At 42.5% G+C, this 69,827-nt stretch overlaps 7 protein-coding genes across 11 annotated transcripts in view; 4 read left to right on the top strand and 3 right to left on the bottom strand.

Annotated features, from left to right (window-relative positions):
• cfap54 (cilia and flagella associated 54) overlaps positions 1-10,793 on the bottom strand; it is a gene marked incomplete at its 5' end in the record, with an annotated part of 67,688 nt that extends 56,895 nt beyond the window's left edge. Inside the window, 15 exons of the mRNA XM_079507383.1 lie at positions 1,490-1,637; positions 1,865-1,969; positions 2,523-2,608; positions 3,286-3,400; positions 3,666-3,778; positions 4,638-4,739; positions 5,785-5,980; positions 6,251-6,352; positions 7,386-7,499; positions 7,713-7,856; positions 8,379-8,437; positions 9,136-9,301; positions 9,658-9,804; positions 9,918-10,023; positions 10,648-10,793. Of these exons, the coding sequence (XP_079363509.1) occupies positions 1,490-1,637; positions 1,865-1,969; positions 2,523-2,608; positions 3,286-3,400; positions 3,666-3,778; positions 4,638-4,739; positions 5,785-5,980; positions 6,251-6,352; positions 7,386-7,499; positions 7,713-7,856; positions 8,379-8,437; positions 9,136-9,301; positions 9,658-9,804; positions 9,918-10,023; positions 10,648-10,793 (1,849 nt within the window). The remainder of the gene's footprint in view (positions 1-1,489; positions 1,638-1,864; positions 1,970-2,522; positions 2,609-3,285; positions 3,401-3,665; positions 3,779-4,637; positions 4,740-5,784; positions 5,981-6,250; positions 6,353-7,385; positions 7,500-7,712; positions 7,857-8,378; positions 8,438-9,135; positions 9,302-9,657; positions 9,805-9,917; positions 10,024-10,647) is intronic.
• A 1,835-nt stretch (positions 10,794-12,628) lies between these two features.
• Positions 12,629-15,441, top strand: LOC306927680 (alpha-crystallin B chain-like). The gene is made up of 3 exons (XM_079507497.1): positions 12,629-12,917; positions 13,561-13,683; positions 13,920-15,441. The coding sequence occupies exons 1-3, from the start codon at positions 12,735-12,737 to the stop codon at positions 14,106-14,108; spliced, it is 495 nt and encodes a 164-aa protein (XP_079363623.1). The 5' UTR covers positions 12,629-12,734; the 3' UTR covers positions 14,109-15,441.
• Positions 15,442-15,747: 306 nt separating this feature from the next.
• On the bottom strand, positions 15,748-18,530 carry mia (MIA SH3 domain containing). Its single transcript, XM_079507495.1, has 4 exons — positions 18,350-18,530; positions 16,876-17,009; positions 16,671-16,781; positions 15,748-16,245 (listed from the first exon to the last, which is right to left on the bottom strand). Exons 1-4 carry the CDS (start codon positions 18,465-18,467, stop codon positions 16,222-16,224), a joined length of 387 nt encoding a protein of 128 aa, XP_079363621.1. The 5' UTR covers positions 18,468-18,530; the 3' UTR covers positions 15,748-16,221.
• Positions 18,531-20,590: 2,060 nt separating this feature from the next.
• On the top strand, positions 20,591-30,118 carry bicdl2 (BICD family like cargo adaptor 2). 2 transcript variants are annotated; one of them, XM_079507490.1, is made up of 10 exons: positions 20,591-20,679; positions 21,918-22,460; positions 23,495-23,710; positions 24,848-24,964; positions 25,618-25,764; positions 26,106-26,252; positions 27,211-27,285; positions 27,459-27,538; positions 28,052-28,166; positions 29,854-30,118. In XM_079507490.1, the coding sequence occupies exons 2-10, from the start codon at positions 22,236-22,238 to the stop codon at positions 30,031-30,033; spliced, it is 1,302 nt and encodes a 433-aa protein (XP_079363616.1). In that variant the 5' UTR covers positions 20,591-20,679; positions 21,918-22,235; the 3' UTR covers positions 30,034-30,118. The 2 variants fall into 2 exon arrangements, with proteins under 2 accessions (XP_079363616.1, XP_079363617.1); XM_079507491.1 differs by lacking the exon at positions 26,106-26,252.
• A 1,224-nt stretch (positions 30,119-31,342) lies between these two features.
• LOC306927676 (mitochondrial import receptor subunit TOM40B) lies at positions 31,343-39,835 on the bottom strand. Of its 2 annotated transcripts, XM_079507492.1 has the most exons (10): positions 39,528-39,831; positions 38,357-38,556; positions 36,605-36,672; positions 36,359-36,451; positions 35,960-36,061; positions 35,373-35,478; positions 34,117-34,239; positions 33,743-33,819; positions 33,542-33,644; positions 31,343-33,278 (listed from the first exon to the last, which is right to left on the bottom strand). In XM_079507492.1, exons 2-10 carry the CDS (start codon positions 38,538-38,540, stop codon positions 33,139-33,141), a joined length of 996 nt encoding a protein of 331 aa, XP_079363618.1. In that variant the 5' UTR covers positions 38,541-38,556; positions 39,528-39,831; the 3' UTR covers positions 31,343-33,138. The 2 variants fall into 2 exon arrangements, with proteins under 2 accessions (XP_079363618.1, XP_079363619.1); XM_079507493.1 differs by lacking the exon at positions 34,117-34,239 and having other exon boundaries at positions 39,528-39,835.
• Positions 39,836-53,419: 13,584 nt separating this feature from the next.
• fdxacb1 (ferredoxin-fold anticodon binding domain containing 1) lies at positions 53,420-60,593 on the top strand. 2 transcript variants are annotated; one of them, XM_079507478.1, is made up of 5 exons: positions 53,420-54,021; positions 56,166-56,322; positions 56,475-56,678; positions 58,410-58,568; positions 58,924-60,591. In XM_079507478.1, the coding sequence occupies exons 1-5, from the start codon at positions 53,832-53,834 to the stop codon at positions 60,209-60,211; spliced, it is 1,998 nt and encodes a 665-aa protein (XP_079363604.1). In that variant the 5' UTR covers positions 53,420-53,831; the 3' UTR covers positions 60,212-60,591. The 2 variants fall into 2 exon arrangements, with proteins under 2 accessions (XP_079363604.1, XP_079363603.1); XM_079507477.1 differs by having other exon boundaries at positions 53,762-54,021; positions 56,421-56,678; positions 58,924-60,593.
• Positions 60,594-61,608: 1,015 nt separating this feature from the next.
• alg9 (ALG9 alpha-1,2-mannosyltransferase) overlaps positions 61,609-69,827 on the top strand; it is a 15,160-nt gene continuing 6,941 nt past the window's right edge. For both annotated transcript variants that reach the window (XM_079507485.1, XM_079507484.1), the window contains exons 1-9: positions 61,609-61,804; positions 62,872-63,007; positions 64,201-64,335; positions 64,516-64,586; positions 65,708-65,796; positions 66,299-66,434; positions 66,952-67,039; positions 67,137-67,242; positions 68,876-68,998. In XM_079507485.1, coding sequence (XP_079363611.1) covers positions 61,662-61,804; positions 62,872-63,007; positions 64,201-64,335; positions 64,516-64,586; positions 65,708-65,796; positions 66,299-66,434; positions 66,952-67,039; positions 67,137-67,242; positions 68,876-68,998 — 1,027 coding nt within the window. In that variant the 5' untranslated portion in view covers positions 61,609-61,661. The remainder of the gene's footprint in view (positions 61,805-62,871; positions 63,008-64,200; positions 64,336-64,515; positions 64,587-65,707; positions 65,797-66,298; positions 66,435-66,951; positions 67,040-67,136; positions 67,243-68,875; positions 68,999-69,827) is intronic.

The raw sequence follows: 69,827 nt of genomic DNA, 5'->3' as shown, positions 1-69,827 counted from the left end.
TGAGCTTGTAGATTGGCTATTATCAAAGTATAAAATGGGATTAAAGTGGTAAAATGTTCCATATTTTGCCGTGGACTGCCTGGAACTTCCTCAAGGACCCTTTGAGGTCCTCAGACCAAACTTTGAGCATCATGCAGAGGGCGCTGTTTTTCCTTTGTTTTCAGATTGCACTTAAGAACAAAAAAGGCACCCTAAGAGTGCTCCACAGTGTGCGTAGATTCTGTTCTTACCTACGAACAAATTACAGCTAAGAAAACATTGAGGGATCCCAAAACCTTCTTAAAAACTTCCTAAGTGGGTCTAAGAACAAATTTCCTCTTAAGAACTTCTTAAGAACGGTTGGCGCATGAGGCCCAATTGTCGGTATCAGCCAGGGTGCAGGAGTCTATCCCTGTTTCAATGCGCTAGACCTCTGGGAGATGGAATGTTGAGGTGGAGCGCAAATCTGTAAACAAATCTCTATAGTCCGATTTTTCCTGTTCCATCCTGATTGCCAAATCCCGAACATTGCTCTGCCACAATAACCTACCTGACCTGACAGAGACCATGGATCCATGGCAGACTGTGTCACTGCTACATTACAAATATTTAACATTTGAGTACATACAGATGGAATATGAAATGCAGATAATGGTATGTGCTCAAATGGTACATACATATTAATAACTAATAATTAATAAGTCTAAATTAGGACTCCTTTTAAGAAAAGGAGTTGAAAAATTGCTGCCTTTTAAGATGTAGATTTCTTTAAGGACTTTGAGGGCCGGATTGAGAGTGGCGTGCAGTTTAGAGGGGCTGGTGCTAACGTGAAAAAAGGGCACCTTGTGCAGCGCGTGGAACCGGCCGGTTGCCTTAATAGTTTGAGATTTATAGATTTTGGGGCATAAATAATATATTAGAAGCTTATTTTTTTTTGTTGTAATGTTTTTTTTCCAGCTTCCGCCTTTATTTTATATTTTTTATAGAGGGACAGACAGTAGGCTGACAGGAAATGGGGAGAGAGATGGGGGAGTGACATGCAGTAAAGGCCGTCAGGATCGGGAGTCGAACCTGCGGCACACTGCCAGACTGGATTACCAGCCAAGGTGCCTGGACCGCTGAGCCACGGCCCAGGCCTAGAAGCTTTTTTTAATCATGAATTGATCAATGTCACCATGGTCCACATACTGTACACTGTACAAAAAAAGGGCACATGCTGTCCAGAGGGCAAGGGCAGGTGGTGCTCTAGCACCCTAGTGTCTATCTGTGCACGCCACTGGAGATGGTTAAGTACTGGGTCCGACGAACCTTGGGCCGTATGTTGCCGTGTGTGTAGGGCAATGGTTAGTCAACAAGATACAACAATATACTGTGTGTGTGTGTGTGTGTGTGTGTGTGTGTGTGTGTGTGTGTGTGTGTGTGTGTGTGTGTGTGTGTGTGTGTGTGTGTGTGTGTGTGTGTGTGTGTGTGTGTGTGTGTGTGTGTGTGTGTGTGTGTGTGTATTTCTTACCTGTGCTGGGTGTATGAGTGTTGCAATCAGCAGCACTCTCTAACAGCATGGCAAGTCTGAGCGTCATCTCCGCCATCGCCATGTGGTCAACGGTTGCCAGGTTGCATGTGAAGGACACCTCGCACAATGTAGACAGGCACCATATCCACTGAAAATACACACATAAATACATTGATAAATAGTTTTATAGTGTGGTATGCTATATGTATTGCTGGAAAAGTCAGACAAATATTCTTCTGGCTGCTTTAAATAAATATAATAAATCAACTCCGAATATATAATATTGTGAAGATTACAGGTCCAGTTTACTTAGTCTATAGGGTGTAATTGGTTAAAGACAACATAAGATTTGGCAACTTCTCCCAGCAGCCGTACCTCGTGACAAACCTCCTGCTTGCCTGGGTGTTGAAACACTCCCTTCATCTTGGACCACAGGAACAACACCAGGTCCACTACAAGGTTTGAGTCTGGCTGCACCCCCTGGACACGGATACACACCACAAGAAGGCATAGATGTGGACTTGTACTCTACAGACACACTTGCACACAAAAGCTATTTAGCTTTTCTTCCTGTAGGGATGAAAATATCTATATTACATCATACCAAAAATGCATAAATTGTTGTACCCAAAGGTGCTGTGTCATTAGTCCGACAGCTCATTGTTCCGACGGTGTGTTGGTCCGACTCGTGCATTACTAACCCTAACGGACTAACGGGATGTCGGCGGAGTTATGGGTATCCCTGTACCCAATTGTAATACTCTAAAGTGGAACATACTGTCATCCTGGTGCTAAGCAGCAAGAATAACGTATCCCATCGTTCATGGACCTTCCTTTTTCTTATTTTCATTTCTTTGAGGGAATTTAGAAGGTCCTTACGTGCACATGCATGAATGCATGAATGCATACACGCACGCACACGCACACGCACACACACACACACACACACACACACACACACACACACACACACACACACACACACACACACATACACACACACACACACACACAGAGACAGAGACAGGCTGACCTTAGCAGTGCTACAGACAGACTTGTGAAGGGTGTCAACCACACAAATGAACTCATCGCTTACGGGGGTCTGCGTCTTGTCTTTATCTGTTGAAAACAACCACAGTACAATATTGACCATTAATACCATTATTTACTCAGACTGGCTCTTTTGCTCCAACGTCATGGGTGAGGGACACACCCAGTACAGTATGACATTAGAGGCACCTCACCTTGTAGACATACAGTACAGTAACAGTATAATGACAGTGACACAGTTGGCAGAGGGTTCACTAACACAGCGGCTTCCAAGGGGTACCCAGCAAAATTTGATTAATATAGCATCACAATCATTTTAACCACTTTATCCATATTTTTGTTTCAGGTTGGCTATTCAAAAATAGCAGATCTATAACCTCACAGCGCGTCACGAATGTCGCGATGTGAGCTTTTTACAATTTCTTTTTAAAAATAGCATTCTTTTTACACAAATATTCTCTTCTGGGGGTCCCTGGCAAGATGGGGGTCTGCGGCCAAATGCATATTATTTTGGGGGTGATTGACATGAAAAGGTTTGAGAACAGCTACCCTGCAGATAATACAAGATGCACATTATGCCATCTCTGTGCCCTCAGGCTCCTACCTCTACTGTCCTGGTTAGATTCATAGGAAATCTACCTAAACATCTTTGGGTCTAAGACATGTCTTAACTACAGAAATATGAGCCTGAAAGACATAATAAATACCTGTAGCTGGTTTCACAGTATGTACTGTATGAGCTTTACCAATGGTCATGGTGTCCTCTCTAAGGCGAGTCCTCTGTGAGGCCTGGAGACTTTCAAACGCGTCGAGCAAAGTAAGCTCCTGCTCTGCCTTCTTAAAGAATGGACCCTCTGCACTCTGACACGCACGAACACACGCGAGCATGCACAAACACAAACACACACGCACACGCACAACGCACACACGCACACGCACACGCACACACACACACACACACACACACACACACACACACACACACACACACACACACACAGACACACAGATTTAAATGTGTGTGTGAGTGTGTGCGTGCGTGCGTGCGTGCGTGCGTGCGTGCGTGCGTGCGTGCGTGTGTGCGTGCGTGCGTGCGTGCGTGCGTGCGTGCGTGCGTGGTACTCACAGCCAACACCTGCAGCAGTTGCCTGGCCAGTGCAGTAAAGCTCTCCCACTGCTCATAGTGAAAGAGCAGCTTAATGAACCTCACTGCAGACAAGTATGGCACCCTGTTCCCTCCTGGAAACACAGCAACAAATACACGTACAGGAAACAACATGTGGGTGTGTCCTAGTGTTCATTCCAACTGATCCAAAATGCCGCAGCTCGCTTGGTCTTCAACCAGCCAAAATTCTCACTTGTTTCCCCCCTGCTCCGCTCCCTGCACTGGCTCCCGGTCGCTGCCCGCACAGAATACAAAACTCTGATGCTGGCATTTAAAGCAACCAAAGGTATGGCTCCCCCATATCTTGCAAGCATGATTGAACCCTACAAACCCTCCCGAGCACTCAGATCAGCCAACGCAGGGAAGCTGGAAGTACCCTCACTAAAAACGCCGGGACAACGCTCCACACGTCCCAAACTCTTCTCCCTTCTGGCCCCAAAACTGTGGAATGCACTTCCCGTTGCAATCAGAACTGCAGCATCACTCCCGATCTTCCGCCGTAGTTTGAAAACCCACCTTTTCAGACTCCACCATGGCCCATAGCACTTACCCTACCCCCTTAGACAGCACTTTTTTAGACTTAGATAGCATTTGAAACAGACTTATAGCATGTCATGTAGACAGCACAATAACAGTACAGCATAGTATAATATATATGTATAGCTTATATGTATAGTGTCATTATATATAGATATGTTCTAGTTACGTTCTTAGCTTACGCATGTTTCTTGATAAATGCTGTTTATATATGTGATGTATTCCCATGCTTTTTGTTCTTGCTTAATGTAAGTCGCTCTGGATTAAGAGCGTCTGCTAAATGCCTAAATTGTAATTGTAATTGTAAATTCTAAAGACACTTTTAAGACACATCATGGACCCGATATTTGGGCATGTCTGACCCAGAATTTGGGCGTGGCATAAATTGTGACTAACCTGAGACAGCTAACTCCATTAGAGTGCCTGTTGGTGTCAGTGCTCTGAGACATGTGGGCAGGCTGTCATCATCACTCCCTCGCTCCATACCACTTCCTGATCCTGAGCACAACGTGCATTTGTAAAAACAAAGAAAAAGAGGGAGGACCAATTATTTCATGAAGTCGTGTGAATCACAGATTAATTTGTGTCTTGCAAATCACATGTACATCACATGCAATAAAAAGAGGACATTTTGGAGTAGCTATTTAGACTCCATGATCACACAACTCTTGCCGAAAAGGATAGATCTTGAAGCTTATAACTTAGCTTGAACATCGGTTTTTGTCAGCAATAAAGTGACACCGTTGTGTGACATAGTATTATATTTGGCATTAAAACAGACAGAGCAAGTGTATGAATTGTGAGTGTGATATAATACTTCATCAGTTAATCTTTGGCATACTCAGGCTTGGCTGTCCATTCCTCACATTGATAAGCATTGTTTCACTAGCCTGGCTAATAAACCAGACTAATATCACACAACACTGTCGCGGTATATTAGTCTGGGCTGGCTCCACTTGGATTTCATTTCCCGGGGGGCGGGTTCAAACATTTTCTCTTTGACGCAATTGGTCAGAGCTACTGTCAGTCAAAAGTCTCAAGCATTGAACGTCACTGTACCAAAGCCCGCCCATATTGCATACCGTGTCCCGATTGGTCCAACCTGTTCTCGGTTGTAGGAAAGAGGCGTGCTACTGAGCCTCGCCAGACCGTAATCCGCTGGTAGGCAATTTTGTTTTGCCAACGGCTGATTCGGTCTGGTTTATTAACCAGGCTATTGTTTCACAGCAGTGTTTCCCCTACATTCAGTAGTATGTCATTATAAGTCCCTATAGAGCCTTACACCACACGCCTTACACCACCACACTTACAAACCAAAAAAATGGCCGCCGGTTCCTGGAAAGGTTCCAAGAATCTAGAACGGAACCAGTTCTAGAACCAAAGTTTATTTTGATGGAAAAGGGCCAGGGTGCCAGAGTAAGGGGACTGGGGGTGTGGTGATTGGTGAACCGGTTTCAAACCTGACAACTGACATTATACACAGTATAGGTTGTGTATGTGTTTTTATACTGTACGTATGTAGAGTAGGTGAAATTCCACCAACCACCAGACAGTATGCTGATGCCAGATGCCAGGATCTCTAGGACCACTTCATGCAGATCTGCCTCCTCTGGGACCCCAGTCTGCAGTGGACGCCTGCCGCTATCCCACAAAGTCTCCAGGACGGCCAGGAACTGTGCAGCGCTGCAGTCAAACATCTCCGTCAACATGTGCTGTGTGGCGGTACGAGGCCAAGGCACCTACACACACAAGGCAAGGGGAAAGGTGACATGAGAGTACACATATGTAGCCTGGTAAACCGTCTCGGTCGTGTGAATTCACATCGTGTCTTCTGCAGACCGGTCTGGCCCCAAGCACTGGGTGGGCGTTTTGCAGAAACCAAATAGTGGAAGAGCCAATCAGCGTCTTTCAATTACAGGGCCCTGAGCGCAGATGCTGATTGGCTCATGCACACATCATTCAAAACGTCAAAATATGAAATATACTATGATAAATATAATCATTCGTACACATGTTATGTCCTTCAGGTTGGTCTTTTGTCTGCCTTTGAAGAGGCTTTTGGGTCTCCTCCTGGCTTCGAACACCGCCCACTTGAACACCATGGTAGCCAGCTAAAAAAACACCAAGCATATTACCTATCAGTTCATGCTTCATGTTGCATACTGTCAGCTTTGCATATTGTCATATTGTCAGTTGTCAGCGTTAACAACGCTGAGGAAGGCCCACCTGGCCGAAACGTGTCCGTTGTCTCGTCAGAGGTAATAAAACAGGTGAAGTGCACATTTATTGTGTGCTGGCACTTCCTTCTTTCAATTTCGTATTTTTGAGCCTTGCACCTACAAGAATATATTCTTCTTTTTCTCTAATATTTTTTATCCCACGATTTTGTAACCCATTTTTCACCCCTGTGTCAATTATCTGATGTGATCCTGGGCTCTACACACCCTCCGCCAACCTAGTCCCCATATATGGGGGACATGGGGAGAGCAACGGACTTTAACTCATGCTTCCTTCATGCCTGAGTGTCCAAGTTGCTCCTTTACACCTGACAGGGGGGAGTTTCCCTGGTTGGACGTAGCACGTGGAAGGAACACGTTATTCCAACCAGTTCCTTTCCCCTCCATCAGGCACCCCGGCTGGCCAGGGGGAGGCAGTTTAGAGTCCAGGATTACTGCATGTTTTTTGTGAGGGTACCTACCCTAGGGGACACAGGGAGAACATGCAAACTCCACACAGAAAGGCCCTTTCGCCAACCCCACCTCGGGTATGGGGTTTGACCTTCTAGCTGTGAGGCGACAGCACTACCAACTGTGCCACCGTGCCCAAGAATATACTCTTTGTTCCTTTCAGCATATAGGTACCTTTCCATTAGAGTTCTGTACAGCAGAACAAAACAGCAGCACCACTGTTGACAGAACAGCAACATTTTCCTGTCCCAATATTAAATTTAACCATGCACCTAAACCCTACAGTATATATACTTCATTGGCCTGGGTCTCCCAGGGTTCTGTATACTTGGCTGTCTTTTTTCCTTCTATACAAAATGTCTTCACAAAATATATAGCCGATCTACAAACTCACAATGCATGTTTGCCTACTATGACATGCCCAGAACAGGGACTGCAATTAGGGTTCATTACTTACTTTGATAGTAGCTTCTTTGTAAGCTCTCTTAGTCTCACTGGTCAGCAGAGTTCCAGTCTGTTCCTCCAACCCAGCCAGGTCACTAATTTTCCCCAGTGCTCGCTTGGCAAACACCTAACACAGTGTAGGACATGTGATATTTTACATGGGAAAAAATAACTGTAATAATGTCAAGATTGTTTGTTAACACTTTCTTATTAGGTGAAACACAAATCAGTTGGGCTGGCTGGCTGGCTGGCTGTGTATGTGTGTGTGTGTGTGTGTGTGTGTGCGTGCGTGCGTGCGTGCGTGCGTGCGTGCGTGGGTGGGTGCGTGCGTGCGTGTCACCTGTGCCTGAGCTGCAGCCTGGTTGTTGTAATAACACCGGCAGACAGCAGAATAGAGGGTGGCCCTCCACGGCACATAGCGGGCTGTCATCAGAGGGACGGACATTTCTAAACTGCAACTGGCCCAAAGCAGGTACTCCAATGCCTGGAGGGGAACATATAGACAGACAGAATGACTATACCCTAACTATGTTTTCATGGTTTCAAGTATGTTAAGGAAATTATACATTTCAATACATTTATCAGCACTGGAAAAACGTTCTTTAATGTGTGATAACTGGTTTCAAAAGGATTTTATTATTATAGCATATCCGGGTCCTTTCGAATGCTTTATCAAACCATTTGGGTAAATGGTTAGTGAACACTGACTGAGGAAAACTATTTCTCCTTACAAAATGATTTACAGCTTTCAGTGTACTTAGTGACAATACTTTTTCAGTGTCTTAGAACAACAGACAATAATTAAAAATGTAACAAAGGTTTTCTTTTGTTCCCCCAACCTGGGCCCTATAATAGCTACTTATTTCTGCCATTGCCAATCAGTTATATGTCACTGGCTTCAATGTAGAGTTTCACTGTGTGGTGTTATTTTTCCAATCTGGTTATTGTAGCAATGTATTGCTTTTTAAAGCTGGACATTGAAGTGTTATTGTAGTCGAGACAGAACCTGTGCACTGCAACTCATGGTCATCAGGTAGCGGCAGATGTTGTAGATGTTTAATGAGCCTGGAAAGTGAAAACATATGACAGAGAGGGACAGGTAAAACCCTCTCAGGTAAAACACAATAAAGTTAAATTGCCCATTTGTTGCACTACATATTTTGATGTAGTAGTGATGATGAAGAACAAACAATGTATTAATAACTCTGGTCTTTGATGAAATATAACCACTTAAGGATTAACTTCACAGATATAAAGTAAACAGTATTGATCCTGGGGGATAATCCTGGTAAAATATGGATGTCCTGCACTGAAAGAAGGGTTCAAACCACAATTTACAACCATTTAATACTCAACACCACAGTGTGGATTATGCAGCATTATGTTCAAAACTATGCAAAGCAAATCAGTACCAACTTACAAACCCCATGCTGAGTGAGATGTACTGTATAGCAGTGGTTCTCAACCTGTGGGTCGGGACCCCCAGGGGGAGGCACAAATAACTGATCTACAAGCTCACAACGCCTCGCAACGCTTATAGATCGGCTATTTTCACAATTTCTATCTGTGGAACCGAGTCAAACCAAATGTAATGCCTTACGGTACTCCTTGACTCCTACAATTCCAAGTGTTTGTAGGGTGGGGGGTCCCCAGTTCGTAGGGTTCAGGGTCCCCACCCTACCCTTCCCAGGGTCCCCAGTTCAAATATGATTATTTTGGGGGGTCGTGGCCTGAAAAGGTTGAGAACCACTGATGTATTGTACCATTATATAGTTGCCAGCAGAGATGCTCGTGTGGCTGAAAGGCCTGCATTGTGATCCGGATTAAGTCCAGAACACGGAGCAGTCTGCTGAGGCCCTCCTGGTTCAGGACACCAGACCGCTTCTCCAGCTCAAACATACACAGGAAGTAGCCCTGCAGTGCACGGAACTACACACACACACGCACGCACGCACGCACGCACGCACGCACGCACGCACGCACACACACACACACACACACACACACACACACACACACACACACACACACACACACACACACAATGTAACCTAGTTAGGAAAGGTGGATATGGCTTGTCTGAATACTCTATACTTGTGTATGCATTGCTTAGTGCATTTGTTTGTGAATATTTGTCTGTGTAGGCCACGAACACAGCTGAACTTGGCCGAAATTATCATCGTGTCAAATGTGTTGTGGGTTGTGGCCCCTGGGGCTCTTTTCTTTTTAACCCCAAAGGAAGAACCAATATATCAGTATACAGAGAGAGAGGGGGGGGGCTGTACCTTCATGCTCATATCTTGGTGTGTGTCAAACCCTTCTGGGAAGAAGCAGTCCATGAACTGTTGCACATCTGTGATGTCAGCTACATTCACTGGGCTGTAGCACTTCAGGTGGAGGCTGTAGCCCTGCCACAAAGCTAGCTGGTAACACTAGGGGGCGGTGAAACAAATACGGTACAATTGGTCAAATCCCTGAGTCGGTTAATTTAATTCTGAGTTTAAAAATGCATCCGTACAATTTCGTGTAGCTGCTATCTGGTTACCTTTATACCAAAGAGATAATCAGCGATTCTTAGTATGTTCTCCTCAAACACCTTGGGAGGAAGTCGATGTCTATACTTGCTCTGTACCTCTGATAGGATTTTAATCCTTTGAATTAGCAAAAAAAGACAGTTTATGACAATTCACATTCATGCAGTTTTGTGCAGTGTTTAAAAATGCTCTCAGAGCATCAGAAGTGCAAGGCCTTGTTTATTTCTGCACAACAGAAATTAGGTTACACACAATAGTCACACTTGATATTACATGGTTGAGAAACACGTCCCCCACAATTAATGCTATTATTACATTTAGCTGTGTTTTTAATACAAATAAAAATGTTTGCTGTGAAAAGGGTCCATAGCAAACAGTGACAACAATCAGGAGTCAGGACAGGTGAACATGGTCAGACCATAGAGCTATAAAGGAGGGGGTCAGACTCAAACTAATAATAACAACAAGAAACATGTAGGTCTATTGAAGACCATTTTGAAGGGAGTGAGGCCAATTCAATCCCACAGCGCCCTCTGAGGGCAAACAGTAGAATCACTATACTTTCAACTTTCTACAGGTTACTCTAGTAAAGCTCAATTTCAAACCAGTTTATCTAGCTGTTATCACTTGTATCGTTTACAATATACAAGTATGTCTTTAGTTAGGCTATTTCCTTACGGTTCTCGGACAATAAATTGTGTTGCTTAATATTAAATGAAGTAACGCTAATTGAAAACATACCCCTTCACATAGCAGCTGTTATCCCGAGTGGGCGCCGAGGTAACCCTTTTCATAAGTATGAAGAACACATTAATCTCCTTTTTGAACGCTAAAATAACTGGGTTCCTTTCATCAAGTTCGCCGTAATACGAAGCAGGAAGGTTCATTTCTGTCCCCATTTTTGTTCGTTTTTGTTCTAACCAGCGAGTAGCAAAACTACACCATGGCGACTGGCGAGGGAAGGCGGGTTGGCATGGTAACAAGTTACAACGCTACTGCTACTGTGGGAGTGGCTATCACATGCACGAACGCGCACATGGTCAAATTCCATCCCGAAATGATCCGATGGTAATTTCTTAGCCTAGAGACTCTCGTTGACATTTTCAATCTACGAGTCGAGAGTCTACTCTAAATCCTCTTCTGTTGCTGCTAGCTGATATGTTGCTGCAACACCGAACATATAGGCCTACCGACGCTACCGTACAAAAACAAAATATAAAGGTGCTGTACCTGATGCGTGATTCCCCAAAAGAATGTTAGAGAGGCTGCCGGAGTTCTTGTGCAATGTACACCACAGGGGGATGGACTTGGATTGAAAATGTCAAAATCGAGAGTCTAAATCAAGCTAGTAACCATCACATAAGACCAGTAGACCACACACACGCACATTCAAGGCATGGGTGGGGACACTACAGGTGGGACTGCTGCCTGGTACACTATATAGGCCTACTAATACTATACTATATAAAAGTATTTTTTTGATGGAGGATGGAGGTTTTCACAGTGGTATTCAAGGTTTTTGATGAATTGAACAAGGTGGACCCTCTTGTAAACAAGTGTAATGCTTTATTGGGTCGTCCACTCACAGTTAACAGTCTTTGTATTGAGTTGTGCTTGAAATGTACTGTAATTCTGCAAACTGTTAATAAATATTTCAATCAATCAATCAAAAGTCCCCCAGGAGTCCTTCTTATACATTTACCTTAAACCACTCATATTTCTGAGTGTATATAAGACCCAAACCGCACCCATGATTCGCCATGCAACTCCTTGCAACCAAAAGGTTGAGAGCATGAAACCATTAATCCCAATGTCAGTTGCAAGGAGTTGCATTGGTTCTTGTTTGCATGGGCCGCCCTATGGTGTAGCCATATTAAAGTGTAGACATTTAGACAACAATAAAAACATAACTTAAGGTCACACGGTCAAAATCATATTCAACGCCCTTGACCAAATGCATGCATGGCCATGCATGTCTGTTGAACAAGTTTGAAAACAGCCTGTCATAGTTATCAACTGAGCTCATAGAGAAAAGATAATACTGCACCATACAAACTCATCAGTTCCCATTCTACCGGACATCCACCACACACAAATCCAAAGCTTCTGGCCTAGACGGCTAATGCTTTGGCAACCATAACCATGCTTCAAACACGCGCGCGCATGCATGCATGCATGCAACCATTCGTACACACAGGCAGAGTCCCAGACGGGAGTATTTCCTGGGAGGTGATCCGAGGGGCATCAGCATTATCCCTGGCCAATGTAAACTCATATCACTGAGAGAGACAGCTAGACAGACAAACAGACAGATAGATAGAGAGAGAGAGAGAGAGAGAGAGAGAGAGAGAGAGAGAGAGAGAGATGGAGGGATAAACAGTTGACATCATCGTTCTAGAAGGATCAGTGTGTTGGCAGGATCTGTTTGCGTGTGTGTGTGTGTGTGTGTGTGTGTGTGTGTGTGTGTGTGTGTGTGTGTGTGTGTGCGTGCATGCGTGCGTGCGTGCGTGCGTGCGTGGGTGCGTGCGTGCGTGCGCGCGCACGCATGCGTGTGGACGTGCGTGCGTGTGTGTTCATGTTTTTGTGTGTGTACATGGGTGCACAAACAGTGAACCAAAACCGAGGCCAGAAGGGAGGGGTCAGTCAAGGCCTATAAATGGCCCTGCAGTGGCGAGAGAAGAGCAGCATGCAGCAGCTCCACGGCCTGGACGGAGCTCACTAGAGAAGAGACAGAGCCAGACCAACAGCCATCAGACATCCCCCAACTCACCAGAGCCAGGACCCAACGGCCTGTGTCGTATCTCTCCACCCCTGCTGGGCCTTTCACCATGGACATCCCCATCCAGTACCCCTGGTACCGGCGGATTTCCACCCCTCGGCTGACAGACCTGCCAGTGGTGGCAGATGCGCTCTCTGATTGGCCACTCCTCTGGCCATTTTCTTGGGCCCTCCCTTGGGTACGCCCCTCCTACCTGCGCTGGTTCAATTGGCCTGACCACGGGCATGCTGAGGTAAAAAAAAACCTGTTCCCTTTTACGTACTGTCTGTAACCCTCCATCGACTGCTTGTCTGTCTGCCATGTTTTGAACGGACAAAAAAACCTTTTCCCTTTTACATACTGTAACCCTCCATCGACTGCTTGTCTGTCTGCTATGGTTTGACCGGACAATATGACGGAATCACAAATCCAACAGGAAGCCATGAGAACAAAGGTCCATGTTTCTTCGACTGAAATGTGGGTTTCTTATGTGGGGACAATAACAATAAGCTATTGTGTGTTATTGTGGTGTCTGGCAGAGTGCTCGTCAAAGCCCTGCAATCCGCAGCCTTCATTCTCAGAATCATTCATAAAACTCACATACAACAGAGTGCATTTATTAGAATTTACTGTGGTCCTGAGTCCTATGGTCTAATCCAGTGGTGGTTCTCAAACATTTTCATGACAGGGACCCCCAAAATGATATGTATTTGGCCACGGACCCCCATAAGAAAAGAGAAATCAAATTTTGTTTCAAGATGTTTCAAAATAGATCCACACAACGTGTTGTTGCGAGGTTGTGAATACCTGAAGTATCAGTTAATGTGATAGACTGATAGTGATGCTATATTAACTAACTTAACTAACCACTGGTCTAATCCATGTGTTGTCTGCAGATGCGCGTGGAAAAGGATAGATACATAATTTATCTGGACGTGAAGCACTTCTCCCCTGAAGAGCTGTCTGTCAACGTGAGCGAGGAGTTCATTACAATACATGCCAAGCATGAGGACAGACAGGTCAGTGGGGAAGTAAACCAATGTCTCTTTAATCTGATGATGGCGACCTAGACTACTGCAGCGGTTGTGATTATTCTGATTAGTATGTGTATTCAGAATGTATTCTATTGACTGTAGCCTGTATAATATCTCAAATCATCTCACTTCACCTTAAATCATCTCACTTCACCTCCTTATTTAATTGCAACTAATCTCATCTCATGTTTGTTTGTGTCCATGAATGCATGTGCTAGCAGGATGAGCACGGCATTGTATCGAGGGAGTTTCTGAGAAAGTACAAGCTTCCTGGGGGCGTGTTGGCCTCTGAGGTCACTTCCAGCGTGTCATGTGATGGCGTGCTGACAATCACCGCCCCCCGCTCCCCCACCTGTCCGGAGCGCTCGATTCCCATCACCTGCGAAGACGGTGCAACAAGACAGAAGTAGAACAAAGCCTGACCCTTGACCTCTGACCCTTATCCAACCACTAACCCAACTGTCCCTGTATCTCTGTACTCGGTACGTCCCGTCTGTCCCATGCTTGTTGACAGCAGTGTAGATGTGTCTGCTTACTGTACATGTTGATATACTGTAGCACAGAGTGCTTCGTTGTGATTAGTCAATATCTGACCCTACAGCCGGATTTACACTTCACCACTCGGCGGTGCCACTCATCGAAAATGAGTGAAGAACATATGGACGATGTTGGGTTTTTCCACTGCGAGCGGCAAGTGACACCTGCAAGTGATACCTTGTGTAATGAAGTGTAAATTAGGCGTTAATCTATAGTTTCCTCTGTAAGCGGATGGTGCTTTCAAGCCAATGTCTAATTTACTGAATGCCTGAGGGGGCGCTGGAAGGCATTTTAAGACATAATGGTGTGAGGAGCAGGCTTGGGTGATTAACACTCTACCCCATCTCATATCTCAAAGCAAATTTATTTTTAATATACCTTTGTGCCTTATAATATATGCCACTGTGCATGTGAATGTCATGTTCAAAACTGTACCAATGGGCAATGGCATTTAGAATTTAAATATGTACAAGTCGGCTTATCGACAACTTTTCTGGCATTAAAGTTACTAGAAAGTGACAGCATGTTGACAACATTGTCAGCATTCGTCGGTGGACACTGTTAATTCCAAACTAACAACAACTGAATTAAACATCAGTTTAAATTGGCAGTTCTGGTCCAGTGAGGCTTATTCACTAATATATGCCTGGTAAAGAGTAGGCTACTAACAGACATAAATTCAAAATGTCATGATGTGCCGAAGATAATGTCTGAGAAAGTTGGTTTGGTGTTGGTTTTGATTGTTTGTTTCTCTGTGTGAAGGAAAATAAGGCTTTCTGGAAGCATATAAGTGTTAAGCCTGATTTGGTGTATAAATCGGGCTTCATATGTTGTTGTTTAAAAACAGACTAGGGACCAGGTGTAAAGTCTGTCTTTGGAAGGACTGGGGGCAAAGACGAGGGAGGGTGGATCAACAGGAGGACAGATGAGGATGGGGGGAGGCAAGATCTGTATTTAGAGAAGGGGAAGCTGGGCTCCTTGCTACCGAGGAACATGAGCTCAGAGCTGCTAAGATCATCAGTGTGTGTGTGTGTGTGTGTGTGTGTGTGTGTGTGTGTGTGTGTGTGTGTAAAGGTGAGTGTGAAGTCTGTGTTTGATATGAGCATGAGCCTTCATATTTATAACTGCATTCATGTTTGCTGAGATATAGCCTATGGCTCCATCATACTCTGTAATGATAACACCCCTCCGCCAGAAGCATTTAACAAACAAACCTGTTTCGCATAACAATCATTAGAATAAAACTTGAGACATTAATGTATCTTTGTCTTCTCTTGTTTACATTACAGCAATGTTGAACTTTGGTAGAACCTTGGGTTGTATTGCTACCACCATATTTATCTGTTGCTTCTAAAGCAGTGATTCTCAAACAGGGTGGAAATGTTGTGACAATCACACAGCACATTATTGATGTACATGTATTGAACTATACAAAAAGTCATGAATTTTCTATTCTATTTTTTTTATTGAATAATCCACCCACTGTTCTAAAGTAGCAATTCTATACACTCATTGTATAGTGAGAAACAGTTTTCAAACTCACAATTTTAGCACATAGACAAGCGTAAACAAAGTGGATTCTGTCATAAAACAAGGGATAATCACACCAGGTACATCACAATTATGACATTTTACACTTTGAAAGTCAAATTGATGGACACATAAACACCTGCACACACGTGACGTGCATACACATTGCCAGAACATTACGAGGTTAGATGGGGTGACAAAAAATAAAACACAATGAGCATTGCACATTTTTAAGCAGCATCGTTGCTTTGTTCAGCCTTGTTAAATACCAGTTACATTAATGAAAGCTGACGCAGTACAAAAGGTGGATAGGAGTAGTAGCTGTGGGGCTTACTGCATAACAGCTGTAAGGGTTTGGTCATCAGCACTGCACATGAATAGCCAGTTCTATACTTAATTTGTTTATGCTGCAAGAAGGTTGTGTTCTTCACTGGGGATGAAGGTCAGCTGTGCACCTCAGTAACAGTAGAAGTCCCATTTCTGCAATTGAGAGGAGAAATACAGTAAGGGGACATAAAGACCACACATAACTCACAATCCACTGTAAGTGTGTGTGTGTGTGCATGCGTGTGAGTAGGGCTGTCACGATTATGACATTTTACTTTACGATTAACAATTTAATTGCGTTTCTATCGGCGAACATTGGACCAGAACAAAATTACACTTCTGTTTGGTTTCCTAAAAAAAGGTGCACAGGGCAGATTTAATAACTTTATAAATTAAAAAAAACATGAATAGCGGAAATAGCCAATCTACAAGCTCGAGCTTGTAGATCTGCTATTTCCACTACTTTTGTGTCATGTGTGCGTGCGTGCGTGCGTGCGTGCGTGCGTTCGTGCGTGCGTGCGTGCGTGCGTGCGTGCGTGCGTGCGTGCGGATGTGTGTGTGTGTGTGTGTCCACCTACAGTAGTCTTGACCTCAGTGGTTGCTGGTGTGATTGCATGTGTCTCCTCCACCACACTGCTAGGAAAGTGACCAACCCTAGCCTCCTGCTGCCCATAGTAGGAGTCCTGAACCTGTTACATTAACAACAAGGATAGAATTGTAAATAAAATAAAAAAGTACAAAAATGTGATGTAAAGTTCTGAAACTATAGCATTCCTCACTCACACTGCCAGCCCAGAAAAGGTTTCCTCTGTCCTTCAGCATGGCATAGACATAGACCAGTTGGCCCTGTCTGATCGGGATGAAGCGGCAGTCACCAGGAATATAGTCCTGCAAGGCACGTGCTATCAATATGGTGTCTAGATCAGAGGGAAAAGAGAAGCCACAGAAAATGGTGAACTAGACATTCTCACTCCCAGTTATACTGACAAGCTGGGCAACAAAGCATCATCTGACTAAGCGTCACATGATTTGGTGTCTTGTTCACCTCGACACATAGACTTTACTTAGAAAATAACACAACAGCAACAAATAACAACAACTTAATTTACAATAGACATACAGTACAGTGTTGTGGGGGTTTGGAGGACACATCACTAAGCATTGTGAAGCAATAATAAGCAATAATAATACCATAACAATACCATAACAATACCATAACAATGGTATAACAATACAATTTTGGCGCTCCAGAAACTGCTAAATCTGCTCAGTTGTGACTGCCGCAAGTCATGCAATGCTCCAAACTGTGCTTGCCAGGGCCAAATTAGCCAATGGGCCAGTGGGGCCATGGCCCCTTCTGGGAAATTAGATCGCATGGTACTCGGTACTCCTGCATTGGCCGTTGATGTTGTTAAATTTAGGTTAAAAAGATGATAAAAACACGAAAATGTTTCAGGGAGATAGACCCTTGGAGGGGGAAAAAAAGTTAATGTGAATACTCCTGTGGTTGTGCTTGGGGATCAGGTCGTTTGAACTATGGTGACATGTGCCTCAGGCCTATATGACTGGACATTGTGTTGTTTTTTTTTATTTCGATGTCATAATTATATAAGCTCTGTTTAATAGTTGTTATTCACAACATCATCGAGTCTTATGTGCACATTTTAATGCCAATAGCAAGTATCTATGTTTAATATGTTTTTGAAAATATAGCACATTTTGTGACCTTAAAAAAACGAAAATCACTAAAATGTGGCCTATTCTCTGAATGCCAACTTAATATTCTTCTGTATTAGGCTACAATGTTTTATAAGTCAGTACCAATCAATTCCAGGCATGATTTGACATATTCAATTGTATTAAGGATATAATGTGAAAATGAATCAAAAATGAGAATTTCGGTTCTCATATAAAAGTGGTGGTAACAGGTAGAAAGCTACCACGTTGGTAGTGCTACCAGGGCTTAAATAATACCATGGGCATGTGGGAACATAAAAATCATCATTAGAATTTGCCACCAGAAATGCTGTGCCCATGGCCTATGTATGCCGAATTGAAGTGGACTCGGCCCCAGACCTTTTTTTTCTCCCTGGAAATAAAACGTCTGGGTTTCCGAGACTACTTTGGGACAAATAGCAGCATTCTTTCTCAAGCCTATTTAAATAGTATACAAAAGAAAACTCAGATTTAAGATGTGTTTAAAGGTAGCAGCTCTGTTTACATGCGCAGTAGGTCTAGCAGTCTACTTGGTACTCACTGCTACACTCGGCATCGGCACAGAGTTTCTTGTTGGAGAGTTTGGGCATCTCTCTTCCAGCCTCAGAGAGAGGCAGCACAATGCACAGCAACAGGAAGCAACAAAGACTGCCAGACATTTCTGTATCTGTGCGTATCCGCTTAGCTTTGAGTTGTATTGTGGAGTTGTTTGATATTATCCAGTGTCTGTCTGCTACTCTGCTTTCTCTGAGAAGGGATTCCAATAATGCCAAACCCTTTTTCTCTAGCCCCACCACACTTAAACACACACACACACACACACACACACACACACACACACACACACACACACACACACACACACACACACACACACACACACACACACACACACACACACACACACACACACACACACACACACACACAGAGCTCCATTCAGCCCTTCTAGCAGGTACACAGGATGAACGGTATTACGAGGAGGAGGAGGTGCCAGAATAGACAGACCCCCAGTTGTGTACTGACCTCCTTCTATCTTCCTCTCTCACCCTGCATTACCTCTAGTTGTGAAATGACTGGCTGCATTCTCACAGGGCACTTGTCACTTTTTGCACTTCCAGAGTAGGCCTAAAACATATCATTTAGGTTTGGTAGCAGTTTAGTTTCTGCCTGGCTGATTTGTGTATTTACTGTTTTCTTATACAGTAAATACTGCATTTGCAGAGATTGAGTATATGTATTACGTGTAGGGCAGGCTACATACAGTAATGCCTTGATATATGTTCCTATATTCATAGCAACATTGCTTGCATTCTAAAAGCATGGTGTGTGGTTCTCAAAGTGGGATCCAGGGACCCTCAGGGTTCCTTAGGGGTTCCAAATTGACCCTTACAGGTCTGTAAGTCTGCAAGTGTGTAAAATCTGTAAATGGAACCAAATGGACCCTTACAGGTCCATTTGGTTCCATTTGCACACTGGTACAAAGAGTTATGAGGTCCTTGAAATAAAAAGGTTTGAGAACCTGTCTGATTTGCACCTGGCATTAGAGAATCACATCGGAGTTAGCTGGCAACTAACAGCAGGTAAGGACAACTTTTGTTCATTCAGTTCTATGTCATTAAAGAGAGGTTAGCATTTGTTCCTATGAAGTTTTGTTTTATTTTTATTTTAAATGGTGGTGATTTTCATTTTACATGATTATATAATATTGAGGGAGTCGGGACATGGAAGAAGTTCTTTACAGGTGAGGTGGCTGATGCTGACGCACGGGGACTGATTTTTTTTGTTTTTTGTTTGAGGGTTTCTGGGCCTACTTAGCAGTAGTAGTAATACTAGTACTACTACTACTACTACTACTACTACTACTACTATACTACTACTACTACTACTACTACTACTACTACTACTACTACTACTACTACTACTACTACTACTACAATAATAATAATAGCATCAAACTGTGTTATAGCACTTTTAAAAACATCATTCATTACTAAATGTAAAAATAAAAGTAGCATATATGCCACAGAGAATAATAAAGTAGCTAAAGGTAGAATGTTATGTAAATGATTATTATCTCACAGAATATTAAGATATATATAGCTAAGCAGCTGCATGCATGCTGGACAGTGATGTCTGATAAATCAAGCCCAGTTTTGTTCCAGACATAGGCCTACCTGTATTTTATTTTAGAAGCTTCAAGCTATATCAGTCGTGAGTAAAATAACAAGTTCAATGGTAAGTGAGAACATACTTTAAATCTCAAGAACCATCAGTAGAACTGAACATTGAACCTATAGCTATACTGAGATATAAATCATGGTTGATATTTATAGTAGCTGGTATGACCGAACAAGTACATACAAATAGTGCATTTTGTGTTTTTTTTATCAGTAGGCTACAGTAGGCTAGGTGTTGGCTGAGAATAATACCATTGTAATTTGGAAGGGGTGGAAAAAAGATAATAGTAAAACTGTTATTTCGGTCAGAGCCAGGTCCATTTGGTTCCATTTGCACACTGGTACAAAGAGTTATGAGGTCCTTGAAATAAAAAGGTTTGAGAACCTGTCTGATTTGCACCTGGCATTACTTGGTTCTGCCAGTAGATGGCAGGGGAGTGGCTTATAGACAAAGGCTTCACTGATTCCACCTCTCATGTTGTGACTCTCTCCCAAGGGGTGGAGTCTCCTATGTTTCCACTGCTCCAACTCCAAGGAAACCAGCCAAACGCACGCACACACACACGCACGCACGCGCGCGCACACACACGCGCGCGCGCACACACACACACACACACACACACACACACACACACAAACAACTCACTAGACAGGAAGAATCACATCGGAGTTAGCTGGCAACTAACAGCAGGTAAGGACAACTTTTGTTCATTCAGTTCTATGTCATTAAAGAGATGGGTTAGCATTTGCTCCTATGAAGTTTTGTTTTATTTTATTTTAAATGGTGGTGATTTTCATTTTACATGATTATATAATATTGAGGGAGTCGGGACATGGAAGAAGTTCTTTACAGGTGAGGTGGCTGATGCTGACGCACGGGGACTGATTTTTTTTGTTTTTTGTTTGAGGGTTTCTGGGCCTACTTAGCAGTAGTAGTAATACTAGTACTACTACTACTACTACTACTACTACTACTAATAATAATAATAATAATAATAATAATAATAATAATAATAATAATAATAATAATAGCATCAAACTGTTTTATATCACTTTTAAAAACATCATTCATTACTAAATGTAAAAATAAAAGTAGCATATATGCCACAGAGAATAATAAAGTAGCTAAATGTAGAATGTTATGTAAAGGATTATTATCTCACAGAATATTAAGATATATATAGCTAAGCAGCTGCATGCATGCTGGACAGTGATATCTGATAAATCAAGCCCAGTTTTGTTCCAGACATAGGCCTACCTGTATTTTATTTTAGAAGCTTCAAGCTATATCAGTCGTGAGTAAAATAACAAGTTCAATGGTAAGTGAGAACATACTTTAAATCTCAAGAACCATCAGTAGAACTGAACATTGAACCTATAGCTATACTGAGATATAAATCATGGTTGATATTTATAGTAGCTGGTATGACCGAACAAGTACATACAAATAGTGTATTTTGTGTTTGTGGTTTTTTTTTTTATCAGTAGGCTACAGTAGGCTAGGTGTTGGCTGAGAATAATACCATTGGAATTTGGAAGGGGTGGAAAAAAGATAATAGTAAAACTGGTATTTCGGTCAGAGCAACAAAAGAAGCTTTGACACAAGGCGACTGCTTAAAGGCTATGCTAGATTACATTACCAGACCAGACACCAATACCAGACAATACATCTTTCGAGGTTAGAAACATCACACAGAACAAGACAATTTTGAGCTCCATAGTTAGATTTACATTTTGAGAGATTTACTGACTGACATATCTTATCTAGGGGGACTGGGGCCTGATTTAGAAGGATTTGTTTTTGCTCCATGGGAAACATGGCTGTTGATGAGGAGTATGCTTCCTACTGCCTTGCTAATACTAGATGTACTTGTTGTATTGTTTTGCATTATTATTAAATGTTTTTTTTTTCATGTTCTTTTTTTACAGGATAACTTTAAAGGGACTAAAGATAAGAACATCAACATCGCCTCACTCTGTAGCAGGTGAAAGAGACTGCGTTCCAACAGGACAGACCAAATCATCCCCACACAAAACCCTCTGAGGTCAGAGAAGAGAAAGAAACACATCCAATTCACTTCAATCTTCTCCTTTGACACAAACTATTTAAACAGCACAACAAGGCTGCATTCCTTTCCTCATCCTCCTGTGGGCCTGTGACAGCGTGTCTGTGGATCATTAACCATGTTCTCTAAGCACTGACCTCCCCTGTCTGTGCTACGCCTTCTTCAACCTCCCCTTGGAAAGATGTTCAGAAAAAGCAGCCTTCCGTCTCCCAGCCTGGAGGACTCCTTCTTCCCTTTCGCTCTCACTCTCCCGACATCCACGTCCTCTTCCATCTCTGGCGGGGTCGATGGAGGAGGAGGAGGACTGGAGACGGACCTCATCCTGGCGGCGGAGCTGGGACAGGCCCTGCTCGAGAAGAATGAGGAGCTGGCAGCCACTCTGGAGGAAAGAGAGAGACAGGTGGAGGTATGTCAGAGACATTGGTGGAAGAATACTGAGATGTTTAACTTATAAGTAAAAGTATCAATTGCACAACAGACATTTACTCGAGTAAAAGAACAAAAGCATTGGCATCAAAGTGTACTTAAAGTAAAAGTACTCATTATGCAGAATGTCCCGTTTCACAAGTTATCGTATGTCTAAAATGTATTAAAACAATCTTTTGAAAATATCAGATCTACAAGCTCACAATGCATTGTTTAATGCAAGTTTAAATAGGGCTTAAGTAGTTAATGTATGTTTTCTAATAATAATCAAAATCTACAAAAACATTATTGAAAATAGGAAATCCAGTAAAGTAAAAGAATACCTCACAATTGTTCTCAAGTACAGTACTACTACTTGAGTAAAAGTACTTAGTTACTTTACACCACTGGATCCATAGTATGTATGGCCATTGGCCACAGAATAAAAAATAAAAAGAAGATATTTCTGCTTCAAGGCAAGGGACAGTGCAGTGGAATGATATTGTACTTTATATCGAAGGGGATGGAGATGGAATGTTACACATGCCTGGAGAGGATTTATGTAGGTTATCGAGCCACACTATATATTATAGTACTGTCCCTGAATGTTGCCAAACGTTTAAGATAAGAACAGGTGAGATCAGATGAGTTGAAATGATATGAGATGAGTTGAGAGGAGAAGATATGAGCTGATGAGACAAGGTAAGCTGAGTTACCATAACTCCAAACTTACATTACTGTATGTTGTCTTAAGGCCTGTGTGTACAACATTATTAGTGTGGTTGCCCTAACAGGGCAAACACACAGGGCAACCACACAGGGCAACCAGACTATAGTAATTGTCACACTTTATTTCTTTTTACTTACTTTTTTCTTTCTAGTTATTAATGTGTGAAGCAAGGACGCCCGCACGACTCCAATCTGTTTTAGTTTCTCTGAACATTCTTCCCGGGTGCGCGTCGAGGAAAGTTAACTTTACAAGAAATTCTCTATGGAGAGAATAATATAGTTATTAATGTGTGTCTACTGTCTCAGGCTCTACAGCAGGAAAACCATGTCCTTCAAAGGCGGCTGGAGATGAGTGAGCTGGTGTCTGGGCAAAGGGAATCAGAGTTGACCACTGACCTGGCCGCCTTACGGGCCGAAGTGGAGCGAAATCACAGCCGAGGACGGGACCGAAAGAAGGACGAGAGCGACCAGCTGACCCAGTTAGCCAATCACAATCAGCGCTTGGTGGAGCAGCTAGCAGAGGTGATGAGCACATCAAAGAGTTGTGTGTGTGTGTGTGTGTGTGTGTGTGTGTGTGTGTCACAGTGTCAGGGTGAGAGAGCGGTGTTTTGAAATGTAATTGTCATGTAACTATCATTGTCCTATGCTACGGTATGGCTTGTAAATTGTCAAACATGTTTCACAACAAGTGTACGGAATATATGCCTGATGATGTGTAGAGGCTGAAAATCTGCACAGTTTTTCTTTAAAAGGAGCGCTTCACCACATTTTAACCTTACTTACTTTATGTTAAGATCATATAATTGGTCCTCACTAATGCTCATTATAAGATGGCACCAATTATAATGTGTACCCACTAACCCACTCTGCATCTCAGAAGTAGGCGGATTCCACGCTAATAGAAACTACAGTCTCTCTCTACCTGGAAAATTAGCATACTGACATAGAAGCCATTGTTCTTGCATAAAAACCTGTCCTCAGCCCACCTCTGAGACACAGAGCGAGTAGACCAGACAGTGGCCCTGTGGTTAGAGTGTCCGCCCTGAAACTGGGAGGTTGGGGTTTGATCCCCGGCCGGGTCATACCAAAGACTGTAAAAATGGGACCCAATGCCTCCCTGCTTGGCACTCAGCATCAATGGGTTGGATTGGGGGTCAAATCAACTAATGATTCCCGAGCGCGGCGCACGCTGCGGCTCACCGTTCCAAGAGATGGGTCAAATGCGGAGAACAAATTTCACTGCGGTAACGTCTGTGACTAATCGTACGACTTTGACTTTGACTTTGACTTTAGACAGAAATGGTTCCATGTTATAATGAACATTAGTGAAGACCAATTCTATAAAGATAACATTAAAAAAATAGTTGAAGTGGTCATTTAAGAGAATAAATTAAATAAGTGTGGTTAAGAGAGAGAGAAAGAGAAAAAGAGAGAGAGGGATAGAGAAAGAAAGAAAGAGAATGTCCCCATGTCATGTGGTTATTTATGTCAAATCATAGATGGGAGCAATGTGGCCTGGCAGGTTCAAGGGCTCTTACCGTTGTTACTTCAACGTCAGTGAGAACAATAGTGTTTCTAACTCTGTCTCGTCTCTCTGTCCCTCCCTCCCTCCCTCTCCGTCCCTCTCTCTCTCTCTCTCTCTCTCTCCCAACCATTCAGGCTGTAACACTGGAACATACCCTCAGGACTGAGCTCCGTTCTCTTAGAGAAGAGATGGACGAAACCTCCTTTAACAAAAATATAAGCTACACGCAACTGGGGAGCATACAGGCAGAGGTATACTGTATACTATACTGTATTTGTGTGTGTCTATCAAATACTGAAGCAAAACTCTGATCCCCAGGACCACTCACTTGTCGATAATGGCCCTGGATAAAAAAAATATCAGCTCCCTAAAAATAAAAAATCACACCGTGTGAAGTGAGGGGCGTTCTTATCATCGTACATCATCATGACGTAAAATAGACACTGTCTATTTGATCAGACACAATGACGTAAAATTCTCCATTCATTGTCAATGGGAATTTAATGTTTGTGTACGACAAAGTTTGTGGACACAACAAAAGCTGGATATAGGAGGGGCTAGCGCCCCTCAAAAATAAACAATAATAATAATGACCACCTAGAACAATTGACATTTGGCTGACATATAATTTTCCACATTTGCCCCATTCTCTCTTGTTTTGATGCATGTAAGCACCATAGATTTACAAACACATCAAAGCACATCCAGTATAAAGCCTATGTTTGATTGATTGATTGATTGAAAATTGTATTCACAGTATGCAGAATGGGTACATTTCAAACGAAAGCACAAGTCAATACTAAAACTGTTACTGTGGACGACACCATATCATTACACTTGTTTACAACAGGGTCCATGTTGCACGTTAACCCCCAATGTCTGCGTCTGCCTTCCCCCACTGTAGAACAGAGTTTTGCAAGAGAGACTGTCACACATGGATGAACAAATCAAAGCTTCACAAGAGGACAGTGAGAGGTTGCGAGTGGAGAGGGCAGTGCTGAGAGAAAGAGTGACAGATCTGCAGGCCAAACTGAACGAGAGAGAAACCGAGGTGAGGCCACCGGCAGCTTGTCCCTGTTTTCGGACGGAAAAAAGTGAATTGAAACCTTTAATTATTTCAAGACTGAGAATGAGGGATTAAACGTGAGCAGGGGTGATTGTGTGGGCTTGTCGAATAAGAATTAACTTACATCACTAACCGTTTACTAACACAAATAGGTGAGACACACCCATAGTCGCTGTGTATGTCTAATATAAGTGTTTGTGTGTGTGTGTGTGTGTGTGTGTGTGTGTGTGTGTGTGTGTGTGTGTGTGTGTGTGTGTGTGTGTGTGTGTGTGTGTGTGTGTGTGTGTGTGCGTGTGTGTGTGTGCGCGTATGTATACTGTACATAGCTAGAGCAGGAGCGAGGAATGGTGTTTGAGTTGCGTACGTTGAATCGCTCCTTGCAGCAAAGTGCACTGAACCTGGGAGAAGAGAGCTTATTGGAAGATTCACGCACGCAACCTCTGTCCCTGCTTAGCGAAATTCAGCAATCACAGGTACACAGAGACACCCACCCACATATATAGTATATATATATATAGTATACACTCACACGCCACACACAGCCCACACACAGGCGCATGTACAAATGCACAACACAGTGAACAACAATGGTATAGGGTGTGGAAAATACTTACCATACTAACCCTCTATAGTAGGTAACTAGTATGCAAATGTATGTTGTTTAATGATCACATGTTCTGTTATTTAAATAGACATACTGTTTGCTTGAACACTGCTAAGAATGTTATTTAGATAGCCGTTGTTTAGACAGATGCTATAGGTTTGCTGTTTACCTGGTATCCTAGTTACTTTGCAGCGCTTAATTGTTTTTCTTTGCACTCTTATTTACTTGACCATTTACCCTGCCGTGAGAGCTATCCTGCATAAGAGCACCGGATCAATGTCTAAATTCTACTAATTCCAGTCCATATAATGTCTATCATTCCTCTCACACTGACTAATATTATTAGTTATTTGTCATTTACTAAATATGGTTTGTTCAGCATGTACGGCCATCCTTCTTTTCATGATTTGAGTTATTTAATATTGAATACTAAATAAGTGCTACCAAATTTGTGGTTTCCTGTACTGCTGGTACAACTAGAACTGGGCAGTAACGTTGCTGATTAAAACCTGTGCTGTGTGGTAAACTCTCTGTAAGTGCTATAGTATTATAGCATTATACTATTTTCTTGTAGATACTGCCGGCAGGGTCACATTGGAGCACTGTTATTCATTAACCTTATTTCTGGAATAAAAGGAAACTCATTCAATTGTTATTGGCTATTAGAAATATATTATTTTGTTCTAAATATCCACAGGCTGCTGACATAGCTAATGTTTCTGGACACTTTATTTTATATTGTGTAGATATTTAGACATTCTAGCCTTGTTTGTTTACAAACATTCAAACATTCTGATCTGGTTTAAACTCTGTCCCTTCCTAACCAGGCAACAGAGGCTCTGCTAGCACATTCTACTGTCCTACAAGCAAGAGATGATGAGATTCAGGCATTGAAAGAGGAGGTTTGTAACTACGTTTCCGCAATGCTGGTATTGCATGTTGCCTATTACTGTACTTGCAAACTTGAAAAATATGATCTTATCAACTGTCAGTACCTGCAAATCCTAAAGTGGAATATAAATCTTAAAATATAATGTATACTGTAATAATGTATTATGTTTATTTTCTTTTTCAGTTGCGCTGTCAACAGGAGGAACTGAAATCTCTGGGAGAGGAAGTCAAACCATTTAGAAAACCAGGAAAACCAAGCTACAGGTAATAATACTGCCCATGTGGGATCAACTCGCTTTGCTGGTTGCTGATACCGGCCGAGTCTAGAGCGGATACGAAAATGGTGCATGCATGTACGGGTCTAGACCGGTTCACATTCAATTTGAAACGAAAACTAGGCAGTGGAAAGCCTGAGTAGTTGGAAAAAATAAGCTGAAAGAGATGCACCATTCACCTAGGCTTTTGGTTTGTTTTTGAGAATCTCCCCATTGCTAACCTGTATTGGGTAATAAAATCCAGTCCTCCGATTAATCTTCGGTTACCGTTTCCTCCTCCTTTCATTATGTTTGTGAGCCGTAGATGTAGCGAATGTCGGTGTCATGTGCCGAAAATAGACACTCTAAAAGTAACACCACTGTATGATGATCAATCATCAATTATAACATAAGGATAATCAAACCATACTTTGCAATATCCTAGCTTACATGGCCAATAAAGCAATTCTAGACTCAAGAGTTTTCGTCAGCCATCTACAGTATGTGCATTATTATTTTCCAGTTCCCTAGAGAATGAGTTGTTGATGGTGCGGCAGGAGAAAGAGTCACTGACCCAGCAGCTCCTCAACACCATTAAACACAAGGTGGCGCTGTCCCAGGAGGTGGACGCTTGGCAGGTGAGTTTGTGTGTAATGATATGAAAAGTAATACAGCAGATACTTTTCAAAACAGATACAAAAAAAGCACAATACATTGGGTTCAATTACGGATTATAAACACAGTTTAAAAATGTAATGTCACCTTAGATTTGTGTTCTCTTAAGCTGGGCATGTTGCTTTTTTCCTACCACATCAAAGCAAACATGAATGTCATGTTGGGGTTTATCTGTGTGGTTGTCGTGAATTATACATAGCTTATTTTCATCTACAAAAGTTGATCTCAAGTGGCATGTACTTAACAGAAGGGTGGTTCACTAGTTAGTAGTGTGTCTGCAGGGTCCTTGAGCAAAGCACTAAATCATTAACTCAATTCTGTAGCAGACTCTGCATTAAAGGTAGTCAGTGGAAATACCTTTCCTCATCATTCAGCATAATAGTCAACCATTATCAACAAGATGAAGAGGGGTCCCTCAAATGGGAAAACTTCAAGCACACTCTAGCAAGGACTTAGTTAAAAATCCTTTATACGACAAGGCTACTACATATTAAAAACAATTAAATGCCACCGACGTGATCAGTATCAACAAGTCTCTCGAAACAGACTGTTCCAAGGAAAAGAGGGCACTATTTTTCCTTTATTTTTTTAGATTGTTCTAAGATTGGTATCAACAAGACTTGTCTAAATGCCTCACTAGTGGCCCCTAGAGGTCTATTAAGCACATGATATTTGGCAATAAAGTGTTGGATAACTTGACAGACAGATGGACCGAAATCATCCTGCTTAAAAAATAAAATAGCTATGTCCAACATATTAACTTTTCAGGAAATGAAAAAACATGTTTATAGAACAACACAATACTGCCTGAACTGAACTGAAACTCATCAACGTTGGTATGGTGAATTGCCAGATACTACATCACTATCATCACTTTACCCAAATAGCTCAAGTGGAGTTAGGAGGTTTTGACCATTAATGTTAAAAAGTTGAAAAATGAAGATAGCTGGTTTATATATAAAGGAGCATAAAGCTGGAATACTTTTTCCTGCGGTTTATTGGGGTATCAAACCAAGCCCCCAGAACGGCTGTCCAATGTTGAAGCTGCCACTACCTACTGGCCAAAACTGGAACTGCAGCACGGACATTCAGTGACGTCATGTGCGTAACGTGCGTCAACCCTGACCTCAAATTTGAGACCGCTCTCAACTTCCGCTCGCTCGACGCCATTGAATTATAATGGTACTTCCGGCAGTCTTCCGGGTGCTTCAAAACGCCACTGAGCAACTTCTATTAAAATGAATAGCAGGGGGCGGGGCTGTCGCTCCCGGTCCGCACTCTATCCTTTATAACTCTATGTATCAAACCAGCAACATTTTGGTTACTGGCTGTCAGTAGATCTGTCTCACTGTTTAACCTCTCTCTGCAGGAGGACATGCGACTGGCTGTCAGTAGATCTGTCTCACTGTTTAACCTCTCTCTGCAGGAGGACATGCGATTGGCTGTCAGTAGATCTGTCTCACTGTTTAACCTCTCTCTGCAGGAGGACATGCGACTGGCTGTCAGTAGATCTGTCTCACTGTTTAACCTCTCTGCAGGAGGACATGCGATTGGCTGTCAGTAGATCTGTCTCACTGTTTAACCTCTCTGCAGGAGGACATGCGACTGGCTGTCAGTAGATCTGTCTCACTGTTTAACCTCTCTCTGCAGGAGGACATGCGGCTGGTCATCAATCAGCAGGTTCAACAACGGGAAGACGAGCGAGAGAAAGTGAAGAACAAACAAGAGGAAAGAGAAAGATCAACAGGACTGCAGAGAAGCAAATCCTTGAGAATGAGGGGAGATGGAGGGAAAGGATTTTTCTCCTCTCTGTTTAAAGATAAACAATGACTGGTGCTCTTCCCCCAAACATGGGATAAACACAGAGGGTAGAGATGTACATACCTCATATTTGAATATATTTAAACAAAATGTATATATGTACAGTATCTATAATTTAATAGTTTGTTTTCCAGCTGTTCATGTTTTAGCTTATGTAAATTCATTTCATATGCTATAGTATTTGGTGACTGTTTCTTTGACCAGATCAACTGATAACACAGAACAGAGACCACAATGCAGTGCTTTGTGAACATTATCACAATATATATTTTTTGCAATTTGAAAATAGTCCTGCCCGCTATATACAGAGACTTGGACTTCATTTCCTCCAATGCTGCTAAATTAGGTCAATTAATAAGTGTCAACACTGGATTTCTGGGTGTAACCCATTAAAACCTGGAATTATTTTTAAGCAAACATGTTTTACTCAAATATTTGCTTCCGAGGGTCCCTGGAAAAAAATATTTTGAGATGGGGGTCTGCGGACAAATACATATACTTTTGGAGGTCCTTTAAAGGTTTCAGTGCATCACTGATATATGTTTTTCTGAAAACTTAGAAGACATTGTTTTTTTCTTTTTATCGCTCTTTTTTTTTCTTTTTATCCCACGGTTTTTGCGACCCATTTTTTTACCCAGTGTCAATTATCTAATGTAATCCTGGGTGCTACACTTCCTCTGCCAACCTGGGGGGGCAGCGGACTGGCCTCATGCTTCCATCTATTGCATGAGGAGTCCAAGCGGCTTCTTTTCACCTGACAGGGAGGAGTTTCCCTGGCCGGACTTAGCGCGTGGAAGGAACACTTTATTCCGACCAGTTCCTTTCCCCTCCATCAGGCGCCCCGGCTGGCCAGGGGAGGTAGTTTAGAGACCAGGATTACTGCATGTTTTTGTGAGGGTACCTACCCTAGGGGACACAGGGAGAACATGCAAACTCCACACAGAAAGGCCCTTTCGCCATGGGTATGGGCACTGATGACGCGGAGGAGAGAACACGCCCCCAGCGCCCACAGCATCCCCAGCGGGAATCAAACCCAGGACCTTCTAGCTGTGAGGCGACAGCACTACCAACTGTGCAACCGTGCCCCCAAATCAGCCTCAGTCTTAATGGGTTCAAACTCCATGAATAGGTCCATGGTCTGTTTGGTCTCGTATATCACCACAGGCCTATATGGTAGAATACTGCGAGTTCTTAACTCCAGTCCACTCCGTTACCCCCTACACATGTACTCAGTGATAGTAACTTAGTACCTCGAAGCTCTCCATAAACATTGTTACAAAATCCACCAATACAAATACCGGTACAGAAAAAAAGATGATAAAAATAAATAACCTCTTTATTGATTTAAAACAAAACTAAACACACTTACTCCTTGCCAGCATGTTAATTAATAGGACACAATTAGTCCATAAATAATACATATATACTAGTTACATTTAATCTGTAAAAAATAACTCAAAAGGCCCAGAGTCAGGAGTGTGTAGTGCAGATTGTTGCATACAGTTCTGTAGGATCAGTATACATACTGAGATACTGCACCTTCCAATATAGTATGTACCAAGCCCGACACAGGACATCACAGAACCTTCAGTTATAGTGAGGGGCAGCTAGCATTTAGTAACAATTATGGTTATACATGTTAACTAATGGGTCGTCTCCTAAAGTTGAACGAGGTTCTGACAGGGTCATGATGAACATTGTACAACGCTAACATGATCCTATTGCACATGCTCCAGCTTTTTAGAATAAAAGGCTATTTTAACCAATCTGTATGATACAAGACTATATTAATTGAACTTAATGTAACTAGTACAGTGGTTGGATATGGTCTACCTGCTCTTCTATTGAGCTCTTCCACTGAGACATTTAGACAGTGTTCAGGTAGGAACACCACTGGTTGACCACCACCTCCAGGCTCAAAGCACCATATCTCACCCGAATTTGATTCCTGGGTAGGCCATAAAACTGCTTTAAACCAAGGTTAAAAAGTGCAGGTGTCCCATCAAAATAATAATGTAGTGCATGTGGACTTGGTGGTCATATACTGAATGTGAAGTGGATTTCATGAAAAGATTGTTTAAAAAGATAATAAGCACAATATTTATTTAAAGGGGAATGCCACTGTGATCCAACTCTTATTTGTAGAAAAGTGAGCTAGCTCTACAAATCATCTTTCCATACATATAGTACTACCTAACTGGCAAGCCACATACAGTAGTTTTGCTTCGATTTGGTAATTGCTTTTAATTTTGCTTTGCAGTGGCGTTCCCCTTTAAGAATAATAGACATTTAAAATAAATAATTACATGACTTTCAAGCAAGAGTTATGATCAAAAGTGTAGTTTTCAAGGATATTCAAGGACTTGATTTTTAACAATAAAATGCAATGTATTTTCACCATGTTCAGGTATTCAAGAATTGTGATTATTTAGTTTTTACTCCTGACATAATGATTGATACAAAGTTTGGGTCCCAGTAGATCTCACCATCAGCACCTACCGGTATCTGATATCTTCCACGCGTGCACGCACGCACACGCACGCACACACACACAACTGCATACCTACTTTATAAGTCATGTTTTTTCCTATGACCACTAATAATATAAAACTATTTGTTTACGTCTATAATATAGCATTTATCCTTTACATTTTCAGTTTAGCAGGAAGGGACATTTTCTCTGATGTCAGAGTCCTGTCAAGGTGTGTCTGATCTTCAGGAAGTGTGTCGAGGCTGGCTGCCAGGTTAAAAAAAAGGAACAATACGGTAGGTGGTCGAGAGACTCGTGAATTGTTTCTCAATTGCTCCTGCGTACTCTTGATTTAGTTCCAGGCCAGCCTCCATTTCAAAAGGCAGGTAGACAGGAAGATGTGTTGGTAACGAAGCGGGAAAACACTTGGATCCAACACGTTTACAATCCACAGCGTTCAGAGGGTTAGTTGCATGTTGGTTAGTTGCATGTTGGTTACTAACTGCGATCTCTCATAGAGACAGGCTCTGATACACCATAGTAATGAAGTTTAACCACGTGGTCTCAAAAATGGTTCTCTGAACAGAGAGGATATTCCTGCAGTCACTTCCAGAATTTGGAGTTACACAAAGTGTCTTGCCAGACTATCCCACGTTGACCCCAAGCCCCACCTGCAGTTTGTCACCTCTGTGGTTAACGAAGGCTCCCATTATGAGAGTGGCAGGGAGCGGAGACAGACGTTTCTCTAACACTCCTCCTATTATACACCTACTATTCACCATACCTTGGTACACAAAATGCAAACACAAAAAGAAAGAGCACAGCTCATATCAGTGAAACAAACGTAATACACTTTTAACTTCCTATTTATAGGTATCACAATAAAAATAAAAATTTCAAGGTTGTAAAGAAAGGGGGAAAAATGTTCTACTGTATTATGAATAAAATCTTAAATGTTTTGCCAATTATTTGGTACCCCACTTGCAATATCCTCACAGGCAAATCAGTGGGCCCTGGCCCACAGGTTGGGAATCTGTAGATACTTACCTCTGAAGATCATGTTGGCCTCTGGGAGTTCCATCTGGTATCCAAAGGAGGCAGTGGTCTCCTGCGTCCTCGTACTGGCCTCAAACTCCACCCCAACTTGGATCTATAGCAAACAGACACATGCAAGTGTGTTTAAAATACATGCCAAAAAGCAAATAATGTGTGTACAGCATACAGTATGTGTCTATATCTTTTCAATACCTGTTTGTTGGCTCGGTGATAGTAGCTAGCGTGGGCACCTCCTTTCCCAGCATTCAACGTTGCCACCCAGTTTGGTCCTGCATAGATATACACAATACCCCATACTGAAAACAAGATTATTTTCTTGCATATGTGCTTTATCTGGATAGACAGTGAACAGAGAAAAAGGATAGTCAGGAGGGCTGACATGCAGCAAAGAACCTAAGGTTGGATTTTAACTCGGGCCAGTAAGGACTGTAGCCTTATTTTTCTTTCGCGGTGTGGGGGATTATTTTGATGATATGATTATTTTTGGGACCACGGCATGAACCGGTTGAGAACCACTGGTCTAAAACATATTGTTATGGTGTGATGGAACAGAAACAAAGCCCTACTCGAGTATTGTCCAGCCAAAGTGAGAATGCCGCCTTCCTCTGCTCGTCCACGATGGTAGACCAACTCCCCTCCTAACACCAGGCTGGATGACACGCTCTGTAGGAAGTGGGCTACGAGGATCACTGCGCGCACACACACACACACACACACACACACACACACACACACACACACACACACACACACACACACACACACACACACACACACACACACACACACACACACACACACACACACACACACACACACACACACACACACACACACACACACACACACACACACACACACACACACACACACACACACTAGAGGTTCTGAACGGCGGCATTCCTGATGACCCAGACTACTGAATACTGATACTTGTTTTATAGTTATTATGTCAGGGACTAGTGATGGAAATTTTCATCTTTCTTTCTTTCTTTCTTTCTTTCCCCATTAGCTTCCACAAAGTTGTCGCTAGTCTTCTTGGGGTCCACACAAAACATAATTACATTTTAAGCAAAAACTGTGAAGTCGCTCTGCATTAACAGAGACAACAACAACAACAACAACCAATATTCACAAATACAGTGTTTACACAAAAAACAAAAAACAATGACATCTATAACAGACTCATGATTTTATGTGTAACTAACTGTTTAAAAGGAAATCTGCTTCTGGTGTGTCTAAGATTTATGGGGAGCATATTCCAAGCTGAAAAAGCTCTATGAAGAACAGTTCTCATCAGTAATCATACTATTTTGGTTGTGGTTTGGCACCACCAGATAACCTGAGACAGAAACCTGTATATAATAACTGTTCATGAAAGAAGTGCTAACTCCGACGTATTTACACTGCCTTTCCATACTTTACTGTATGTAGTTTTGGCTATGTTCTGTCCCTCCCAAATAAACAAATAAAGTAAAGATATGTTTAAACATATTTGAATGTACTGATTACTGAAATATACACTGTTTATGATTGAGCTATAATGTAAATGTATTTGACCCTTTAGGTGGCTAGAAGCACACCTTTGCATCAAAAGCACTCCACATGCCCGGAGTTACAGTACTGCAATATACATGTAGGCCAGTGTTAAGGCACAATTAGTGGTAGTTTAACTTTGATGGGTAAAATCCTTCCCTCTAGTCTAAACTAATACTTTTGGATTGTGGATGTGTGCATACAAGTGATTATTGATTGATGGCACCTGGTGCTTAGGCTGACTCCTCGCTTAACATCCGTCATTTCTCTAGAGACTATTTCTCACCTGACTCTCTGAGGATATCTGGGTTGGCTACCGTCACTGCAGCGGTGAAGTCATTGCCTCTGTACTCTGTCTCAAACTGCCATGTTACAAACTGGGCCTGCTGCGTCTGTGAGAGAGTTAACATTTAACTAACAAACAGTAGCATAAATTAACGAGCATTAAGCTGATGCTTTTATCCAGAGCAATTACAAAATATTGTGCTTAAGTTCCTTGTACACCAACATTAGAAATGACCAATATTACAGTATTTGAAAATAGGCGCATGATCATTTTTGCCAGTCCGTCAAATGTGATCGTTTCTGACCGAGGCTAAGTCATTGAATTTTTTGTAATTTTCGTTTTTTCATGTCATATGAAAGCAGCTTCAAATTGACATATTGGTTGTTCAGTTTTAATGTCTTGCAGAAAACAGTGAGTTGAGAAAACGGGCTTGAAAGGTTCACTTTTGTGGGCTTTAACATTACACCTAGCTACATGTTAAGGCATTTAAGAGTCTGCCTGGGCTATTAACTCATTTTAGATTAAAAAAACTAAAAAAACAGTTAGACTTGCCGCATGACATCAAAAAGAGTTACAAATGGCCTCACCTGGAACACTGCCTTCGATCTTACGCGCTCTGTCAGATGCAGCAGAGAGTGAGCATTGAGACTACCTGATGAATCAATTTCACCAATCAACGCTGGGGCATCCTATTTTCAGACAAAGCATAATAAGACAACCTATAAAGACAATGCAGCTATCTTTAGCTTTTAATCAACGATCATAAAAGATTCACAAATGTGTGTTTATTCCATCCTAATATTCCAAATGTGTACAGCAATCCAACAGTGATATTAGATATTGTTATCACATTGTCTACTCTACATAATCATCGGATTTTTTTTTTTTTCTCCATCTTTTTCGAGGGCTACAAATGTATACAAATGAAAACATACATACTGTAAAAGAGAAATGAAATCTTTTGTATCAGGGGACCTGTATCTGACCTTGTCTTTGCTGTAATCATCTGACTGTAAATGTTCCACGTGGAATCTGTAATAGGATGGACAGACAGCGCTGAGGTGGAGCGTGTGACTGGCCTGGAAACACAGACACAAGCGTCCTGTTAAAGACCACAACCCTGCAGACACTGGCGTCAACTCCAAATCTAAGATTTACATGGAATCACAAATCTTATATGGATAAAATATTTGTCTGAAACTGTAATGGTTTGTGCCGTTACAGTTGCTCACCTTGAAGAAGCTGCTCAGTGTCTTATTTACAATCAACTTGACTCCCTCAATCTGCTGAGGAAACACCTCTGGGAATGTGAGGGGAAGATGGTGAGGAAGAAAATTAGGTAAATGATGTGAATATCATCACTGTCCTGTCACTGTTTCTGTCCTTGCAGAAACAGTGTTCCAATGGTTCTAATGTAGTTAGTACGTTTCATTGATTAAATAATTATAAAAACCCATAGACTGACTTTACTACTTTCAACCTTGTGTGCCTTTTTGGGGCATGTCATTATAATTTAAATGAAAAAATATATAGTGAAAAATAGCACATCTACTGTTAGCTCTGGTCCATAGCTCTAATGCGTTGCATTTAGAGCTATGTTACTCTCAACTTCCGCCGCTCGCATGAATGCAGACCAGCCTCTCGCCTTTAGCGTAAATAAAAATAACGTTTTTGCTACTCACCAAAACAAAGGCGGGTTGTGACATTAGAAAGCCTAGTTTCCTTAGTGGACGCACTCTGAGCCCCCCACCACACGGATAAACGGTACTTTTTGGCCAAAAAGGCATTTTATTTCCACCGGAAAAATACTTTTAGTTACTCCGCTGCGCCTATACCAATATTGCCCAGAGAATTGCCTCATAGAGAATATTTTTCCTCCGGTGAAAAACAATTGCCAAAAAGTACCGTTTATACGTGTGGTGGGGGCCTCAGAGTGCGTCCACTAAGGAAAGTAGGCTTTCTAATGACACAACCCGCCTTTGTTTTGGTGAGTAGCAAAAACTTTATTTTTATTTACGCTAAAGACGAGAGGCTGGTCTGCATTCATGCGAGTTCCGGAAGTTGACAGTGACATAGCTCTAAATGAAACACATTAGAGCTATGGATCAGAGCTAATCTACTGTGAGCTTGTAGATTTGCACATTTTCATTTGAAACCATCATTGCATAATGAATTATGATGTTTCTTACAATTTAAGACAAGAGGACAGAGGACCGATCTATTAAAAAATCACACCCGTGTGAACTGAGTGGTGTAAGGTTTTATATAGCATGATCAGCTGTGGTCTGACGTAATGTCTGACGTAATGAAATCACACCCGGATGTGATTTCAAAACTGGCTGTTTTTGTGCAGAGAAAATGACCACGGTTGCTACGGTCATCCAGTTCACCCGGGTGTGATTTAATTACGTCAGAAATTATTTTGAACATAGCAACCATGGTCATTTTTTTATGCACACAAAAGCCAGTTGTAGGAGTGGTTTACACCACTCAAAAACAAAAAAACTAATCATCAATCATCAAAACACAACAATAAAAAGTGTTTTCTGGTAAAATAAAATAAAAGAAATTCTGGTAATTACTGGGCTAAACATATACAAATTTTGGCCAGAAAAGGATTTTTTTCCCACCGGAAGAAAAATACTTTTAGTCCACTCCACTACGCTCTCTACCGATATTGACAAGAGAAAACCCATAGACAAGATTTTTCCTTCCGGTGGAAAAAAAAATCCCTTTCTGGCCAAAAAGTGCATTTTATACGTGTGGTGGGGGGCTCAGAGTGCGTCCACCGCGTGGAAGTAGGCTTTGTAATTACACAAACTGTCTTTGTATTGGTCTGTAGCGAAAAATTATTTTTATTTTCTCTACAGTCGAGAGGCTGGTCTGCATTTGATGCGAGCCCAGGAAGTCGAGAGTGGCATTAGAGCTATGGACCAAAGCTAGGCTGGGCCTAGCTTTAGTTTGGACTTAGTTGATACTCGTACCTTTGCAGCTTCTATGCAGTGAGTGGAAGCTGCCTGGGTTGGGCAGACGGCCATCGCGTTTCTCCCAGCGAGGAGGGTTGTCCCAGTGAGCAGGGTGGGCGTCCCAGCGAAAGGGAGGAGGGTCCGTAGAGAAAGGCCAGGTCTGATGGCGGGGGCCAGAAGACAAGGCCAGAACACTGCCCATGTGGGCGCGGCACGTCCTTGAAAGATATTGATTAAAGCAAAATAAAATCTCACGACTTGGCCTAATCACACATTAGGCCTAATGTGCGATTTGTTTTGTTTTTATCCCAGAGTCCCAGACTATTAAGATTTTTAATTGAGAGCCTGTAGATCGGCTATTTTCGCTGCACAGCATGCTTCCATAGAAGACGTGCATGGCTTCTATGGAATCTAAATGACTGAAATTAGGAAGGGGGGGGGGGGGTGGGGGGGGGGTCAAATGGTCAAACTGAAGCTCATTTCATGCATCTTCAAGGTCCATTGTAGTGACCACACTATAATTAAGCTACTGCACGTATTGTGACAGCATGACAATCATTACAGCACCTATAGCTGTCACACACCTATTCAATTAAAACATTTTCAAACAGATTATTCAAACTTCAGTTCTATTCACAGGTTCAAGTATTTAAGTAATTTTACTGTGTGGCACACATAAATGATGGGGGTGCATAATACAATGAGCGGTTGGTTAGTCCAATCCTGTGACATTCGATGGGGTGCATTGAATCCAAAGATCAAAGGTTTTCCACCTGCATCTTGCCCTCTCCGTTTTCCTGTTGTCAGTGTTGTTCATCTCAATAATAGAATACAATATTGAGTGGACTGCCCGGTGTATTTAAGTGGTGCTGGAACTTTGGAAGTCTGAGTAAGTGCATATTAAAAGCGAATGGTTTCTATTCATAAGAGATGGTGACTGCTCAACTCTGAAGGTCCATGTCACTCACAATGGGGCTGTCTCTATCTATCTATCTATCTATCTATCTATCTATCTATCTATCTATCTTATTGTACCCTCTATGCAATAAGGGGCTGGGCATACACATAGGATTTAACATGCATCATTTAATGTTTATGTGGCTTGCTGGGCGGCAGGTGCATCTGCTACGTTAGCTATACTACTTGTATAGCATGACCTTAGCATCAATTGTAATTAATTCATACTTACTTCAAATGTTACCACCACGAGACCTTAAAGCTCCAAATGAGAAAGGCGCATTACGCTAAATGACAAAGGTGCGGCTTTGTAAACGTTTAAAAACCACTGAAAAACCAAGGATGCTGAGATGCTGCCGCTCAGATCATCTGATGCAGACCACAGTACAGCCTCCTCCTCCTCCTCCTCCTCCGAGTGGAATAGTAAGAGAGTGGCGACACGCTTTGATCTCGCCGCAAAGCGGGTGCCTATCTGGTGCCTATGGGCTATATTTCCAAACATTGGAACTATCCATAGAGAACTATCATTGAGATAGAATGAGCACTTCCGCATTCTACGCTAGTGTCGTCACTATGGTCGTCACTCTCATACTATTCCACTCGGCTCCTCCTCCTAGATGACGTCATCTTCCATGTTGCAAATACGTCCTTCCAGAAACACGACAGGTGCACTTGGTTCCCTGACTGAACATTTTTGCTTGCCCCCTATAATTTCATGTTTCTTCCAATCATTTATTCTAAATTTCTCAATTATGCTTGAGGAACGTGAGGCATATTTCAGAATAATTTAAATGACCTGAAAATGAAAAAGCATTTCTCTTCATTATTATTTCAATTGACTTTTCGTATTTGCCATTTAATTTGAATTTTGCCAGCTTTATGCTTCCATATGCTGACGTCCAGCCACCATGAGGGTGATTTTAAAGATTCATTGGCCTAGTGGGAATGTGCACGCAAAGTTTCACAGCATTCGCACATTGCATTCATGATTTGAGGCATTTTGTTCAAAATGGTTTAATCCTGCAACAAACTTTGCCTATCTATCCTAGAGGCCAAGGAAAAACCTCTGCCATGCATTTTTCCCACCTAGTGTCAATCACAAATAAAGTTGGGAATGCATATACCCCACCTGGGGTCCGCAAGGTTATGTGTTTGAGTTTGACTGTACTCTGTACTGTACATTTTCACCCTTTGTCAGAGTACCTGTTACCGCCTGTTTGCCAAACCAATAAGAAATATGACTCATGGACCATGGTATGGAGTCATATTTCTCCTTGAGCTTGAGGAGGTGTCACTCTTTGAGGACTATTGGGGATAACTGCCGATCCGACCGATTTCACACTGGGCTAGCACTCCCTCAGATCCGCTGCAATATATGCATGCTGAGTTTGAAGTCAGTCGGTCAGACGGTACTCGAGATACACTCACACACAACTCCATATATGACCATATATGGGCATAGGTCAGTTCAGCCAGGGCCTTAGAGAGAGAGTTGCGCCACTTCTGTTCCCGCATAACTTCCGGGTATGATGATGATGATGTCACATGCATACCCTCTATATATAGGCCTATGCATATCAGTTGGGTTTGTGGTTCTGGACAACCAGATGTCTATATCTGTCAATGGGTTTTCTATCCTTTGTAAATAATTGGTTGATTGTTTATTTAATTAACCATAGTAGTTGCACCCATAGCAACCCAAAGGCAATATATTCTGACCAATCAGATTCAACAACGCCACTGTGACGTCAACACTGGCTATATTTATATTGTTTCCCAAAGTTTCTCTGATGTTAGTATACAATTGATCTAGGTGAACATTTGTTTCTTGTACTGGAAGGACCTTATAAAAGTGCAAGGTCTGCTGATAATACAAATAATTGTATATTATTTGGTTATTAAACAAATTAATTTAGCAAGATCCAATCCATGGCCTTTCACCGCCCTAGCCCACTTGCAGAGCTATATCATCACGATAATGCAACAGCATATCAACAACGGCCTGACAACTTAGACGCCAAACCAAAGGTCTCTAACATCTCTGGCCAAACAACGGACATTCACCGCCCTTTAAACGGCCCTGCAATCCAGGGCAGCTCCCTTTCGCTCCATTCCAGCGAGGCAGCATCAGTGGAAGGGAGGACGATAAGCCGTCCTACAAGCCGTCCTATCAGCCGTCCTATTAGCCCTAACTCACTCGCAGCTAATTTCCAAGAACATAGTTCTTTTCCAAAAGAATTTATCATTGATAAGCATGATGATACGTCCACTCAGGTATTCTATAGCACAAGCAATGAAGCCAAGCCCTTTGGAATGATTCCTGTAATCAGTGCAGATGGATTTAACTTTGATAAGCATGAGGATGAGTGCACTCAGATGTTCTATAGTGACACAAGCTATGGAACCAAACTCACTGGAAGTCCTGAAATGAGTCCTTTCCCAAAAGAATTTATCATTGATGAACGTGAATATAAGGCCACTGAGGTGTTCTATAGTGTCACAAGCGATGAAATGAGCCCTGAAATGACTCCTCCAAAGGAAGTTATTATGCAGGGACAAGCTAAGTGTGAGGGTGTTGAGAACACTGAAAACGACCAAGCTAAAGCTAAACCGGAGACCACCTCTTCTGTCCAGGGTGGTGAGCATACCAATACATTCCCCAGGAAGCAGCAATGTGTCACCCATAGTCATCCTGGCAAGTTAGAGAAAAAACAAAAACGAAGGAAGGCTAGGAAGGCCAGGAAGGCTGCAAAAGAATCTATCATTCAGGGAGATAAGTGTGAGGGTAAGATCAACAAACCAACCGTGTACCCAGCTCCAGTGAGTGGCTACAACCTCCCCTGCTTCAAGCCTCAGACAGGCACTTCAGTTCAGGGTGTCGAGCGCAACAATACATTACCCATAATGCAGTGTGACACTAACAGTCGCCCTGCCTTTTCAATGAATGGAGTTGGCACATCTGAAATTAGGGGCGAGATGAACAACACCCGTCAAGAACCAACCAAAAATATGGGTCTATATTTAAACCAATTCCCAACACCCCAGAAGCCCTTGTGCTATACAAGTTGCCACTTACCGGTTACCTGTCCAACGAAGAACATTACAGCATATCACAATCACATGCATGAACCCGGTAGACCTGTATGCCTTGGACAAGTCCCTCAGCGGGATCATCTACCTGTCACCTACTCCCAGGCTCCGGCCAATAATTATTCCTCCGCCTTCAACCCGCAACATCAGACACCACCAGCCACGGCCTTCCAGCACTTCGGCGAAAACATCCCCAACTTCCAGCAACGATTCGAGGCACCTCCGCCGCAGCTGGGGAATTGGCCGGGCCATCTCATGCAGCCTTTTTGGCAACCCCCCCCACCCCGTCAGCCTGTGCATCTTCGCAATACCACACCCTGCCGCCCCATGCCCCAGTACAACCGTAACACCCCCTTCCACTACCCCGGCACTCCCCTCCATCCCTCCCCGGCCATCCCCCGTCTACCCGGCAACCAACAAATCCCCAGATGGGTGCGTCCTGCTCTACGGCAAGATAATTTGCAATAACTTCAACAATGTCAAGGGCTCCAATCAGCTTCCTGCAAGCTGCTCCATATTTGCGGCCACTGTTGCGGTGCCCATGGTTGGGCTTCCTGCACTGCACTAAGCCCTCCGCTCCCAAATGACTATCCCACCACCTCTCCTTCCATTCTGTCATCCTTTCATGAGAAAGGATGACAGAATCCATCCAGTCATCCACTCCATACATCTAAAATACATTTAGTAACAACGGATTGTACTGCTTGAGTACTTTTGCAGTTCCATCACTAGTGGTCACTACAAAGGCATATAGTAGACTGAATGGATTTGTATTCAGTTTTGTACACATGGTCATTGTAATTGCCAAATGGAGTAAGCTGACATACTCTTTCTAAGGCGTTAACAGCCTGTATGTTGGATATTCTCATAACTTGGCTTTATTAGGCTATGCCCTGACTGCTGCTCATTGCTCAATGGTTAATCCCTGGCCAGGCCCGAAGCTTATCTTCTCACTCGTGTGTGTGTGTGCGCGCGCGCGCGCGTGTGTGTGTGTGTGTGTGTGTTTTTTTTGCTACTCTCCACCTATGCCCAGCTTTGTGTGTTTGTGTGTACCACATGATTGATGACTTGAGTGGCTGAGCACGGAATGTGATGTATGATGATAAGAGCGCCCCTCATTTCGCACAAGTGTGATTTATTTCTTCCAATCCGTCAACAACAACTATATGTTTCTGTGACTTCATAATCTCCCACCATCTCTCCAGGTTACGGGATACGTGTCCCTGGAGTGGTTCTAGCTAAATGGATGCAAGTTGTCCACATGGTGTATGGGATCTACTAGTGAGAGAAAGCGGGTCTAAAGCCCAAACCACACCAAAGGGTTGAGGCGGGACGAAACGGTTTTAGCGTTCGTCCCAGTGGTGTGATATGTCCTGTTGCACGTCGACCCAAGTGATTCAACTGGTTCAATTCAATGGCCCAAACAACACCAATGGGTCGCCATGCAACTCCTCGCAAACGTTTGGTTGCAAGGAGTTGCATGGCGACCCATTGGTGTGGTTTGGGCTTAATCCAACATCACTGTTTGACAATAATTCATCAGTGAGACACAGACAGAGACACGAAGACAACAACCACACACAGAGTGAGACACGGACCACAATACGTATGACACAACTGGGTTTAACAAGAGGGTGACAGAATCTTACTCTATGTGTGTGTGCGCATGCCCGTAATACAGTGAAAGAGAGATACAGACACGTACTGTATAATGTGCACGAGACAGACACGCCGGTCACAGAAACTATGTAGTTACTGCATTATACAGTTTATTAGGGGCCAAGCCTGAAGGGGCGAAAGCCCCTATTGTTTTTCTACCGTTTTTGAGGGGCACTAGCCCCTCCTATATGCCCAGCTTTCCGGGTTTGTGTGAACACAAACATTGGCTTGTGATTGGCTGATCCCCCCACAGCGATGATTTGATTGGCTGAGCAAAGTACATATTGAAGCTAAAAGTGAGGGCAGAAAAGACGGAAAATGAGGACACAAATTGTGATTGGCCGGAATGAGATGATGTATGATGATAAGAGTGCCCCTCACTTCACACAGGTGTGATTTCTTTCTTCTTCCGACAGTTTTTGCAGTTCTGGGAATTCTGTGCTGTCGCTTTCCACGACATTCAGCAATATGGTAGAGGGTCATGGGAAAGGACTTCTGACCTTTAGATCTCCCAATTATATGATTGTATGAATTTTATGATAATATGATCCACTCTATCCACTCCTGGGATTTTTATAGCCTGGTTCTGTGGTTCACCACTCCCCCTTGAAATCGCATTTCCATTCATTTGTGTGGAAGAGTCTGGACCCTGCTAATGCATGGTTGGCTGTGGGAGTACAGCGTTGACAGACAACCCCAGTCAGCGTAACAAGAAAGTGACGTCATCTGCAAAAGTGATTGGTTGGAGACTGGAGATGGAGTCACTTTTGCTTTTATGGCTTGGCCCCGTTTTATCGCTGCTTGCAGCTATATTTATTGTATTCCTGGTACTTGATCATGCTGTGAACATTCTGTAACATTGTTACATGCAGCAATATAATTTCAAATTCTGCCATCCAATGTTGCTGCATTACTTAAACAATGCCACTATCATACCACGCCTAATCTAAAATCACATCAACACATAGTACAGATTCTAATCAAAGCAACCCACCTGCCATGACCTACCGGTTGCAACCTACCCAGTCATTTTACCCTCACAATGTTTACTCTTATGCAAGGCAGCATGCATGTTTTTTGGGTTGATGCAATGTTGCATAACATTATCCCTACCAATCGCACTTTCTGTTGCTCGCACAGCCATAGGTAGGTAGGCCTACCTGGCCTGACGGAAATATGCGCTCCACGGTCGTTAATGTATATGGATCTGAAATGCAAAATATTGTGGGTTTAAATCCCATGGGTATACCATGGGATTGGACCCCTCACTTGCCGCATGCATACATATTTTTATGGTGTGGCTCCTGGGCTGAGCCGTCTAAATAAAGAGATGGTCTGAGTGTGAATGAATCTGTGTGTGTGTGTGTGTGTGTGTGTGTGTGTGTGTGTGTGTGTGCGTGTGTGTGTGTGTGCGTGCGTGCGTGCGTGCGTGCGTGCGTGCATGCGTGCGTGCGTGCGTGCGTGCGTGCGTGCGTGTGCAATGTCTGTATTTGTCGGGGATAATTCCGCATTATGCAGCCTTCAGCAGGCCAAGGTCACTCACCATATTTTTTTTTCTCCACCATGTGTTTTATATTTTTCTAAATATTTTACTCAAAGTAAATCTCCCTGGATGATATTTGTTTAACACTCTCCTCTCCTCAACTAGGGCGCTGATTTCCTCCATATTGTAAATAATATAAGGATGCAGATTGTTATACTGCATATGCAAATGCAATTTAATATTTTTATACAGAAGCAATTTCAATCCACACAGGTTACCCAGGATTAATGTGAATATATCTGCCCAGTGTCAGAGGACAGGACAACTTCAAGATAACTGAAGGTGCTCCATATGCTCTGGAAATCTAAGTTAATTGTTATAGCCATTGTTTCAGATATTATCAGAGTCATGTCACTATGTGACCCTAGATTTAGATTATTGGGAGATGTGCCGATGCAACGCCCGGGATTCGAACTCGGGACTCCCGGATGAAAGTCCAATAGTTTAACCACAGGGATATATTAGACTTTTTAAGTCAGGAAACCCGATCCAGGGCATGGCACCAATGTAACAGCCGGGATTCGAACTCAGGTTTCCCAAGTGAAAGTCCAATATCTTTTGGATAACCACTAGACCAAAGGGATATCCCTATCTGAGGCAGTGAGTCACTATACAGATACTGTAAATATGCTCAATAAGTAATCAGTAATTTGTCTGACTTGCTAGCATAATTTTTGGGAGGATCTGTATATTATTATTATTATTATTATTACAATTATTATTATTATTATTAATATTTTGCTTTTTATCGTATCATTCCAATTGTTTTTGCTTCATAAATGTTTTTCTTTCTCTTGTATTTTAAACTTTGAACTTTGTATAAAAATGTGACTACATGGTCATTTAATATTTAGTATTCAACTTCCATTTTATAGTATAATTGAAGTCAATGTTGGATTCGGCAGAAACATTGCCCAAAATGTGGGGTCATATGACATATAGTTTTTTTCATAAGTTTTTATTCTTTTGTTTTGGCTTTTTGTTTGCAATTTTCTCAAAGCAGGTTTACTAGTTTAGTTTATGAATGGCAAATTTGCTCCTGATTGGAGTGGATGCATGTGTGCCAACGTTGGTTGTTGCACTAAATGCTAAGAATCACCTGTAATACCCTCCTGGACCGTCCACCTGTAGCCTGCCCTACAGTATATGGGGGGCTACCAAGAGTCAGCAGATAGCAGCAACCAGCAAGGCTGGCCAGGTCACTGCCACAGACACAAGCTTGTATATGGGAATCCATACACTGGCATTTATCATGAAGGAATCCCACTCCTGTACCTATGTGGATGTATATTGTATAATAAAGATGCGGGGGAGGAAAATACTGGCGGGCTACGCAGATGTATGACCATTTATGTGGCAGCAGCTCTCATTCCAATCCCTAACGCTGTTTGTACCGCCTCCTGTGCTAACTGCTTGTGTGCATGTAAAAGATCTTGTCAGGCAGAAATGTGAGTCCGTATATTGCGGATTGAGTCATAATCCCAGGAACCCTGGGGAGATCCAAGGAATTATAGGCCAAAAAGTGAAGTGGCCTGTAAAATTGTGCAGACTTTTGAGGGATTACATGTGTTTGTAGCAAGAAGGCCACAGAACTACCTCAACAAATTTTCTTTCACACTTTCTTTTCCTGGCTGATACTTATTTGATTATTTTTAGGGGTGCCAGCCCCTCCTATCCCCAGCTTTCCACACAAACATGAGTCTGTGTGTGTGTGTGTGTGTGTGTGTGTGTGTGTGTGTGTGTGTGTGTGTGTGTGTGTGTGTGTGTGTGTGTGTGTGTGTGTGTGTGTGTGTGTGTGTGTGTGTGTGTGTGTGCGTGCGTGTGCAATGTCTGTATTTGTCGGGGGCTAATTTCGCATTATGCCGCCTTCAGCAGGCCAAGGTCACTCACCATATTTTATATTTTTCTAACAGGAGAACTTCAAGATAACTGAAGGTGCTCCATATTCTCTGGAGATCTGAGTTAATTTTAGCCATTGTTTCAGAGTCATGTCACTATATGTGACCCTAGATTTAGATTATTGGGAGATGAGCCGATGTAACGCCCCTTTTTAGGGGTGCCAGCCCCTCCTATCCCCAGCTTTCCTTGTTTGTGTGAACACAAACATTGGCTGATGATTGGCTGATCGCCCCATAGCGATGATTTGATTGGCTGAGTAAAGTACATATTGAAGATAAAAGTGAGGGCAGAAAAGTGAAGACGCCAAAAGTGATTGGCCGGAATGACATTTGTGATGATTTGATTGACTGAGCACGGAATGTGATGTATGATGATGTACGGTGATAGCATCCCTCACTTCAAACAAGTGTGATTTTGTTTTTCTAAGCTAATTAGATGCCATTCACCCAAACAAGGGAAAACCCACCCTGCTACACAATCATAAAAGTAATGCTGGCTAGACTATCCTAAAACAAAAGAACAGTGACTAAAAGTGTCTAAGCAGAAATACTGTACATGTATTAAGGAAGCACCACTGAATGGATTTACAATGATGATGTGCAGATCTGTTTACATGTGATTGCATTTGGTGCTGGAAGCTCTAACCAACCACTACCAGGCAAACGTAGGGTGAGATTGTTGAAATACGATTTGATTGATTGATTGAACTTTATTGACAAATAAATCACATACTGTATCTGTCAAAAGGTTATTTCCTTTATGGCCGTGTGTGTGTGTGTGTGTGTGTGTGTGTGTGTGTGTGTGTGTGTGTGTGTGTGTGTGTGTGTGTGTGTGTGTGTGTGTGTGTGTGTGTGTGAGTGAGTGTGAACTGAGTCACATGTTGGAGGTGCAGGGGAAGGTAGCGGAGAGAAATATGAATTCATATATATGAATATGAATATGAAATATGAAAAATAACAATCAATAATAAAAACATTTGTATAATTAACAATATAAAAGGCAACTAAAATAAGAAAAACAACATGGATGGAACCGGCTACAATTGGCTATTTCCATTATGCTTGTGTGTGTGTGTGTGTGTGTGTGTGTGTGTGTGTGTGTGTGTGTGTGTGTGTGTGTGTGTGTGTGTGTGTGTGTGTGTGTGTGTGTGTGTGTGTGCAACTGTGCGTGTGTGCGGGCGTGTGTGTGTGTGTGTGTGTGTGCCCGTGTACTGAGTCACATGTTGGGGGTGGGGAAGGAGAGAGAGATATCAGAGAGAAATATTATCAAATTAAAATTAAAAATCAATAATAAATTAATTCAATATAAAAGGCAACTAAAATAACAAAAACAACATTTGTTGAACCTGTGGTTCAACAAAACAATAATAATAATAATAATAACTCGAATTTATATAGCGCCTGTAGACTGTAGAGCCTATGACTCTTTACAATTACAAGAATAAACAAACTATTTGCCAAAAGCCTGAGTGAACAAATATTTCTTCAGTGCAGTCTTGAAAGAGTCCAATGTTGGCGTCTGGCGAATCTCCATGGGGAGAGTGTTCCAGAATGTAGGGGCTGCCACACTGAAAGCTCTATTACAGAGGGTCCGCTTATTGGTGGTGAGGAGTCCTTTAATAAGACAGAAGACCTCAGGTTCCACACCGGGACAGGTACCATGGGACTAGGGCAGGGCATAGAGAGATTTATAGGTGAGGAGGAGCAGTTTGTTGGTGATGCGGAACTTAACCATGAAGCCCAGTGGGTTTTTGAAGGGTGGGTGTGATGTGCTGCCAGGGATTGTCACCAATGTCCTTATAGAAGTTTCTTGAATATTTCAACGAATACGATTTCAAGAAGTCCCTACTATTGCCAAAGAATATGAACGTTTTAACGACTTGCATCTTTGACTGGATTCCCAAAGGGACCTATACTAGGCCCCCTCCTGTATTGCTCACTAAGATCTTGACATAAAATAGCAGAACTACAAGCTTGTAACAAGTCACTATGTGATGCGTTGTGAGCTTGCAGATCTGCTATATTCACAGACGTTCCCTCCAGTATAGGGGTTCATGTGGTTAAAGCTTGAATGAAGCTTCAAGGTGAAAATGACAAAGCTAGAGAAATTGAACCCACTAATAATAAAAACCTATACTACTACTTAGTTACTACTACTTATGTCTCCTAATTTTATCAAGTGGGAGATGTTCACACTATTGTAGACAGTGAAATTCCTCTCAGTAAACTATGTAGTGTAAAGCATTACCCTTCATTCCAAACATTCATCAATCAACATTTAAAATAAACATCTTTACATTATTAAAATACAACCATACAGTATAAACCATTTTGTCTGCTTATAACAGAGCCGACTAAATGTTTTTTTTTGTTCAAAAGTCAACGGCCCTTGTTTGCTCTATCATATTATGATATAGCGCCGACGAGTGCTGATGACCTTTGCATCCCATCTCCTGCACAGTAGAGTGTACATCCCATTGCCCGAGGGGAGGGATGGCTGCAGTATCCAATAACTAAAGACTTTAATTTATACATGCACTAGTTCTGACAAAGGTTCCAATTGAAGTGCTCAAACACCTCGGGGAGCCTCCTCTTCCCTTTCCCTTGGCTTCTCCAGAAGCAAAATTACAAAGTGAGACATCCTTCAACATGATGGAACATGATCGATTTCAGGGTCGCGGATAGAGGATCCAGAGAGGAGGCGAGGAGGTGGAACCATAACAGTCGGAATTTGGCTTGAGACAGCAGGTTGACAAAACAAAGGAAACGAAAGTTGTGGGAGCACACAGGTTCCATGGGCGAATGGCGCATGCACGGGACGAAACGTCCATGGACGAACGGCACATGCATGGGATGAAAGATCCATAGGAGAATGGTGCAAGCGCGGGACAAAGGCACGGTGCATGTTCTCTGACCTAGGATTACTGAAGCACACAGGGGCTGAACTATTTATTGCCAGGGGCTGAACATAAGGAAATACAGAAGCACGTCCATGACTTCTGTCATCTGTCTCCTGCACTTTTCTGCGTTTGTAGCCGGCTTCATCCGCAGCCTCCTCACCTTCATCACGGCAATGTTTATTCATTAACCAGGCAGGATGATTATGAGTCTCAAACTGCATCATGCGTCCTAATGCATCACTACGCTTCTCACCCTGACCTGAGAAGGTGGCCTGTGACGTGAAGTGGGGGAGGCTGACACTCACTGGAGCTGAGTGCACAGCCTCCAGTGGCCTGTAAGGATTGTTGGTTTTAACCTCACACATATCTCCCTGAATGACAGATTCCTTTGGAGGACCGTTTGCAACCGAATTCTTCCACAGTCTCCGAGCCGTCCTGGACTTCCTAGCCCCCCTTCCTTTTCGTTTTTTCTCTAACTTGCCAGGATGACTATGGGAGAGGCACTGCTTCCTGGGGAATGTGTCTGTAGGCTCATAACCCTGAACTGAAGTGGTGGTCTCTGGCCTGATGCATGGGAGGCCGTAGGCACTTGTGTGTGTAGAGTATGCAGCACTGCTGACCTCCAGTAGTGGCTTGTAAAATCTACTGGCCTCCAGAAGACTGTTTTCAGTGCTCTCATCCTCACACGTATCTCCCTGAATGATAGATTCCTTTGGAGGAGCATTTACAACTGACTTCCTCCGTGATCTCCGAGCCTTCGTGGTCCTCCTGGCCTTCCTTCGTTTTTTCTCTGACCAGCCAGGATGACCAAAGCACCCAGGAAAAGGACTTGTTTCAAAGAGCTTGGCTCCAATCCTTGTGTGTTCCGGAAGTTTAGGGAAGTCCTCCCTTGGAATCTTTGAGCCAAACATGCTCTCACCATGATGAAGGGATAGACGGTCAGAGTACTGGTTTCTTTTCTGGGTGCACCCAGAGCTGTTGAAGTCCTCCGACAGATTATCTGCAAAGTATTCAGGCCTTTGCCAAAAATGTTTATATTCTACACGACACAGAGGACTATAGCTTGCTGCATATCGCAGAAATGTTTCTTCCTCTGGAGAAAATAGAAGGCTCTTACTCAGCTCCTTTGATCCCCGACACAGAGCTGCAGGTGGGCTAAGGTACTTGAAGCACACAGGGGATGAACCATTTATTGAATCAACATACGGAATCACCAAAGTCACAGCCTCTTCACCTTCCTCACCTTCATCGCATTTATTAATTGACAAGGAGGGAAGACTATTTGTGTTACATTGAATTGTGTGAAACTCGTTGATTGACTCATCACCCTGAACTGAGAAGGTGGTCTCATGCTTATTGCAAGGTTTGCTGGACTCCAGAAGACTCTTCTCAGCACGTTCAGCCTCACACTTACCTCCCTGAATGGTAATAAACTTTGGAAAAGGACTTGTTTCTCTCTTACACTTTTTCTTTGGAAAAGGACAAATGTCACCCTCACACTTATCTCCCTGATTGATTATTCTATTTGAAAAATGATTAATTCCACCCACATATCTATATCCTTGAATGATTTCCTGTTGAAAAGGACTTGTTTCACCCTCATACTCAACTGATTGATTTATAACGTCCTGTGGAAAAGGACTCGTTTCAACCTCACACTTATCTCCCTGTGTAATAAACTCCTTTGGGAAAGGACTCATTTCATGAGACCCTCCCAAAGAGTTTGGCTCAAACGGCCTGGAAGTGAGCCTTCCTAGGATGTTCACTTATCTCAGTCATATATCCCAGCCTTTCTTCCACTCTGAAACTATGCCATACTGACTGGGAATATAAATATTATAGACAGTGACATCATCATGACGTTGACAGCTCTGATTGGTCAATCAAGGCCTCATGCCACTGCACAACAGACATCTACTATAATGCGCCACGTCTCTGCGTGCGTACGTCTGTGCGTGTGTGTACGGTTGTAATGCACGTAACTCGAGAACTGTTTGACCCACCGACTTCACATTCGACACGCGCGTAACTTCCACACCCCCACAGGGAGTGCAGTGCCAGGTATCGAGTCGGTCGGACCCACGGTTCTCCAGAACCACCACAAAAGGCTCTGGTCAGGCTCTGCCAGTGGGCCTAATGAGACCAACTCCTTTCACCTGGGCCAGGCTCTGCCAGTGGGCCTAATGAGGCCAACTGCTTTCACCTGTGCAATTTCCAGCCTCTGCCTCAGCCAATTGAGGCTCAACCAATCAGGCTCTGCCAGTGGGCCGAATTGATTGACAAGTACACTTTTCAGTTTGCAGTCTTCACACACAGGCACATACGCAGTAGCCTGGCTAATAAGCCAGACCGAATCAGTCGTTACATACGCAGATCTCCATGTGGGACACCATAAAACGGGTGCTATGACAATATATATCATTAAGTTCCCAAGTTGCATCAAGTAGGCCGGTGGCCGACTGCGACGGGCACGTACAGGTCTAGTAGTTTTAATTTGTGTTTCAGATTTTTTTTCTCATTGTATGGATTTTGGCCAGGCCAGAAATGGATTTGGACAGACGGACGCCTGCCCTCGCCTTATTGTAGATACGCCTCTGCTAGCCGCCCCTCAAAAAATGGGGGTGAGTAGGTTTAAGTTTACCCCACTTCAGGGGCGTTGTCATGAGTGGGAAAGCTCACATATAGCTCACATATAGCCCATGTATTTTTGAGTTGTGTAAACCACTCCTACAACTGGCTTTGTTAGTGCAGAAAAAATGAGCATGGTTGCTATGTTCACCCTGTTCACCCGGGTGTGATTTCATTACGTCAGACATGATTTCATTACGTCAGACAGGCTACACCACTCAGTTCACACGGGTGTGATTTTATTAAATAAATACATGAATAATGTAATGCTGGACAAATTCTTTTGGGAAATATACACCATAATGTTCAGTCACTACTAGGTGTCACACGGGGAAAGGTTCCGGGATTTGTTTCTCATCGGACCTTTGTAACTGTAACACACACACATTAACATCATTCAAGAAGCAACACTTGGTTGGTGTGTGATATTGTGGCATAATAATAACGTTATTATAATATACGCTTTGTTACATTACGGTAAGGCAAGCTATAACCTGAAAAACATTTGAACGTGTCCACATTCTGGGCCACCTTTCGCTTCGATTAACAACAGGACGAAAAGCGTTATTTCAACACGACTTCATCACAGCGCATCAGAGGATCTCGCCACTTGTTGATCATGACAACGGCGGCGGTATCCTTCACGGCGGCAGCGTTCATTGGCAGGAGGACTACGGACTCGCTCAGGAGGAGGACATAGTTAATACCATTAATTTAAAAGCATTCCCCCTGTTCCACCTATTAGAAACAGAGAGGGAGAAGAGAGCAAGTTACGTCTGCAGCTTTACTGTCATCATCTTCGTGTAATTTATCCCGACATGTCTACTCATCATCATCATCGCGCCGTGTTACTGGTGGGAGAGGGGAACTTCTCGTTCTCGGCAGCTCTGACTCAGTTCTCCAGGTTCTCCGAGGCAGAGACCATCACGGCCACCTGCCTGCAGAGCCAAGAGGGGGCACTACAGCAGGAGGGCGCAGCCTCCAACATTCAGACCATAAAGGACTCTGGTGTGTGTGTGTGTGTGTGTGTGTGTGTGTGTGTGTGTGTGTGTGTGCGCGCGCGCGCGCGTCCTTGAGGACTCCTTGATTGTCATTTTCCTTGATTTCTGCTTGATTTGGTGTCAAACTCCCCAAATTCACCAGAACACAGGGAATTACATCTACTTTGTTAAAAAGTCGGATATATGTGTCTGTCTGTATGTGTCTGTCTCTCTCTCTCTCTCTCTCTCAGCTCACACACACACACACACACACACACACACACACACACACACACACACACACACGTCATATGTGAGCCCGTTTATGTAGGGCCTGGATTGAGATCCACTTAAAGCCCCTATCTAAACATAAGATCCAGGCCAGGCCATTTGAACACACATTATTATCTTGGTAAAACCTGCATTGAATAGAGATTCATTCTATTATAAACATGTTTCTCAGTGCCCTGGATACAGGTGGGAATATGTGTGTGCAATAGTTTTTAATCTTGACATAGTCTGCTAATCCCACTGACACTGTCACATACTATAGAGTAGACCCATTTGAGAACATTTGAATTACAGTTTACCATGAGTAAACAAATATGTTTGCTCTGCACATTTTTTGAGAAAACGCGTGTATTGTGTAAACCAAACACATACGGTATTTTCTGGGAGCACATCAATTTGCGCCTTTATTGGCAATAACAGGAGACATGGGATGGGAGCCGTGTGTGAGATAAGGTGGAGAGGCAGCATGGTGGCTTTACGGAATCGACTAATCAGAATGCCAGAGAACAGAGTTGCTAGGAAGATTATCAACTGGGATGTATCAGTAAAAGGTGCATGTGTGAGTGCAATAGAGGACACTTGTAAGAACTGGGTTACATCATACATGACAGTTTTCTAAATAACAGTATTGTAAACATCTCCAGACACACGTTATAGTTTATATCAGAACAAATGGTCACAGGACATATTGTACAAACCAAAGCTGAGAACATTTGTTATGATAAAAAGCTGTTACACTAGTGAAAAGTATGTTTGTGCCCCATTATCCAAAAGACAAAGTCTCTATGTGCCAAACTTCGTCTGTCTGTGTGTGTGTGTGTGTGTCTGTGTGTGTCACGCTGTAACACCACCCGCCCGCCACCAGAGGGCAAAAGATTGGGAGCAAACCAATACGAACTGAAATTGGAATGATACAGAGGTGTGTGTGTGTGTGTACACGGTGTGTGTGTACACTGTGTGTGTGTGTGTGTGTGTGTGTATGTGTGTCAGACTGCCACAACATCTTTGTTCGCTTCCCGCGTTTACGCGTCTTACTTGTACTATGACATAATGATGACACCTGATATCTCCATATACCATATGGGAATTATAGGGACACAAACAGATACGGAGATATCCATGTATATGAGCATACTGTAACAGGGACACAGGCAGACAGATCATAAAGGGTCACATCATATGGGTATAAAAGGGACACGCACACACGAGCGCAAGCACACACGCATTTATGGATATTTCTTTACAACTGCCAATCCCACCAACTTCGGCACATCATGCCTTGGGTCCTCGGTGATACACACCCCAAGTTTGAAATAGACCAGTTACCAGTATCGAGATATGTGCGGCACAGACGGATACAAAGAGATTTCGTGCCTTTATAGATAGAAGATAGGTGACATACTGTAGGTGAGTGTGCAAACCTCAGATTGTGAGTTCAGCTGCACAGAAATGTTAGAAACATTTGTCTATAAATCCAGGTAGTCCACAATAAAAAAATCACACCCGTGTGAACTGAGTGGTGCAGTGATGTCACACACTAACCATAGCAACCATGCTCACCTGTACATGGCCCCACGTACAGGTACACACCTGGTACACAGGTACACGGGTACACGTACAGGTACACAGGTACAGACAAAGCTGGTTATTGGAGTGGTTTGCACCACTGAAAAAGGTTTCAACAACTGAACAGCCTATAACGTTAACAGCTAACTTCTCAGTATAATATAAATACTAGCTTACCTTGGACTAAGCTGAACCCTAACTCATCACACAAACTGGCAAACGTGTTTAATTTGGGAAAACATAAGAAGAAAAAGAAATTGTATGCATGAATGCTGCATTTATTATGTCTTGTATATCCTTGTGTATCCTTTACAGGTGGAGTGGTGCTGTATGAGGTGGACACTACAAAGCTTGGAGAATGTGCAGCTCTGCAGGGTCTCGTATTTGACCGTGTCGTATTTAACTTTCCTCACTGCGGACGAAAGAGTGGCGTTAAAAAGAACCGTGAACTCCTTAAAAGTTTCTTCCTGAGGTAGGTTATATTGATGTTTTTATGGGTAAGGTAACCTTTGATTGGACTAAAATAGCAAGTATGTGGATTGCGGATCATCAGTCCTGGTGGTTTTACAGGACAGCACATCCCACTGAACACAAGTTTTTGTTGCTTTCATGCTGTGGGCCCAGCTGTGTTCAGATGCTAAGCGAGGAAGGGGAGATACATGTTGCCCTGTGCAACGGGCAGGGTGGCACACCAGTCGACCGACCACAGAGGGACTGGCACAACAGCTGGCAGATTGTTGCTATGGCAGCAGAGGCAGACCTCATCTTAAGCGATGTCCATCCTTTTGATGATGAGATATACAAGGACTACAGGTGTACCGGTTACAGGTAAGGAGATGGAAGGTGAGTGTTACAGCAGTGATTCTCAACCTTTTTCAATTCAAGGACCCCCAATTTTACCATTTATCTGGGACCCCATAGTACACTGTCAAAATTCCACAGTACACCCATAGTACACTGTCAAGTTCCATTTGTACTCTTGCTGAGTTACAGACCCATACGAGTCCATTCCTGACCCTAAGTGGTCACATGGTCAGATCTCAACCAGATGTTGAGAACCACTGGTGTTACAGCATTGAAGCACAGAATGCGTGCTTGCGTGTGTGCACAGAATTTGCTTTATAAAATGTGTATTCCAGGTGATTTGTTTTAAGATAAAGATAAAGAAAACCTTATTGTCCATTAAATTTACATAAAATGGACATTTGTCTTTGGCACACCGGCAGTCAGTTACAACAATAAAACATTACATAAAATACACAGATGCATTAAAATATAATATAAAATGCATTCACATAAACACAGCAACAGTGATCATGAACAGTGGGGGTTAGGTGAACTATTTAAACATTTTCTTATTTAAAATGTTCACAGTAGTTGGCACAAACAAAGTTTTGTAACCCTTCTTTTTAGCTAGTTTTGCCCTACCGGCATGTGCACTTAAGCCTCTCCAACTGATCCAAAACGCCGCAGCTCGTCTGGTCTTCAACCAGCCAAAATTCTCACATGTCTCCCCCCTGCTCCGCTCCCTGCACTGGCTCCCAGTCGCTGCCCGCACAGAATACAAAACTCTGATGCTGGCATTCAAAGCAACCAAAGGTATGGCTCCCCCATATCTTGCAAGCATGATTGAACACTACAAACCCTCCCGCGCACTCAGATCAGCCAACGCAGGAAAGCTGGAAGTACCCTCACTAAAAACGCCGGGAAAACGCTCCACACGTCCCAAACTCTTCTCCCTTCTGGCCCCAAAACTGTGGAATGCACTCCCCGTTGCAATCAGAACTGCAGCATCACTCCCAATCTTCCGCCGTAGTCTGAAGACCCACCTTTTCAGACTCCATCATGGCCCATAGCACTTATCCTACCCCCTTAGATAGCACTTTTTAGACTTAGATAGCATTTGAAACAGACTTATAGCATGTCATGTAGACAGCACAATAATTGCATTGTATGTAGTCATAGCACATCATAGTACATATGTATAGCATAGTATAGTATATATGTATATTTAATATGTATAGTGTCATTATATAGATATGTTCTAGTTACGTTCTTAGCTTACGCATGTTTCTTGATAAATGCATTTTATATATGTGATGTATTCCCATACTTTTGTTCTTGCCTAATGTAAGTCGCTCTGGATTAAGAGCGTCTGCTAAATGCCTAAATTGTAAATTGTAAATTGTAAGTATCCTGCCCGATGGCAACAAGTCAAATTCAGAGCTTAGAGGGTGGGTAGAATCATTGTAAATCTGAATTGCTTTTTTGGTTATGGAGCGGTTGTATATGTATGTCCTGAAGTTGCAATTGTTTGTCTCCAATGATCTTACTTGCCTGGTTGACTACCTGGGTGAGTTTGTTTCTATCTCTAACTGAGAGATTCCCAAACCAGGACACGATGTTAAAAGTGAGAACACTCTCAGTGAGTGATCTATAGACCATGGTCAGGGTGTGTTTACTAGCATTAAAACTTCTCAGTTTCCTGAGAAGATAAAGCCGCTGCCTTGCCTTTTTGTAGATGTTATCTACATTTTGACACTGTTTTCTGGTGTGCAGGAGCCAGGACAAGGGCTTCCATGTGGAGAAGGCTTTGCTTCACGTGTTCGCACGCAGCCTTCCCATCGGCACTGCCCAGAGGATCACAGTGGAGGAGACCGTTGAGGGGGAGAAGCTTCGATACGATACAATTGCCGAACTCAGCGATTACATATTCAGGTAATAATACGGAATGAAACAGAGGTTCTAATTATATACCTACTGTATATGAGAAGGGGAATCTGAAATTCTAAACGTTGTCCCCTATCCTTTATATATATTTTTGTTATCGATTTTACACCGACTTATGTCAACAAAATCATGTCTTCAGCTTCATATTTTTGTTTGTTTTTTGTTCATAAGATGTTTTCACTGGTACCTAAGGCTTGTTTTATATCTCATGCAAGAGTGTAAAGTTTCTTCTCTTTATTTATTTTTAGCCCACATTATATCGCAAATTAACGAAACTACACTAGACCATGAAAATATCTATTCAATTTGTTGCACATGCTTATGGTCACTGTTATTTTTTCAGGGGATTTCTCTCTCCGACCTCAGTCCATCCTGTCCGGCTGGTTCAGGACTTTGTGCTGAAAGGATTGGCGGAGAAATGGACTGTCTCCATGATGTCTGAGTCTGTCCCCTTCCTCCTCGCCCCCAAACGACTACAGAGGTGCTTTCATGAGATAGATGACACACAATGCTACCAGATACACCACCTTCACTCACCAGGCCATCCTTTGACAGAACATCACTCAGGTGGGGATATACAAAAAGATAACTCCACCTTACGGGACGGTCACAAACCTGCGGACACACTGGTCACTGTTTTAAGCATGTGCGTAGTTTCAGACAAAGTGAGCAAAGGTAAAAGCCAAGGAGCCGAACACCCGAGGTCGGCTTGCTGCCTCGAAACTGATTTTGAAGAGATGAGGGGTGTTTTTGTGCTGCGCCCATCACTCCTTCCCCAGATGGAAGAGCTTCTGACTCATATGCGAGAGGAAGAACAAAGACGTGGGCTAAAAAGTGCTGCAGAGAATAATTTGGAGAGCGAGGATAATAGCGGTGATGTTGAAGCTAAAGGGAATGCCAATGAAACCCCCAATGGGGACAGGAATGGCTTCACTGAGCTCCTATTTGGAATCAGTGGTCTGGTCTTCAGAAATGTTCCTATCAGCCCTTGGGCCACACCTGCCTTTCACCAGCTGGTCCTCTGTGGAACGTTCCCTGTGGCATGTGAACCAATCAGATCTCTAGGCCAGAGCCTGGAGACCCTGCTTGCTCCCTACGGCGTCACCCTGGTTACAGAACAGGGATACCTGTGTCTAACTGCACAGCCAATGGGACTGTTAGGGAAGGTGTTTAGTAGTGACATCAGTAACAACACCGGCGACATTAGCGTCAACGTGGCCTTAAATTTGGATCTCCTCGCCGTGCTCTTGTTCTCGCTACCTGATTGGCGGTTGCTTTGGACGCGTGATCCACGTTTCTTAAAGCACTTTGAACAATGCCCGTCCCCGGGCGAAGCATTCTGCCCATTCTCCCTGTTCCCCCAGCGCTTCAGCTTTGATATCAGTTTCTGGGCGGGACCAGCCTGGGAGGAGAAGGACTTCCACGCTGTGGTCAGAGAGGCCAGCAATGGCACCGTCAATCAGGTTAAGCTTATTGATACCTTTTCACACCCAGACCTTATTCAGACCAGCTACTGCTACAGGCTGATCTATCACTCGCACTGTCATGCACTGTCACACACGCACGCCCTCCATCTACACAGATGCTTGGAATCACTGCTGTCGACTCGATTACAGGTCACCATCAGGTAGCTGGATCTTGGCAAATCACATCCGAGGAGAAACTGACAAATTGTTGGGTTGTTGGCTAATTTGTATCTGCAGAAATGTGGAGACTGATTGTAACCTATTGTGAAAGTAATCTGTATTATTACATGTCCATTGTTGTTGTTCAATGTCAGTAATTGTGATGCATGTCACATGTGTGTGATTGTATTTTAATCTCATCAATGTTATCAAACTTCTTGTGATCATATCTTGAGCTACGCTATTGCCAACAAAATTGCTCAGGTACTGTTCTGTGTGTCAGCCTGTCAGGTCTGTTTGGGACTTTGTGTAGTTGTACTGTATGCTGTTTTGGTCTAGTTGTGAAATGTAATATAATAGCCTATTAATATACAGGGTTTCGGGTCTACCAACATCATACCCCTCACGCTGGGTCACCTGAGTGAGGGGTATGATGTTGGTAGACCCGAAACCCTGTTGACCTCAGGATACATCACTGAGGATACGTCCCAGGTGCATCCATGCAATGTATTTTTTAGTTATATAGGCCTAATTAAAAGGCTACTACCAAACATATCACGTGGTACATAAAAAACACATCAGTGACACCTTTGACTTGAATCAGCTTACTCAGGATTTCAGAAACCACATTGTACCAAGAGACCTTTCCACTTTTGTCATTCTTTCATGTTTTTGTGACCATACTGTATGGTCTGTCTGGTTTTATTTTTCCGTTGACTGTTTGCGATGAAATTTAGTTTCGCTTTTAAAACATGTAGAAAATAAAATATGTTCTTAATGATAATTATCATTAATTTGTACTGGAGGGGTTACAGAATATAGGGTTGAATGTGATACTGCAGTGTACAGGTTTTGCAGTGTGGAGCTTGAGGAGCCGAACATAACATGACGCCACTTCACTTCAATGAAGTGTTGTGATGTCAGAACAGGCCAGCTCTATATTTAGGGGTGATCAGGTCCAGATTGTGTGCTGGTTCTGGACAACCGGCGATCCGACGGACTTGACACCTAGGTACTGTACTCCCTGTGGTGGTGTGGAACACGCGTGTCAAATTTGAAATCGGTGGGGCGAACGGTTCTCGGGTTACGTGGATTACAAACGTACACAGAGACTTGGTGCATTTATAGATGATGATGATGATTATTATTTAAAGTTTTATATTTTATTTTATATTTACATTTATTTTATAATGGGGCCAAACACGTAATGATGTTTGAATTATCGAGCGTGCATCTTCATTCTTCAAATCATGTATACTTTAAGTTTACATGATTATAATACCTACCAAAATTATTTTTACATTTTGGAAAACAAAATTTAACATTTGGAGTGCACACTGACGCTGCACTGTTTAGTTGGCCAGACAAGGCCACGCGATATTAGACTGGCTCTGCGTCACGCGAGATTGTGACGGCCAGTGGCGGAAACACACGAAGCCCTGGGCTGCTAGTAAACATGGCGGCGAAGGGGCTTCGGCAGCGAACTAGGCGAGGAAGCAGACAGGATGCAATCAACGCGAATAATGTCCCTACCGAAGCTAGAACCGCGAAGGAGGACAAGGGCAGTGATGACATGAAAGGCGCAGAGGCTCGGCAAGAGTGAGTATCACCCAGGATTGGCCAGGAACATTTAGGTATCGTGCTACTGTCTGTGCATATCCCTTCATTGACAACTGCACGGGACGAGCTGCCATAGCCATTACGTTGTCACTTCATGTCAATATAATCATGTTGATGGATGGATCAGTACTGCCTATAACTTTGAACCATGCATGCACCCACACTGGATTGAAATATAACGTAATTTGTAGTAGGGTGTGTGTTGTAACTGAATGAATCACATGCTTGGTCTATCAGTGTCATCACCTGGTTTGATTCATTCATTATCCCTCGGATCAGATGTAACTTAATTTTACACTACCTGTCACACACAGGTTTACACTTACCAAAATGGTCAATCGCGGGTATTAGGTGACTAACTTGCTGTGACTAGAAATACTATGTAAGAATACTGTACAATTTCATATCTTGGTCTCTAAGGTCCGTTTAATACAGCTAAGACACCTCAGGATTAAGGCAGCTTGGGATTTCTTTTTCTCTTTGACACGTCAGCAACGTGCCGGGATCAGCTCCACCTAGAATTATTATGTAGGGTACACATCTTTGTCTAATTCGTGGCTACTGATTTACGGTTTGGTTACAGTTTGAGGTAGTGGAGAAAGCAATGGAATTAAATAGGCATTAGGCAGACTTAATAAGCCTGCCTATTGGGGCATGGGGAAACTGCATGGAAAATGACACCTGCAGTTGTCATAAACCTGCCCAGCCCTGATGTGTAATATCAGTATTTAACGTTTTACATAAAGTTATTAATACAGCAAGCTTGCAAATTGTCTCACTAAACAGCATAGCTTCAAGTTCAGTGGTGCTAGAAGTTCTAGCACCTATGCCACTATCACTCATTGATTTAATGTTTAGGTGTGGTATTGCAAATTTGTAATATTACTTAGGATATGATCACTATGCAAAACATTCTACAGTGAGAAGAACATTCTGGAAATGTATGGTTCTGTATGAACCATACAGAACATACTGAACCAAAAAGGAAAAAAAATAATGAAATTATACTGTGTGTGTGTGTGTGCGTGCGTGTGCGTGTTAAACAGGCCAGTAAGTCGAGGAGGGCAGGTATGGGCACCTGAGGGGTCGACAGCATTCAAATGCCTTCTCTCTGCGCGCTTCTGCGCAGCACTGCTTAGTAACATCTCCGACTGTGACGAGACCTTTAATTACTGGGAGCCTGTAAGTAGTTTCTGCATTGTCAAGAGGTGTGAAGATATGATGAATCAAACATTTGATTTAATTTGATGTTGGCTGCAGCTGAAAATAATGTATCATTTGACTCAGACATCTGACTGCACCTTTTCTCAGATACCTTCCACTTCAAAATGTGGTTGCTGACTGCTTGCTAGCCCTGGTCCAGTGCTTACAGCGAGTCTCTCTCACTGACGCCCTGCCGGACTCCCATCCACTGCTCACTAGCAGCTTTTCTCACTGCGTGTGAGGGTTTACAATTCCCCGAAAATAAACAAAACAACGTAACTACTCACCGACACAAAGCCTGCTAGACCTTGGTAAAAGTCTATTCTCGAAGCTGGGAAGCGTCTCAGGTCCCCAGCTTCTCTCTAAAATGCACTTTGTGCCATTTTAATACAGCAATGTACCGCATTTCCGGGTTTTGCCTGCACCGATCTGGTTGGATTCATTTTATTTATTGACTAAAATAGTGTATTTTAGAGAAGCTGGGGACCTGAGACGCTTCCCAGCTTCGAGAATATACTTTTACCAAGGTCTAGCAGGCTTTGTTTCGGTGAGTAGTTACGTTGTTTTGTTTATTTTCGGGAAATTGTAAACCCTCGCACGCAGTGGGAAAAGCTGCTAGTGAGCAGTGGATGGGAGTCCGGCAGGGCGTCAGTGAGAGAGACTCGCTGTAAGCACTGGACCAGGGCTAGCTGCTAGCCAAACCTATGAGAGGCTGTTAACCCATTAAGACCTGAGACCAGATTCTACAAAATGTCTTTCTGAAAAATGTATCAGTAGTGCACTGGTGCTCAAACTTTTTCATGTCAAGGAACCCCAGAATTATCTGTAATTGGCCGCCGACCCCCATCTCAAAATGTGTTGTTCCAGGCACTACCCAGAAGCAAATGAGTTAAAAACGTTTGCTGTGGAAGAATATATATTCAAAGATTTGCGGCACACGTTTTTTCTAAAATAGCAGATCTACAAGCTCGTAGCATGGCACTGTGTGCTATATGAGCTTGTAGAGTTGTAGAGTTAAAGTTTAAAATAATGGTTAAAGTGGTGACACAGATATCATGTGACACATTTGACATGTATCTTATTTTTATTATAAATGTGTGCCTCAAGCAGGTTACTGTACTGATGTATGTTTTTCTATACTCTTCTTTCTTATTTTTTGTCCCATTGGACAGATGCACTACCTGTTATATGGCACAGGGATGCAAACATGGGAGTATTCTCCATTATATGCCATCAGATCCTATGGTTACCTCTGGTTACACGCCCTCCCTGCTTGTCTACATGCTCATGTACTACAGACCAACAAGGTAACTACAATTATTTATCTTTCTATCTCGCGCTCTCTTTCTTCATCTCTTTCCATCTATCTATTGCAGACACATACATACTGTAGGTCTCTGCTCTCTGTAAAAATCAACAAACAGATACATTACATTTAGCGTAATGTGTATGCACATTAATTCCTGTATAATTTGTTTATGTTGCAGGTTTTGGTGTTCTACTTTGTACGATGTGCCCTTGCTTTCTTCTGCTGTGTCTGTGAGCTCTATTTCTATAAGTGAGTGACTTCAATGAATCTGTGAACAGGGCAATGTGTTCTTTTTTAATGTAAAATATATGCAGTAGTGATGGGAGATTAATCGGCAAACACAATATTAAATATAGAGGTATTTAAGTTAAATCTGACTTGCCTAAGCCTGCAGTGCAGACACCCTGTTATATGTATTTTTCAGAATGGACAAAATTATTATAATTTTCAATACAGAATGAGATCATTTCAATATCGGTTATCGGCCATACCAGCAATTAATTATATTGGATATCGATATCGGCCAAAATGTCTCATCGGCACATCGGTAATTATATTTTAAAGTTGCTCGTAAGGGATAATGTACAGTAGAGTGAAGGGAGGCGGTTACATTATTCTAAGAAATAAGTAGAAGCACAGTAGCGGTCTGTTACATTATCCTAAAAAATAAGTAGAAGCACAGTAGCAGTCTGTTACATTATCCTAAAAAATAAGTAGAAGCACAGTAGCGGTCTGTTACATTATCCTAAAAAATAAGTAGAAGCACAGTAGCGGTCTGTTACATTATCCTAAAAAATAAGTAGAAGCACAGTAGCAGTCTGTTACATTATCCTAAAAAATAAGTAGAAGCACAGTAGCGGTCTGTTACATTATCCTAAAAAATAAGTAGAAGCACAGTAGCGGTCTGTTACATTATCCTAAAAAATAAGTAGAAGCACAGTAGCGGTCTGTTACATTATCCTAAAAAATAAGTAGAAGCACAGTAGCAGTCTGTTACATTATCCTAAAAAATAAGTAGAAGCACAGTAGCGGTCTGTTACATTATTCTAAGAAATAAGTAGCAGCACAGTAGCGGTCTGTTATTGAGCATTAACAGAGCCCAGATTGTCATGATTGACCAATCAGAATTTGAGTATTCTGCAAAGCTGTGCAATAAAGCACATTTTATGTAGACAATGGTTTTGTCAATGTTTTTAAGGATTGTGTTAGTACAAAACACAATTTCTACAAAATTTGACTTTGTGTGTGTGTGTGTGTGTGTGTGTGTGTGTGTGTGTGTGTGTGTGTGTGTGTGTGTGTGTGTGTGTGTGTGTGTGTGTGTGTGTGTGTGTGTGTGTGTGTGTGTGTGTGTGTGTGTGTGTGTGTCACAGGGCAGTGTGTAAAAAGTTTGGCTTGCATGTTGGCCGCCTGATGTTGGCCTTTCTTGTCCTGAGCACCGGAATGTTCTGCTCATCGGCAGGTTGGTCCAATAAAATAATTTCCATTCTCTTTTTATTTTTATTCGTTTTATTTTTAAACTTCTAAAACTCCTAATTAAAAAAATATATAGGAATAAAATAATAATAAAACATCACTAAAACTAAAATCATTAAAGCCAGCCACTTGATTAGCTTCAACCAGTTTGTGCACTCACCACATACAGTTGGAAATACAATGTCATGGATTTGAATTCAGCATGGGACACGACACATGACATCCTCTCCAATATTGTTCATTAAATATTGTTTAATTTAATACATTTAAAGTCAAATTGCTTGCAGAACCACCTCGTATCCTATCAAGTGTAATTTGTGTCGATGAGGCCAATCACAGTCATGCTTACACAATTCAGGAGCATAGTGGGTAAATCTAAACGGGCCATGTCCACACCAGAGAACATATAGTGTAACACAACATAATAACATGTTTAGAGGACACCTGCTGATCATTTTATGTGGCCTTTTCTCCATCTTTGTCTGCAGCATTCCTGCCCTCCTCCTTCTGCATGTACACTACTTTGGTTGCCATGACAGGCTGGTTCCAGGACTCGCCTCCATTGGCCATCCTGGGCGTAGCTGCTGGTGCCATTGTTGGGTGGCCTTTCTCTGCTCTGATTGGGTAAGATTGAAAAGCTCACAAATCCTTTTTATTTGAGTTAAAAAGGTATTTCGAAAAGTGTTTTTGATATTACATACACAATTGATAGTCTGAAATAACATTTGACATACTCATATCCTGTACTGTATGTATCATCACTGCACAGACATTAACAGTCTGATATAGTTTTTTTATTTGTAGTTACTTTCTCTCACTTCTGCGTCCAATTTTACTATAGAGGGTATGCGCATGCATAAAGTGAATGGCAAATCGGGTGGCAAAGTGAGTGACAAAGTGAATTTAATGTTGTTTAAAGTAATTTCATGCAATCAAATAGGACTTTTCTGTTTGGATGTATGGGCTGTCAAGGCCAGAAAGTAGTTTTTTGCCACTCAGTAGGCTTTCCCGCATAACTTCCTGGTATGATGATGATGTCACGCGCATACCCTCTATAGAGACTATAGAGTTTGAAGAAATAAAAACTAAAGTACTTTCTCAGAAGTTCTGTTAATGTTACCTATGGCCTGGCTGTTGGTAGGATCCCGATTGCCTTGGACCTGCTGTTGATAAAGAGACAGTGGAAGAGCTTCATCACCTGGTCAGCCGTTGCTCTGCTGCTTCTGCTGGTGAGACTGCTCCTGACACTCACCGGTCGTTTAATGGGAATGTGTACACATGTGTGCGTCTGCTTTTTTACCAATCGCGTTTCCCTTTCTTTCTCAGGTACCCCTAGTGGTGGTGGACTCTTTCTTTTATGGGAAGCTCGTCATCGCTCCACTAAATATACTACTCTACAACGTCTTCACTGAGCACGGTCCTGATCTCTATGGTAAAGCCGTGTCGGCTTTAAAGACACCAGCAGTGCCTCTCTGCTTGTATTGTGTGCTGACCGAAATTGGCATGATACATTTTGGTGTGGGCGAGAGGTTTGATAAGACACTGGACATACTGTAAAACACTAGCTCTCATATCTTCCATAGTATACAGTATTCGTTGCTGTCGGGACCTAACTCCTAACTCAATTTTTGAGGTTTTAGATTTTTTTGCATATTCAGTGCTATTGAATTGAACTACACCTTTTACGTCATGTACATGTGAAAAAGTAGTATAAAGGGCTTCGGACAAAACCTCTTAACTCCAGTGGACCTTCAAACTGTCTGCTAAAACAGCTAACTCCACCACCTCTTCTCCTCTAATGCAAGTAAGTAATTGACAATATATAAAGTCACAACACCAACTTTGATGAGGCAGTATTGCTTTGTTTTAAAAACTAGACCTTACCCGTTTTGAATATATGAACACCAAATGATGTACAGTGTGGGTAATGCGATGTAATAGATCACATTACTGATTGGGAGGGAATTGTCCTGTCTCGCTATAGCGCACGTAGGCTACACTATGGCAAACATAGCTGATTTATCCCCCAAAAAGCATGTTTTTGCAATAAACATTTTAAAATTCTGCATATGGATGAAAATGGAATTGCTTTGGGCTCTCTGTTGATGAAACCACCCTCAACATGTGAATTAAATTTGGGGTGGATTACACATTCCGTTGGTGATTTGTGTCATCTTTTGTAAAACAGGCCCCTCCCACTAACTTTGGAAGCTGTTTACAGCCGAACGATACGGACTCTGAAAATTCTGCCTGTGGTGTTTTAATCGGATATGTCCAGAGATCATGTGTACCGTTTTTTGTGAGATTTGCACAAAAGCTGTAGGTGGAAGAGCAAAAAGTGTGTTTTGCAGAAAAGTCAAAATGACGGAAAATCTTTCCTGGCGCAAATGAGCGTGGCCTATATGGGGAGATGTGTCATGATCAAAGGAATCCAGGGAAAGTGAAATTTTGATTTTACAACGGTTCAAGAGTTATAAGGCGAAAAGTAAAGTGGGCTGTTATAGCGCCACCATGAGGCCGACTGATGTAATTATATATTACATACATTTTAATAATTATTCTGAACCTCCCCTCCAAGTGTTGTAACTGTAGCTCTGACGGTTTCTGAGAGAAAAATACTTGATGTGAGTTTTCGCATTGTCCCATGTACTGTAAGTCGATGGGAAATTTGAATGCACTAATACATTAATTATTAATCAATAATTTCTTTGTTAAGACCTCCGTAATATTATGGTCAATGCATGTGTGAAAAGTCAGAGCGATTGGTGCAGCCAGTGAGGAGCTACGACAGTGTTTCAGACAGACATTCAGACATTGAGTGAATTATTGTATGATTATAGGATGATGATATATAAGGTTTTCTTTATTTCCTGAAACATTTATATTTTTCATTTTCTGAATTGTTTTGGAGTTAGGTGGTTTCTTCCCGACAGCAGAGATATACAGTATATTTATGAAAGATGCATATTTTCCTTCATATTCTCACAATAGACATACAGTATTCAGTATTCATATTTTCACTCTATAAGAGATTTTTAAAGCAGGGGCTGTTGTTTTTGATGCAGGTACAGAGCCTTGGCATTTCTACTTTAAAAATGGTTTCCTGAACTTTAACCTGGTGTTTGCCCTGGCACTGTTCTCTCTACCACTCACCGCTCTAATGGAGACATTGCTGCATAAGTTCAATGGTGAGTACTCCACTTCACGTGTGTGTGGGCCCAAAAGGAATCTACTTACTTAAATAATTTGTCATTGAAAGGGGTCATTTCCGTCCACTTTGTTTTGAAGCACCTTTGATCTTATAGGTGAACATTTTTATTTATAATTTTAAGATTGCCATTTCAATTTGGCCAAATGAGGTATATAGACCACTGATTTGTGCTTTGTTCACAAACTATTCATAAGATTAGACAGGGTAGCCATGATGTCATAATTAGACTCACTCTTGTCTTGTTTTTACAATCATGTCAGCTTGAGGTGGTATCTCATCCCACCACCTCAAGCTGAACCCCGACAAGACCGAGCTGCTTTTCTTGCCAGTTAAGTCCTGCCCCACACAGGATCTAACTATTTCCATAGACAAGTTAAGACAACATCTGGTGACTTCGGTTCCAATGGCCAAGAACCTTGTTGTTGTCCTGGACAGTCGACTCTAATTCAAGGCACACATCACAGAGGTCACTCGATCCTGTAGGTTTACACTCTATAACAATTCGAATGGGATTCTACATATTGTGACCTTGATCATCTTTTTTATTTTTGTATGTCTTAAATATAATTTGTAGGCTATGTATGTAAAAATCACACCCGTGTGAAGTGAGGGGCGCTAATATATTAAATTCTAACTCATGTTGCCATGATTAGCTTTATTGTTAATGGGATTTAATGTTTGTGTTAGTGACTAAACAAACATTAATTTCTCTTCATTGTCAATGGTGTTTTTAAACATACATTGACCTAAAAACAAACATTAAACCTGTATATAGGAGGGCCCTCAATGTCACAAAGTGTGGCCAT

The sequence above is a fragment of the Electrona antarctica genome, assembly GCF_951216825.1.
Source record: "Electrona antarctica genome assembly, chromosome: 8".
NCBI lineage: Eukaryota > Metazoa > Chordata > Actinopteri > Myctophiformes > Myctophidae > Electrona > Electrona antarctica.
Note: the sequence above shows the minus strand (reverse complement) of the source record. Positions and strands in the feature narration are given on the sequence as shown.

Coding starts and splice junctions, on each gene's coding strand:
- LOC306927680 (XM_079507497.1), top strand. CDS start 12,735: ATGGACATCCCCATCCAGTACCCCTGGTACCGGCGGATTTCCACCCCT. Junction 12,918..13,560: donor CTGACCACGGGCATGCTGAG/GTAAAAAAAAAC, acceptor TGTTGTCTGCAG/ATGCGCGTGGAAAAGGATAG. Junction 13,684..13,919: donor CCAAGCATGAGGACAGACAG/GTCAGTGGGGAA, acceptor ATGTGCTAGCAG/GATGAGCACGGCATTGTATC.
- fdxacb1 (XM_079507477.1), top strand. CDS start 53,832: ATGTCTACTCATCATCATCATCGCGCCGTGTTACTGGTGGGAGAGGGG. Junction 56,679..58,409: donor TACAGGTGTACCGGTTACAG/GTAAGGAGATGG, acceptor TCTGGTGTGCAG/GAGCCAGGACAAGGGCTTCC. Junction 58,569..58,923: donor CTCAGCGATTACATATTCAG/GTAATAATACGG, acceptor TTATTTTTTCAG/GGGATTTCTCTCTCCGACCT.
- bicdl2 (XM_079507490.1), top strand. CDS start 22,236: ATGTTCAGAAAAAGCAGCCTTCCGTCTCCCAGCCTGGAGGACTCCTTC. Junction 23,711..24,847: donor TGGTGGAGCAGCTAGCAGAG/GTGATGAGCACA, acceptor CCAACCATTCAG/GCTGTAACACTGGAACATAC. Junction 27,286..27,458: donor TTCAGGCATTGAAAGAGGAG/GTTTGTAACTAC, acceptor TTTCTTTTTCAG/TTGCGCTGTCAACAGGAGGA.
- LOC306927676 (XM_079507492.1), bottom strand. CDS start 38,540: ATGGGCAGTGTTCTGGCCTTGTCTTCTGGCCCCCGCCATCAGACCTGG. Junction 36,452..36,604: donor CACTGAGCAGCTTCTTCAAG/GTGAGCAACTGT, acceptor CTGTGTTTCCAG/GCCAGTCACACGCTCCACCT. Junction 35,479..35,959: donor GATCGAAGGCAGTGTTCCAG/GTGAGGCCATTT, acceptor ACTCTCTCACAG/ACGCAGCAGGCCCAGTTTGT.
- mia (XM_079507495.1), bottom strand. CDS start 18,467: ATGTCTGGCAGTCTTTGTTGCTTCCTGTTGCTGTGCATTGTGCTGCCT. Junction 16,782..16,875: donor ACCTTTTCTGGGCTGGCAGT/GTGAGTGAGGAA, acceptor TTAATGTAACAG/GTTCAGGACTCCTACTATGG. Junction 16,246..16,670: donor CCACTGAGGTCAAGACTACT/GTAGGTGGACAC, acceptor TCTCAATTGCAG/AAATGGGACTTCTACTGTTA.